Below are 72,089 nucleotides of genomic sequence, written 5' to 3'. Positions count from 1 at the left end.
GGGGAGGCGACTCATGGAGCTCAGGGAGGATCCACTACGGGTCGGCTTAGGGGTAGATGAGAAAAAGGTAGAAGAAGATATGATTGAGATGTGTTATCGCGAGGAGGTGATGATGAGACAAAGGTCATGTATTTGGCTATCCGAGGGCAATAGCAATACACAATTTTTTCAGCAAAAAGCAAGCGCGAGGAGAGCAAAAATAACATATCCAAGTAGGAAATGGTGGAAAGTTCGATCAGCTCGGATCCAAGGGTACTGGCTGACATGGGCAATGATTTTTATTCAAATCTATATGCATCAGAAGGGACCATTGGTATAGAGGAAGTTTTTTTACACATATCGCACAGGGTAGACGTAGCCTTGAACTCTCGTTTGAACGCTTGCATACTATGGAAGAAGGCACCGAAGCGTTGTTTCAAATGTTCCCAACAAAAGCACCTGGCATAGACAGATTACTAGTGCATCTCTTTCAGAGGCATTGGGATTTATGTGGCAATGAAGTGATGTCGCTTGAAGCTACGTCGGTATTTCCCCAAAGAGGAAGGGATGATGCAGCACAGCTATAGTAGGTATTTCCCTCAGTTATGGAACCAAGCTATGTAAACGGTACTTGCACACAAAGACCAAATACTTGCAACCCGATGCGTAAGAGGGGTTGTCAATCCCTCCACAGTAAAAAGATAGATAAATTTGTGGTAGATTGGATAAAGAGCTCTTGATAAAACGCGAAACAAAATACGTAATAAGAAGTGTAGCAAGGTTTTTTTTGGGTTTTTTTGGAATAATAGATCTGAAAACAAAAGTGGAAAATAATAGATCAGACAGCAAATATGATAAAGAATAGACTGATACGTCTCCAACGTATTTATAATTTGTGATTGCTCCATGCTATATTATCTACTGTTTTGGACATTATTGGGCTTTATTATCCACTTTTATATTATTTTTGAGACTAACCTATTAACCGGAGGCCCAGCCCAGAATTGTTGTTTTTTTTTGCCTATTTTAGGGTTTCGAAGAAAAGGAATATCAAACGGAGTCCAAACGGAATGAAACCTTCGGGAACGTAATTTTCTCACCGAACATGATCCAGGAGACTTGGACCCTACATCAAGAAACAAAGGAGGAGGCCACGAGGTAGGGGGACGCGCCTACCCCCCAGGCGCGCCCTCCACCCTCGTGGGCCCCCTGTTGCTCCACCGACGTACTCCTTCCTCCTATATATACCTACGTACCCCCAGACGATCAGAGACGGAGCCAAAACCCTAATTCCACCACTGCAACTTTCTGTACCCACGAGATCCCATCTTGGGGCCTGTTCCGGAGCTCCGCCGGAGGGGGTATCCATCACAGAGGGCTTCTACATCATCACCATAGCCCCTTCGATGAAGTGTGAGTAGTTCACCTCAGACCTACGGGTCCATAGTTATTAGCTAGATGGCTTCTTCTCTCTTTTTGGATCTCAATACAATGTTCTCCCCCTCTCTTGTGGAGATCTATTCGATGTAATCTTCTTTTTGCGGTGTGTTTGTTGAGACCGATGAATTGTGGGTTTATGATCAAGTCTATCTATGAACAATATTTGAATCTTCTCTGAATTCTTTTATGTATGATTGGTTATCTTTGCAAGTATCATCGAATTATCAGTTTGGTTTGTCCTACTAGATTGATCTTTCTTGCAATGGGAGAAGTGCTTAGCTTTGGGTTCAATCTTACGGTGTCCTTTCCCAGTGACAGTAGGGGCAGCAAGGCACATATTGTATTGTTGCCATCGAGGATAACAAGATGGGGTTTTCATCATATTGCATGAGTTTATCCCTCTACATCATGTCATCTTGCTTAAGGCGTTACTTTGTTTTCATTAACTTAATACTCTAGATGCATGCTGGATAGCGGTCAATGAGTGGAGTAATAGTAGTAGATGTAGGCAGGAGTCGGTCTACTTGTCTTGGGCGTGATGCCTATATACATGATCATACCTAGATATTCTCATAACTATGCTCAATTCTGTCAATTGCTCAACAGTAATTCGTTCACCCACTGTAGAATATTTATGCTCTTGAGAGAAGCCCCCTGGGTCTATCTTCATCATATTAATCTTCCAATACTTAGTTATTTCCTTTGCTATTTACTTTGCATCTTTATCATAAAACTACCAAAAATATTATCTTATCATATCTATCAGATCTCTCTCTCGTAAGTGGCCGTGTAGGGATTGACAACCCCTTATCGCGTTGGTTGCGAGGATTTATTTGTTTTGTGCAGGTACGAGGGACTCGCGCATAGCCTCCTACTGGATTGATACCTTGGTTCTCAGAAACTGAGGGAAATACTTACGCTACTTTGCTGCATCATCCCTTCCTCTTCGGGGAAAAACCAACGCAGTGCTCAAGAGGTAGCAAGAAGGATTTCTGGCGCCGTTGCCGGGGAGTCTACGCAAAAGTCAATATACCAAGTACCCATCACAATCCCAATCTCCCGCATTACATTATTTGCCATTTGCCTCTCGTTTTCCTCTCCCCCACTTCACCCTTGCCGTTTTATTCGCCCTCTCTCTCTATCCTCCCTCTCTTTTCCCATTTGCCTCTTTTTGCCCGCTTGCTTTTTGTTTGCTTGTGTGTTGGATTGCTTGCTTGTCACGATGGCTCAAGCTAACACTAAATTGTGTGACTTTACCAATACCAACAACAATGATTTTATTAGCACTCCGATTGCTCCTCTTTCCGATACTGAATCTTGTGAAATTAATGTTGCCTTGCTGAATCTTGTCATAAAAGATCCGTTTTCCGGCCTTCCTAGTGAAGATGCCTCTACCCATCTAAATATCTTCGTTGATTTGTGTGATATGCAAAAGAAGAAAGATGTGGATAACGATATTGCTGAATTGAAGCTATTTCCTTTTTCGCTTAGAGATCGTGCTAAAGCTTGGTTCTCGTCTTTGCCTAAAAATAGTATTGATTCATGGAATAAGTGCAAAGATGCTTTTATCTCTAAGTATTTTCCTCTCGCTAAGATCATCTCCCTTAGAAATGATATTATGAATTTTAAGCAACTTGATCATGAACACATTGCACAAGTTTGGGAGAGGATGAAATTAATGATACGTAATTGCCCTACTCATGGTTTGAATTTGTGGATGATTAAACAAAATTTTTATGCCGGATTGAATTTTGCTTCTAGAAATCTTTTAGATTCGGCCGCAGGAGGCACTTTTATGGAATTCACTTTAGGATAAGCTACTAAACTCTTAGATAATATTATGGTTAATTATTCTCAATGGCATATTGAAAGATCTACTAATAAAAAGGTGCATGCGATAGAAGAAATTAATGTTTTGAGTGGAAAGATGGATGAACTTATGAAATTATTTGCTAGTAAAAGTGTTTCTTCTGATCCTAATGATATGCCCTTGTCTACTTTGATTGAGAATAATAATGAATCTATGGATGTGAATTTTGTTGGTAGGAACAATTTTGGTAACAACGCGTATAGAGGAAATTTTAATCCTAGGCCTTATCCTAGTAATCCCTCTAATAATTATGGTAATTCCTACAACAATTCTTATGGAAATTATAGTAAGATGCCTTCTGATTTTTAATCTAATATTAAATATTTTATTACTTTGCAAAAGAATTTCAATGCTTTGATTGAAGAAAAATTGCTTAAGATTGATGAGTTGGCTAGGAACGTTGATAGAATTTCTCTTGATGTTGATTCTTTGAAACTTAGATCTATTCCACCTAAGGATGATATCAATGAGTCTCTCAAAGCCATGAGAATTTCCATTGATGAGTGCAAAGAAAGAACCGCTAGGATGCGTGCTAAGAAAGATGCCTTTATAAGAGCGTGTTCTTCTAGTTCCTATGAAAATAATGATGAAGATGTAAAAGTTATTGATGTGTCCCCTATTAAATCTTTATTTTGCAATATGAATCTTAATAATGATGGGACTTAATATGATCCACCTTTACCTAGAAGGCGTTCCAAGAATTCGGAGTTTTTAGATCTTGATGCTAAAATTGATGAAAGTGGGATCGAAGAAATTAAAACCCTAGATGTTGCTAAACCCAATATTCTGGATTTCAAGGAATTTAATTATGAAAATTGATCTTTGATTGATTGTATTTCCTTGTTGCAATCCTTGCTAAATTCTCCTCACTCTTATAGTCAAAATAAAGCGTTCACTAAACATATCATTGATGCCTTGATGCAATCTTATGAAGAAAAACTTGAATTGGAAGTTTCTATCCCAAGAAAACTTTATGATGAGTGGGAACAAACTATTAAAATTAAGATTAAAGATCATGAGTTCTATGCTTTATGTGATTTGGGTGCTAGTGTTTCCACGATTCCAAAGACTTTGTGCGATTTGTTAGGTTTCCGTGATTTTGATGATTGCTTTCTAAACTTGCATCTTGCGGATTCCACCATTAAGAAACCTATGGGAAGAATTAATGATGTTCTTATTGTTGCAAATAGGAATTATGTACCGTAGATTTTATTGTTCTTGACATAGATTGCAATTGCAATCCTTCATGTCCTATTATTCTTGGTAGACCTTTCCTTAGAACGATTGGTGCAATTATTGATATGAAGGAAGGAAATATTAGATTCCAATTTCCGTTAAGGAAAGGCATGGAACACTTTCCTAGAAAGAAAATTAAATTACCTTATGAATCTATTATGAGAGCCACTTATGGATTGCCTACCAAAGATGGCGATACCTAGATCTATCCTTGCTTTTTATGCCTAGCTAGGGGCGTTAAACGATAGCGCTTGTTGGGAGGCAACCCAATTTTATTTCTATTCTTTGCTTTTTGCTCCTGTTTATTAATAAATAATTTATCTAGCCTCTGTTTAGGTTGTGTTTTTTTGTGTTTAATTAGTGTTTGTGCCAAGTAGAACCGTTGGGAAGACTTGGGGAAAGTCTTGATATCTTGCTGTAAAAAACAGAAACTTTAGCGCTCACGAGAACTGCTGCCATTTTTATTTGGAAGGTGATATTAGTTAATTCTTTTTGAAGATGATTAATAGATAAATTCCTCACGTCCAGCAATTTATTTTAGAATTTTTGGGGCTCCAGATCTTGCGCTAGCTACAGATTACTACAGACTGTTCTGTTTTTGACAGATTCTGTTTTTCGTGTGTTGTTTGCTTATTTTGATGAATCTATGGCTAGTAAAATAGTTTATAAACCATAGAGAATTTGGAATACAGTAGGTTTAACACCAATATAAATAAAGAATGAGTTTATTACAGTACATTAAAGTGGTCTTTTGTTTTCTTTCGCTAACGGAGCTCACGAGATTTTCTACTTTAAGTTTTGTGTTGTGAAGTTTTCAAGTTTTGGGTAAAGATTTGATGGATTATGGAACAAGGAGTGGAAAGAGCCTAAGCTTAGGTATGCCCATGGCACCCCCAAGATAATCTAAGGACACCTAAAAGCCAAAGCTTGGGGATGCCCCAGAAGGCATCCCCTCTTTTCGTCTACTTCTATCGGTAACTTTACTTGGAGCTATATTTTTATTCACCACATGATAGTGTTTTGCTTGGAGCGTCTTGTATGATTTGAGTCTTTGCTTTTTAGTTTACCACAATCATCCTTGCTGTACACACCTTTTGAGAGAGCCATACATGATTTGGAATTTGTTAGAATACTCTATGTGCTTCGCTTATATCATTTGAGTTATATAGTTTTGCTCTAGTACTTCACTTATATCTTTTAGAGCACGGTGGTGGATTTGTTTTATAGAAACTATTGATCTGTCATGCTTCACTTAGATTATTTTGAGAGTCTTAAATAGCATGGTAATTTTCTTAAATAATCCTAATATGCTAGGTATTCAAGATTAATAATTTTTTTCTTATGAGTGTTTTGAATACTAAGAGAAGTTTGATGCTTGATGATTGTTTTGAGATATGGAGGTAATAATATCAAAGTCGTGCTAGTTGAGTAGTTGTGAATTTGAGAAATGCTTGTGTTGAAGTTTGCAAGTCCCGTATCATGCACGTATGGTAAACGTTATGTAACAAATTTTAAACATGATGTGTTATTTGATTGTCTTCCTTATGAGTGGCGGTCGGGGACGAGGGATGGTGTTTTCCTACCAATCTATCCCCCTAGGAGCATGCACGTAGTGCTTGGTTTTTGATGACTTGTAGATTTTTGCAATAAGTATGTGAGTTCTTTATGACTAATGTTGAGTCCATGGATTATACGCACTCTCACCCTTCCATCATTGCTAGCCTCTTCGGTACCGTGCATTGCCCTTTCTCACATTGAGAGTTGGTGCAAACTTCGCAGGTGCATCCAAACCCCGTGATATGATACGCTTTTTCACACATAAACTTCCTTATATCTTCCTCAAAACAGCCACCATACCTACCTATTATGGCATTTCCGTAGCCATTCCGAGATATATTGCCATGAAACTTTCCACCATTCCGTTTATCATGACACATTCATCATTGTCATATTGCTTAGCATGATCATGTACTTGACATACTATTTGTGGCAAATCCACCTTTCATAATTCTTTCATACATGTCACTGTTGGTTCATTGCATATCCCGGTACACCGCCGGAGGCATTCATATAGAGTCATATCTTGTTCTAAGTATTGAGTTGTAATTCTTGAGTTGTAAGTAAATAGAAGTGTGATGACCATCATTCATAGAGCATTGTCCAAAAAAAGAAAGGCCAAAAAGGGCAAATAAAAAAATAAATATAAAAAAGGGACAATGCTACTATCCTTTTTCCACACTTGTGCTTCAAAGTTGCACCATAATCTTCATGATAGAGAGTCTTTTGTTTTGTCACTTTCATATACTAGTGGGAATTTTTCATTATAGAACTTGGCTTGTATATTCCAACAATGGGCCTACTCAAGTGCCCTAGGTCTTCGTGAGCAAGCAAGTTGGATGCACACCGACTTAGTTTCTTTTGTTGAGCTTTCATACATTTATAGCTCTAGTGCATCCGTTGCACGGCAATCCCTACTCCTTGCATTAACATCAATCCATGGGCATCTCCATAGCCCATTGATTAGCCTCGTTGATGTGAGACTTTCTCCTTTTTGTCTTCTCCACATAACCCCCATCATCATATTCTATTCCACCCATAGTGCTATATCCATGGCTCGCGCTCATATATTGCATGAAAGTATATAAGTTTGAGATTACTAAAGTATGAAACAATTGCTTGGCTTGTCATCGGGGTTGTGCATGATGAGAGCATTCTTGTGTGACGAAAATGGAGCCTGACTAAACTATATGATTTTGTAGGGATGAACTTTCTTTGGCCATGTTATTTTGAGAGGACATAATTGCTTAGTTAGTATGCTTGAAGTATTATTATTTTTATGTCAATATGAACTTTTATCTTGAATCTTTCGGATCTGAATATTCATACCACAATTAAGAAGAATTACATTAAAATTATGTCAAGTAGCACTTCGCATCAAAAATTCTGTTTTTATCATTTACCTACTCGAGGACGAGCAGGAATTAAGCTTGGGGATGCTTGATACGTCTCCAACGTATCTATAATTTTTGATTGCTCCATGCTATATTATCTATTGTTTTGGACATTATTGGGCTTTACTATCCACTTTTATATTATTTTTGGGACTAACCTATTAACCGGAGGCCCAACGCAGAATTGCTGTTTTTTTTGCCTATTTTAGGGTTTCGAAGAAAAGGAATATCAAACGGAGTCCAAACGGAATGGAACCTTCGGGAACGTGATTTTCTCACCGAACATGATCCAGGAGACTTGGACCCTACGTCAAGAAACAAAGGAGGAGGCCACGAGGTAGGGGGCGCGCCTACCCCCAGGCGCGCCCTCCACCCTTGTGGGCCCCCTGTTGCTCCACCGATGTAGTCCTTCCTCCTATATATACCTACGTACCCCCAAATGATCAGAGACGGAGCCAAAACCCTAATTCCACCGCCGCAACTTTCTGTATCCACGAGATCCCATCTTGGGGCCTGTTCCGGAGCTCCACCGGAGGGGGTATCCATCACGGAGGGCTTCTACATCATCACCATAGCCCCTCCAATGAAGTGTGAGTAGTTCACCTTAGACCTACGGGTTCATAGTTATTAGCTAGATGGCTTCTTCTCTCTTTTTGGATCTCAATACAATGTTCTCCCCCTCTCTCGTGGAGACCTATTCGATGTAATCTTCTTTTTGCGATGTGTTTGTTGAGACCGATGAATTGTGGGTTTATGATCAAGTCTATCTATGAACAATATTTTAATCTTCTCTGAATTCTTTTACGTATGATTGGTTATCTTTGCAAGTCTCTTCGAATTATGAGTTTGGTTTGGCCTACTAGATTGATCTTTCTTGCAATGGGAGAAGTGCTTAGCTTTGGGTTCAATCTTGCGGTGTCCTTTCCTAGTAACATTAGGGGCAGCGAGGCACGTATTGTATTATTGCCATCGAGGATAACAAGATGGGGTTTTCATCATATTGCATGAGTTTATCTCTCTACATCATGTCATCTTGCTTAAGGCGTTACTCTGTTTTCATTAACTTAATACTCTAGATGCATGCTGGATAGCAGTCGATGAGTGGAGTAATAGTAGTAGATGCAGGCAGGAGTCGGTCTACTTGTGTCGGGCGTGATGCCTATATACATGATCATACCTAGATATTCTCATAACTATGCTCAATTCTGTCAATTGCTCAACAGTAATTCGTTCACCCACTGTACAATACTTATGCTCTTGAGAGAAGCCACTAGTGAAACCTATGGCCCCCGGGTCTATCTTCATCATATTAATCTTCCAATACCTAGTTATTTCCTTTGCTATTTACTTTGCTTTTATTTTACTTTGCATCTTTATCATAAAAATACCAAAAATATTATCTTATCATATCTAGCAGATCTCACTCTCGTAAGTGGCCGTGTAGGGATTGACAACCCCTTATCGCGTTGGTTGCGAGGATTTATTTGTTTTGTGCAGGTACGAGGGACACGCGCGTAGCCTGCTACTGGATTGATACCTTGGTTCTCAAAAACTGAGGGAAATACTTACGCTACTTTGCTGCATCATCCCTTCCTCTTCGGGGAAAAACCAACGCAGTGCTCAAGAGGTAGCATAGACCCGCGGGCCATAGATTTCACTAGTGGCTTCTCTTAAGAAATAGCACACGGTGGGTAAACAAATTACTATTGGGCAATTGATAGAAGATCGAATAATTATGACGATATCTAAGGCAATGATCAATATATAGGCATCACGTCCAAGATTAGTAGACCGACTCCTGCCTGCATCTACTACTATTACTCCACACATCGACCGCTATCCAGCATGCATCTAGTGTATTAAGTTCATGGAGAAACAGAGTAATGCAATAAGAATGATAACATGATGTAGACGAGATCTATTCATGTAGGAATAGCCTCCATCTTGTTTTCCTTAATATCAACGATACATGGGAAAGAACACCGCAAGATCGAACCCATCACAAAGCACCTCTTCCCATGGCAAGAAAAACAGATATAGTTGGCCTGACTAAACAAAAGATTTGAAGAAGAAGACTAAAATAATACAAGGCTATAAATAATCATGTATATAAGAGATCAAAAGAAGACTAAAATAATATTCATGGATATAGATCTGATCATAAACTCAAAGTTCATCGGATCCCAACAAACACACCGCAACAAGAGTTACATCAAATAGATCTCCAAGAGACCATTGTATTGAGAATCAAAAGAGAGAGATGAATCCATCTAGCTACTGCCTACGGACTCGTAGGTCTATGATGAACTACTCACGCATCATCAAAGAGGCACCAATGAGGATGATGAACCCCTCCGTGATGGTGTCTAGATTGGATCTTGTGGTTCTGGAACTTGCGGCGGCTGGAATTGTGTTTTGTCGACTCCCCTAGAGTTTCTGGAATATTTTGGAATTTATTGGGCGAAGAGGCGGTGCGAGAGGCCACCGAGGTGGGCACAACCCATTTGGGCGCGCCTAGGCCTCTTGGCGCGCCCTGGTGAGTCCTGTGGTACTTCTTTAGCCCAATGGGTGCCATCCAATCCAGAAAAAATCTCCAAAAAGTTTCTCTGCATTTGGACTCCGTTTGGTATTGATTTTCTGCGAAGTAAAAAACAAGCAAAAAATAACAACTGGCATTGTGTCGGATTCAGGGCTCCGCAGACCCAAGAAAGGTTCAAACTCTGGGGCGTGTGCGAAGAACTCAACCTATCAAGCTTACCAGCTCATCGCCCCACAGCCTAGCCCGACTTGCGTGAGCAAGGAAGAAGAAGAACACTGCAGTTTACCTAGGTTCGGGCCACCTTGCGGTGTAAGACCCTACTCCTGCTTTGTGGTGGATTGGCCTCACGAGAGGCTAAGAATGAACTAGTACAAGGGATGAACAACCTTGCAAGGTTTAGGGGTGAGGAATGAGTCGACCAGGGTCTGCCCTCCTCTATGATGGTGGTTAACCTATATTTATAGTGGCCTCAGTCATTTTCCCCCAAAATGTCAGCAGGAAGGGTTCCTGATACGTCCCCAACATATCTACTTTTCTCACGCTTTTCCTCTTGTTTTGGTCTCTAATTTGCATGATTTGAATGAAACTAACCCCGGACTGGCGCTGTTTTCAGCAGAACTACCATGGTGTTGTTTTTGTGCAGAAATAAAAGTTCTCGAAATGGAACGAAACTTTGCGAGAAATTTTTATATAATATATAAGAATTTCTGGAGCCAAGACCTATCGGAGAGGGGCCCCTGGGAGGGCACAACCCACCAGGGCGCGCCCCCCTCTCCTGGCACGCCCAGGTGGGTTGTACCCACCTAGTGGACCCGCAGACCTCAACCCTAACACTATAAATTCCTATTTCCGGAGAAAAAAATAGAGGAGAAAAAATTATCGTGATCCACGAGACGGAGCCGCCGCCAAGCCTTGTTCTTCCTCAGGATGGTAGATCTGGAGTCCGTTTGGGGCTCCGAAGAGGGGGATCTTCATTCTTCGTCATCACCAACCCTTCTCCATCGCCAATTCCATGATGCTCCCCACCGGGAGTGAGTAATTCCTTCGTATGCTCGCTGGTCGGTGAGGAGTTGGATGAGATTCATCATGTAATCGAGTTAGTTTTGTTAGGGCTTGATCCCTAGTATCCACTATGTTCTTAGATTGATGTTGCTATGACTTTGCTATGCTTAATGCTTGTCACTTTGGGCCCGGGTGCCATGATTTCAGATCTGAACTGTTTATGAATTCATCATTATATCCATGTTCTAGATCCTATCTTGCAAGTTATAGTCACCTACTACGTGTTATATCCAGCAACCCCAGAGTGACAACAATCGGGCCCACTCATGGTGATAACCGTAGTTTGAGGAGTTCATGTATTCACTATGTATTAATGCTTTGTTCCGGTTCTCTATTAAAAGGAGGCCTTAATATCCCTTAGTTTCCAATATGGACCCCACTGCCATGGGAGGGTAGGACAAAAGATGTCATGCAAGTTCTTTTAATAAAGCACATATGACTATTTACGGAATACATGCCTACATTATATCGATGAACTGGAGCTAGTGTCGTATCGCCCTAGGTTATAACTGTCACATGATGAATATCATCCAACAAGTCACTGATCCAATGCCTACGAACTTTTCCATATTGTTTCTGCTAAGTCACTACTGCTATCATCACTATTACACTTGCTACAAAATTACTGCTATCGCTATTACTGTTACTATTGCCGCTGTCACTACTATCAAAACTATCAAACTACTTTGCTGCTAATCACTTTGCTGCAGATAATTAATCTCTGGGTGTGGTTGAATTGACAACTCAACTACTAATACCTTCAAATATTCTTTGGCTCCCCTTGTGTTGAATCTATAAATTTGGGTTGAATACTTTACCCTTGAAAACTGTGGTGATCCCCTATACTTGTTGGTTATCAAGACCTTTTTCTGGCGCCGTTGCCGGGGAGCATAGCTATATTTGTTGAGTCACTTGGGATTGTTATCATATTATCACTATGAAGAATCTGAAGGATCCTAAGACTAAGATATTTCCCTCAAGGACGAGGGGAGGTAAGGAACTGCCATCCAATTCTGCTTTATATTCACCTTCTGTTATGAATAAACTTGCAACACCACCACATGTTATCAATTCTGATATGTCGCAAGTTATTGATGATGCTACTTCTACTATGAATTATGCTTATGATGATGCTAGTACCTTTCTTGATAATGATGATGTGCCACTTGGTGAATTTCTTGATAAACAAATTGCTAGAGTTATATAACGTGATGCTATTGAATCTGATGATGAGCTTGAAACTGGATCTCTTGAAACACCTACTAGAACTAGCCCGCCTAGATATGAATTGCCTAAGGTACCGGAAGGTTATGCTATGAGTGAATAAACAACTAGAGATATTCTTGCTTGCAATGATAGAGATGATCTAAAGAAATTATTACACAAGTATAAAGAAAAATCTCTGAATGCTAGAATGAAATGTGATCCTAAGTTTGCAACTTCACCTATCTTTATTGATGATAAGGATTATGAATTATCTGTCGACCTAGAGTTAATTACTCTAGTTGAATCTGATCCTTTCCATGGTTATGAAACTAAAACTGTTGTGGCACATCTTACTAAGTTGAATGACATAACCACCCTTTTTACTCATGATGAGAAAACTCGCTATTACTTTATTCTCAAATTATTTCCTTTCTCATTAAAGGGTGATGTTAAAGCTTGGTACAATAATCTTGCTCGTGGTTGTGTGCGTAGTCCCTAGGATATGATTTATTACTTCTCTGAAAAATATTTTCCTACTCATAAGAAACAAGTTGCCTTACAAGAAATATTTAACTTTGTGCAAACTAAAGAAGAGAGTCTCCCACAAGCTTGGGGGAGGCTTTGCCAGTTACTTAATGCTTTGCCTGTTCACCCTCTTAAGAAAAATGAAATACTTTATATCTTCTATAATGGACTAACCGATGCTTCTAGGGACTTCCTAGATAGTTGTGCTAGTTGTGTTTTCAGCGAACGAACTGTTGGACAAGCTGAGGAATTATTGAATAACATATTGAAAAATTATGATGATTGGACTATTCCTGAACCACCGGCTAAACCCACTCCGAAGAAGAGGGGTATATTATATCTCAGTCCTGAAGATATGCAACAGGCAAAGAAATCTATGAAGGAAAAGGTATTAAAGCCGAGAATGTTAAAAATTTACCTCCTATAGAAGAAGTACATGGTCTTAATACACCACCAATGCCTAAGGTGGTAGAGGTAAATTCTCTTATGAAGTTTAATGATAATGATAATCCTCACAATATGCATCCTAGTCAATGCCTTCATGAGTTTGAAAACTACATTAGAAAACAAGATCACTTCAATGCAAATGTTATGAAACAATTGAAATATAATTCTGATATGATTTCTCGCTTGAGTGACTTGTTATTTAGAATGTAAAATGATGTTAGAGGTTTTGGAAAGCATGCTTCTATGGTTCAAACTCAATTAGAACAACTTGCTAAATCTGAAAGAGAATTGCTTGATGAAATGAATAATAGATGAATGACTTTGCTGTTAGAGTTGCAACTAGAGGAGGTAAAATGACTCAGGAACCACTTTATCCTGAGGGACACCCTAAAATAATTGAACAAGATTCACAAAGAGGTAACACTAGTGCACCTAGTCCTTCTAGGAAGAAAAAGAAAAATGATAGGACTATGCACACTTCTAGTGAAACTGAAATAGAAAAACTTCCTGATAATGAAAATGAAGTTTCTATCTCAGATGCTGAAACTCAATCTGGTAATGAACACTCACCTAATGATAATGAAAAGGATAATGATGAGGTTCATAAAGACACTCAACCAAGTAATGAAAAAAAAACAGATAATGATGTTGAGATAGAACCACCTGTTGATCTTGATAACCCACAAGCTAAAAATAAAAGGTATGACAAAAGAGACTTTGTTGCTAGGAAACACGGTAAAGAAAGAGAACCGTTCAAAAACCTATGCCTTTTCCACCTAGGTCAACTAAAAAGAATGATGATGAAGAATTTGAACACTTTGCTGAAATGCCGAGGCTAGTCTTTTTCCGTACTCGCTTGACTGATATCTTGAAAATGCCTCCTTATGGAAAGTATATGAAAGACATCATCACAAATAAGAGAAACATACCGGAAGCTGAAATCTCCACTATGCAAGCGACAGCCGTGTGACCACCTTGCCCGCAAGCCCATGCTAGCGGCACGGCCCACGAGTTCATGGTGTGGGTGGCGATGCCGCCGCGCACTTGGATCCGGCTCCCGCGGTCCCTGGCGGGGGAGATACCAACAAGGGGGCCCGTGAAGCTGTGACTGCGGCATGATGGCTGCTGTAGCCAAGCTTCGCAGGTGGAGGCGAGGTCGTCGTCTCTGGCGACGTCTTCATGACTTGGGGATGGGGGGCAATCGCCCGTGCCCGAAACTCAGAAGGGAGGCATGCCCTCCACTTCAAGTTCGACGGGGCATCGACGCTCTTCTTCAAGGTCTTCAGAGAAGACGACAAACACTTGGAGTGCTGCCCCAGGGGAGGTGATTGGGGCGGCGAGCCCCCTGCTGGCCGGCGAGGCCCGTGGCGACGAACTCGCCCTTGGCCTTGTCCGCGATTCCTCTAGTAGCAGCGGCTCTTCCTCCGGACCAAGCTCGAGCGATGATGACTACTATGAGAAGCCGCGTCGCCACGCCCGGGCTGAGGAGAGGAATGGCTCTGGCCAGGCGTCACGGCAAAGTGGGCGATGCTGCCTGGGTCGCGGTCCTTAGGAGGTCTTTTCTTTTTGTTTCATTCCTGCACAAAAACTATGAAAGGCCCCGTGGAGGTGTGTAAAGATCGTGCTGCTGCGCCTTAATGTTAACGTTCCCTACTTATGTCGAGATTGCGTCCCTCACATGGGCATGGTTGTCGGTGTCAAAACCGGCGGATCTCGGGTAGGGGGTCCCGAACTGTGCGTCTGCGGTTGATGGTAATAGGAGACACGAAACACAATGTTTACCCAGGTTTGGGCCCTCTCGATGGAGGTAAAACCCTACGTCCTGCTAGATTAATATTGATGAGTATGGGGGTTACAAGAGTTGATTTACCACAAGATCGTAATGGCTAAAACCCTAGAAGTCTAGCCTATCTAATAATGATTGTCTTTACGGACTAAATCCTTCATTTTATATAGACACAGGAGGAGACTAGGGCTATACAAAGTCGGTTACATAGAAAGGAAATAGTATATCCGGCCGCCTGGCTTGCCATCCACGCAAAGGAGAGTCCTATCCAAACATGGGAGAAAGTCTTCCATCTTGTATCTTCATGGCCCAATAGTCCAGCCCATGTCCAACAGGCCAGACGCCCGAGGACCCCTTAGTCCAGGACTCCCTCAGTAGCCCCCGAACCGGACTTCAATGATGAGGTGTCCGGCGCGCAGATTGTCTTCGACATTGCAAGGCGGGTTCCCCCTCCAATTACTTCAAAGTCCCTGACTTAAAGAGCGGCATTCGGCTTTTCCATTTAATGTCGCGCCCATCGGCTTCCACGCCTTTCCGACTTCTGTTTCCACGTGGCGAGCGAATACGAGAGGTCGGGGTATTTTTCACATACCACCCGACCATACGAGAGAGGTGCCTATTTAAAGAGAATAGATTTCAGACCCATTCCACACCCTGCGAAAAAAAATCCTCAGAGCTCGCTGAGAAGAACCTCTCCAACATGGCTAGCGCTCCCAGCTCTTCCTCTCGTCCCCACGGCTCCGAAAAAGGTGATTGGGAGAGATGCTCCATATCCCACGGTCAGTTAACGAAGCTGCAAAAACAGGGCTTTCTTCCTCCCGCGGATCTAGTCCCCGTCCGAGCAGGATTAACGTCCTTCAACGACGGAGTTCAGGCGAAGAATTTCCCCAATCCGTCTAGGGCGGAACGAGTATGCTTCATTCCCTTCTTGCTAAGAGGCGTCAGATTTCCAATCCATCCCTTCCTCTGAGGCCTGCTGGAGTATTATGGCCTCCAACTGCACAATTTCACTCTCGCCTCCATCCTGCACATCCCGGGTTACATTGCTCTATGCGAGTTCTTCCTGGGCTATGAGGCCCATTTTGAATTATGGAGAAAACTTTTCTACCTCGTCCCTCGTAATCAAGGGGGGTCAATATTTGAAGTGGGAGGAGTCGAAGTGTGGCATATCGCCGGGACTGGATACCTGTCCGGCACGTCGAAGAAGGCTTCCGAAGAGTGGCCTTCCGAATGGTTCCATATCGACAACGTCGCTCTTCCTGACCCAGTCCGAATGGGCCTCCCCGAATTTTCAAGCGCTCCGTTAAAGAAATGCCACAACTGGCGTCCTCAGAGCCTCGAGGAGGATAGCGCGGAAGTCAGTCAGTTGATGGGCAAGATTAAGGCGTTCTCCTAGTCTGGATTGTCAATAATCGAGGTAATGGCGATCTCTATAGTGCGGTGGGTCCAACCACTCCAATACAGAGGGCTTCCCATGTGGCACTATAATGGGGAAGACGACGCCTCATGCTGCGGTCGGAAGGGTCCAAAATCCCCCGCCACTTTGGCCAAAATATTGGCTGAACTGTACAAAGGGGAGAAGGAGGAGTTCACTCATCTCCAATGTCGAGATGGATTTTCCATGTATAATCCTCCTAGCTGGGTAAGCTTCGATCCCACCATTTTACTCCTCTCCCTGAATTATTTTTTTGATGGACAATAACCTATCCACTCGCAACAGGAATGGCGGAAGGCTATCGAGGGGATCCATAGCCCCGCCCCTCAGCCAGAGGGTCACAACCAGGACCTTGACCCCAGATTCAAGAAAGATCCGGACATATTTGTGGAGCTCGAGGATGGAGTATTCTATCAGACGAGCTACGATGGTACGGAAGTACCCATCATCGCCGATTACCCTGGCTTCCTTCCTGCTTCGCATGTAAGTAATTTAAAAGACACCTTATTCGAAAGAGTTTCCTTACTATGCCTCACCCACTGCACTATTTCGTGTTCCAAAGGGGAGGCGCTCAGCGTCACAACGTGCACCAGAAGCGTCTCCGAGGAGAGCGGCGCCCGCGCCGAGCACATCTTCGAAGAGAAAGGAAAATGATAATACGTCATAACCCTCGTCAAAGAGGTAAGGCTTTCTTTTGAAGAATCCATCTTCTGATCGCCACATCAAATCGTGATGCCATTCACCACATTCTGTCAGGAAAAGTGTCCACTGGACTATGTCTGGGGATCCTGCCGGTCGTGCCTCCACTAGTCAGGTTCCGGACCCTGCCCTAAGGACGGGGGTTGACACGGGAGTGGCGCCGAACTGTTCTTCCGCAGAGGATTTGGACAATATGTCTGTCACGAACTCTGAATTGGAGAGCCCATGAATCATCGTCGTCGGAGGGCCACTCTCCGTGACCCCGGCTTTTCAAAGGAGGCATTTGATGCCTTCGGCTCGGCCGATGCTTACATCTGAGCTGCTCGGGATGGGCTTGTAAGAGCCACGGACCAACATCTAAAAGATATGCGAGTAAGTTTATATTGTACCAATCTGATAGTTATATACCAGTAGCCCCCGAGACTTGAAGCAGTTGATCCAACTGATTGAAGGATCATTGTATAACTAGGTACTTACGGAGAAGAACAACCTGTTATCTCAGGAACTAGAAAAGTATCGGACCCAGCTAACTGCTGCCAATGCCAAACTGGAGAAATCCAAGAAGGCATCACCTGGTAATGTTCCCCTCCATCGAGAAAACATAATGGTATACCAATAATGCTAACACGGTTTCTCACCTCTTAATAGGATCATCAGATCAACTGCAAGAGCAACTGAAATCTGCTCAAGGGGGAGAACGAGAAGCCAAAAAATTACTAGCCACGGGCGAGCGTGTACTAACACGAGTCATGGAGGAGAAAAACAAGCTCCAGGATTCCAATACCCAACTGGGCGAGGAACTGAAAGATGTACGGGCCCAGCTGGCTGACTCCGTGAAGGAAAATAAGCGGCTTCGAGGTGGCATATTTAGTATGTGGTCAAACTTACCTCCATGTAATTAGGAAATGAAAGGGACTAACAGATTTATGCCTGTAGGTATGCTGACTGGCCGTCCCAAACAGGAGGTGTCCAGACTCTTAGGCGATCTGCTAGAAGAGCTGTCGCAAGTGCACGAGCAAGCTCGGCAGGCGATGCGAAGTGCTGCCAAGGCTTTATGGCCATCCGCCTCCCCTCCAGGAAGAATGGAGGAGCTTATACAACTATTCAGGGGAGCGCAGTGGTGTTTTCGATTATGGAAGATATCGGCCTGCCGGGAAGGTGCACGAGAAGCCTGGTGTCGGTGTCAAAACCGGCGGATCTTGATGAATATGAGTAACAGGAGACAGGGGACATGATGTTTACCCAGGTTCGGGCCCTCTCTATGGGGGTAATACCCTACTTCCTGCTTGATTGATCTTGATGAATATGAGTATTACAAGAGTTGATCTACCACGAGATCATAATGACTAAACCCTAGAAGTCTAGCCTATATGGGTATGGTAATGAGTATATGTCGTGTCCTTTCCGGACTATCCCCTTCGGTTTATATAGACACCAACGGGATCTAGGGTTTACATGGAGTCGGTTACATAAGAAGGAATCTTCGATCACCAAGCTTGCCTTCCATGCCAAGTAGAGTCCAATCCGGACATGGTGCAGTCTTTGGCCTTCATGTCTTCACAGCCTATCAGTCCGGCCCATGGACAACAGGCCGGACGCCCGAGGACCCCTTAGTCCAGGACTCCCTCAGTAGCCCCTGAACTTGGCTTTCAAATGACGAGGAGTCCGACGCGCTGATTGTCTTCGGCATTGTAAGGCGAGTTCCCCTTTCTCCGAACTCCAAGATAGTCTTCGGATGCAATGATAGTATCCTGACCTGTTACGTACACCATACACACCTGCAGAGAAAATATAATATTTTCACAAATCTAATCTGTTAACAGCTTTTTTTCCAACATGACATCACGTCTGTCCGGTTATAATTTCGAACCGTTTTTCTTCTGCCATCCCACGCTTCGAGGCGCGGTTGCTATTGGCACGTCTTGTCAAAACAGAGATCGCGCCCCCTTATTGCGGGATTCTCATCAATGCGGGCATGGGTAACTCAACTGTGCCGTTTATACAGTCCTAGGGAATAGGCGAATTCTAAGGCAAGTGAGGAGGCGTTTAATATTTGCTGCCTTTATAAGGGGATAAGGATTCCCTCTTCCTCTCCTCACGTAGACCTTTTCGCTTTAACCTCTGGACCCGAAGGTGCGGAGTGTTTCCGAATACCTGAGCGGCCAAAAATAGCCCGGGGTATGCGTGGAAACTAGGCGTTGGGGTCATAGTTGCTTGAACAGACAACTTGTATCCGGCTAGCTATGTTGTATTACATTGTGATTGTAAGAAACATCTTCCAGAGAGAATAGTTCCATTAAGGGTTCCTTTCCCTGGGTAGTCATGCGTTAATGTGCATGTCGAACTGAGATTTGCAGAAATCGTAGCGTTCGTAACATCTGGGGTGCTCACCATGGGGTGAATGAAAAGAAAACATCTTTAGTCCGCCAATCGAATATTCCCTTAAGAACGCTAGCTTTAGGCTTCACCCAGTCCGAGGTACACATCCGGATGACCCGGTAGTAACAATCGCAGAGGTGCTCCCTTTATGCCCTAGCCGAACTAACGGGAACGTAGGGCATAAGCACAGGAGCCAGGCAACCCATCTTGGCCAAAACTTAAGTCATATCGATGCATATAATGGCAAAGAAAAGGTACCTATGAGGAGAACACACATATGTGACGAGCTTGATGCTCGGAAAATATCAATAATAAGCATCTATCCAAGAAGCCCCCACGTATAATGGACGGACATATTTGAGTACGTGTATGTCACAGGTGCAAAGTAGAGCCGCGCGAAGAGCTTTTAAAGCTAAAAAAGAAAATGCAAAAAGAGAGGAAAAAGGTATTGGAAACAATAGGTAGAAGGAAACGAACAAAGAGTTCGGCACTAGGCATAGAATATTCGGAGTCCAGCCGCGTTCCAGGGGTTCGACTCTAGGCGATTGTCGGATGCGTCACGCAGGTGGTACGCTCCCCCAGTGAGAACTCTGTCAATGATGAAGGGACCCTCCCACTTTGGCTTGAGTTTGTCCTTTTTCTTCTCCGGGAGGCGTAGAACAAGTTCGCCAACATTGTAAGTCTTGGCCCATACTTATCTGCTTTGATATCTGCGGGCCTGCTGTTGATAAAATGCGGAACGGGCTTTTGCGACGTCGCGCTCCTCCTCCAGGGCATCTAAGTTGTCCTACCGATCGAGCTCGGCCTCTCTCTCTCTCTCTCTCTCTCTCTCTCTCTCTCTTCGTACATGCACACTCGAGGTGAGTCATGAATAATGTCGCAGGGTAACACAGCCTCTGCGCCGTACACCATAAATAAAGGTGTGTATCCGGTACTGCGATTGGGCGTGGTCCGTAGCCCCCAGAGTACGAAGTCGAGCTCCTCAACCCAGTGCTTGTCTGATTCTTTTAAAGATTGCACTAGTCTGGGTTTGATGCCGCTCATAATAAGACCATTGGCTCATTCGACTTGACTGTTTATTGCGGATGATATACGGAGGCATAATCGAGCTTAATGACGAGATTAGCACACCAGTTTTTCACCTCATCGGCTGTAAAGTTAGAGCCGTTGTCGGAGATGATGCTGTGTGGAACACCATAATGGTGCACAACACCGGATATAAAGTCTATCACTGGTCCGGCTTCGGCCGTTTTAACTGGTTTGGCCTCTATCCACTTAGTGAACTTATCTACCATAACTAGCAGATATTTTTTCTTATGGCTGCCTCCTTTAAGGGGTCCAACCATGTCAAGCCCCCAGACCGCAAAAGGCCAAGTGATGGGGATTATTTATAGAGCAGTGGGTGACATATGGCTTTGGTTGGCGAAAAGCTGGCATCCGACGCAATGTTGGACAAGGTCCTGTTCATCAGCTCAGGCCGTCGGCCAGTAGAAACCTATACGGAAGGCCTTGCTTACAAGGGCCCGAGCTACAGCGTGGTGACCACCGAGACCGGCATGAATTTCATCCAAAAGTTGCCGCCCCTCCTCCTCGGAGATACATCTTTGATGCACTCTGGTAGCGCTTTTCTTGTAGAGTTCCCCTTCATGGACCTTATAGGATTTCGTACGCCGAACAATGCGGCAGGCCACATTCTGATCCTCAAGGAGCTCTCGCCTATTGATGTAGGGCAAGAATGGTTCGGTCCATGGGGTATTGACTGCCATTACAAGATGGGTTGATGATGTTGTTTCAGTGGCTGAGCCTCCGATGATGTCAGTATGTTCGGCATCTGGGGTTATGGTCGGGTCCGGACTGATGTTGCCGCTCTCCCCTTGCCACACCACGGATGGCTTGAAAAGCCTTTCTAAGAAGATGTTAGGTGGGACGGGGTCGCGCTTGGCGCCAATTCGAGCAAGGACGTCCGCCGCTTGATTACTCTCTCGAACCACATGGTGAAACTCGAGCCCATCGAACCGGGCCGACATTTTGAGAACGACATTACGGTAATCCACCATCTTCGGATCCTTGGCATCAAAATCTTGATATATCGCGAGGTTCGAGTCCCCGCGCACTTCCAGGCATTGTATGCCCATGGAGACAGCCATCCGAAGACCATGCAGTAAAGCCTCGTATTCGGCTGCATTGTTGGAGTCTGTGTATAATATTTGGAGTACATACTAAACTATATCTTCGATGGGGGATGTTAGGACAACGCCCGCCCCTAAGCCCGCCAGCATTTTGGAACCATCGAAATGCATAACCTAGTTGGAATATGTGCCGTACTCTTTAGGGAGTTCGGCTTCTGCCCATTCAGTGATGAAGTCTGCCAGTACTTGGGATTTGATGGCCCAGCGTGGCGTGTATGTTATATTGAATGGAAGGAGCTCAATGGCCCACTTGGCAATCCGGCCCGTTGCGTCGCGATTGTTTATTATGTCGTTCAGTGGAACTTCGGAAGCCACTGTGATCGAGCACTCTTGGAAATAGTGTTGTAGCTTCCAGGATGCCATGAAGACCGTGTATGCTATCTTTTGATAATGAGGGTACCGGGATTTGCATGGAGTTAGGATGGTGGATACGTAGTATACCAGCCTCTGGAGCGGGAATTTGTGTCCGTCCTCTTCTCGTTCGACGACGAGTACTGCGCTCACCACCTAGTGTGTTGCAGATATGTATAATAGCATTGGTTCGCTGGCGCTTGGTGCAGCTAGGATTGGGTTGCTTGATTAAAGAGCCTTTATTTCTTCCAATTCGGCTGTTGCTGCATCTGTCCACTCGAAGTGATCGGTGCGTCGGAGGAGCCGATAAAGTGGCAATGCTTTTTCTCCTAGTCTAGAGATAAAGCGGCTTAAAGCTGCCACGCATCCAGCTAGCTTTTGGACCTTTTTAAGGTCTGTTGGTGTAGCCAATTGTGATAAAGCTCATATTTTGGCTGGATTTGCCTCGATTCCTCTACTGGAAACAATGAAGCCCAGTAGTTTTCCCGAGGGGACGCCGAATACACATTTTTCTGGATTGAGCTTAATATCATATGTCTGGAGATTATCGAATGTGAGGCGTAAGTCATCTATTAATGATTTGATGCACTTAGTCTTGATGACGACGTCGTCCACATATGCTTCAACTGTTTTACCGCCAGGCATGTTTGAATCATGCGTTGGTAGGTGGCGCCGACGTTTTTGAGACCAAAGGGCATAGTGTTGAAGCAGTAAGACCCGTATGGGGTAATAAATGCCGTTGCGGCTTGGTCGGATTCCTTCATTTTAATTTGATGGTATCCGGAATATGCCTCAAGGAAACATAGTGAGTCGTGTCGTGCAGTGGCATCAATAATTTGGTCGATGCGGGGGAGCGAGAATGGATCCTTAGGGCAAGCTTTGTTGAGGTCTTTGAAATCGACGCACAAGCGCTAGGATTTATCCTTCTTTGGCACCATCACCAGGTTTGCTAGCCAGTCCAGATGTTTTATTTCTCTGATGAATCCGACCTCGATTAGCTTGGCTAGCTCCTCCCCCATGGCTTGTCGTTTGGGTTCGGAAAAGCACCGCAGTGTTTGCTTAACTGGCTTGTATTCCTTCAATATGTTGAAGCTGTGCTCAGCTAACCTGCATGGGATTCCTGGCATATTAGAAGGGTGCCAGGCGAATATGTCCCAATTCCCGCGTAGGAACGCTCGTAGTGCGGCGTCCACCGTTGAGTCCAGCTGTGCACTGATGGAGGCTGTTTTCTTTGGCTCCGTCGGGTGGACTTGAAATTTGACTATTTCATCTACTGGTTTGAAGGAGGTGGATTTAGAGCGCTTGTCGAGGATTATGTCGTCCCTATCCACCGTTGAGCGCAGCGCGTTTAACTCTTCGGCCACAAGGGCCTCAGAGAGTGCCTCGAGGGCCAGGGAGGCTGTTTTGTTTTCAACACGGAGGGCTATATCCGGATCACTTGCGAGAGTGGTAATACCGTTGGGCCCGGGCATTTTGAGCTTCATATACCCGTAATGAGGTATGGCTTGAAAGCGCATGAATGCGTCTCGCCCCAACAGGGCGTGGTATCCACTGTTGAAAGGGGCCACTTGGAAGGTTATTTCTTCAGATCGGTAGTTATCCGGTGTGCCGAATACCATATCAAGTGTGATTTTCCCCGCGCATCGTGCCTCCCGGCCGGGAATAATTCCTCGGAAGTTCGTGCTACTTTGCTCAATATGGCTCTTGTCTATGTCCATTTTACTAGGTGTATCCTCATAGATGAGGTTTAACCCGCTGCCGCCGTCCATGAGCACTTTGGTAAGTCGAAAACCGTCCATAATTGGATTGAGGACCAAGGCCGATGGTGCTCAGACTGACCGGGCTTTTGGTTCATCACTGTCATTGAAAGTTATGGCCGTGTCGTTCCAAGGATTTATTGTTGCGATTTGACAGACTTCGGCAAGGTCGCGGAGTGCCCTCTTGCGCCGATTGTTTGAAGCGAAAGTCTCGAAGACTGTCAATACTCTGCAGTCGTCGTGTTCCGGGGGGGAGTTGCTCTGAGGTATGTTTGGTGAGGATATCCTCGCCACTCTTGGCCACTTGCCGGAGTATCCAACGTGCTCTAAGGCTGTGGGTAGGTATGGTATCCGGTGTTGTGTGTATCTTGCACGGTCTATCGAGCCAGCCTTCCAGAACGGTTCCGCGCTCCGTAATGGGTTTGGATTTCTTTACTGCTGTGTTGGGTGCCTCTCGAGGGTGCATCCTTTTTGTCTGGACGAAAGGTTGAGTGGGAGCTGGTGGCTCCCAACAAGCTGCCTGGGTTTTCCAGGTGCTTTCCATTGCGCAGTACTTCTGTACTATGGTTGCCAAGTCAGCGAAGTGTAATACGCGACGGCGGTTGATGGCGTTGAGGATTCCTTCGTTCGTACAATTATTGTGGAATATTGAGATCGCGTCTTCGTCGCGGCAATCCTTGATCTTGTTCTTGACAAGGAGGAACCTGGCCCAAAAGTAATGGACTGTTTCCTGAGACTGCTATCGTAGGTATGTGAGATCGCGTATATCTGGGTGGGTGGGTGGATTTAAGTCCGAGCCCTGACCCAATTTGGTATCCGGAGTTTGAGAAATTTCCGCGCCGAATAATTCGGGCTTCGGGAGATCGACCGATTTTTTAGGTCTACCGTCCGATTCCATGTTCGGAGGACAAGGCATGTCGTTCCGTGGACAGGTATTCGGCTCTTCGAGCTCGGAAATCGGGACGTAGTTTGTCCTTAGTATAGAGGGAGAGTTGTTGTTTTGCTCCTCCACTACCGCTATCTGGTGGGTGATCGATGGAGATTTGATTTCTCTTTGATCAGGTTTAAGCCCAATCTGATCGTAGTCTGTAGCAACCCCCAAGGCGGCGATGCGACCCAGGAGTTCGTTCAAGGATGATAATTCCATTGGATCCATCTGTCTGGAGTATTCGGAGTCAATTCGAAGGCGATTTTCGATGACCCAAGAAGTCATCATCGGCTCACCGGCCGAACAGGCGGTCATAATAAAGCCACCCAGCAGGAGGGTTTGGCCTGAGGCCAGGGCTCCATCGGCGGTGATGTTCTTGATGATCACGAGGCGAGCCATCAACCCTGACTTCGACGACACAGTGGAACTCTCAATGAAAGCACCAATGTCGGTGTCAAAACCAGCGGATCTCGGGTAGAGGGTCCCGAACTGTGCGTCTGAGGTTGATGGTAACAGGAGACAGGGAACACAATGTTTACCCAGGTTCGGGCCCTCTCGATGGAGGTAAAACCCTACGTCCTGCTAGATTAATATTGATGAGTATGGGGGTTACGAAAGTTGATCTACCACGAGATCGTAATGGCTAAAACCCTAGAAGTCTAGCCTATCTGATTATGATTGTCTTTACAGACTAAACCCTCCAGTTTATATAGATACAGGAGGGGACTAGGGTTATACAAAGTCGGTTACATAGAAAGGAAATAGTATATCTGGCCTCCTGGCTTGCCATCCACGCAAAGGAGAGTCCTATCCGGACACGGGAGAAAGTCTTCAATCTTGTATCTTCATGGCCCAATAGTCCGGCCCATGTCCAACAAGCCGGATGCCCGAGGACCCCTTAGTCCAGGACTCCCTCAACGGGCCCCCCTTTTACTCTTGCGATAGCTTAGTGCTCTATGATACATCCATTTTGCATCATGCTTTTATATTGATATTTATTGAATTATGGGCTGTTATTACACATTATGGTATAATACTTATGCATTTTCTCCCTTATTTTACAAGGTTTACATGAAGAGGGAGAATGCCAACAGCTGGAATTGTGGACCGGAAAAGGAGCAAATCTGAGAGACCTATTCTGCACAACTCCAAAAGTCCTGGAACTTCACGGAGAATTATTTTGGAATATATAAAAAATATTGGGTGAAGAAAACACCTGAGGGGACCCACCAGGCATCCGCAAGGGTGGGGGGTGTGCCCTACCTCCCTGGGCGCGCCCCCTACCTTGCCGCCCACCTGGCAGGGCCCCGATGCCCATCTTCAGCTATATGAAGGGTTTTTACCTGGAAAAAAAAATCAGGAGGAAGCTTTCGGGATGAAGCACCGCCGTCTCGAGGCGGAACTTGGGCAAAACCGATCTAGGGCTCCGGCAGAGCTGTTCTGCCAGGGAAACTTCCCTCCCGGAGGGGGAAATCGAAGCCATCGTCATCACCAACTATCCTCTCATCGAGAGGGGGTAAATCTCCATCAACATCTTCACCAGCACCATCTCCTCTCAAACCCTAGTTTAGCTCTTGTATTCGATCTTTGTCCCAAAACCTCAGATTGGTACCTGTGGGTTGCTAGTAGTGTTGATTAATCCTTGTAGTTGATGCTAGTTGGTTTCTTTGGTGGAAGATCATATGTTTAGATCCTTAATGATAATTATTACTCCTCTGATTATGAACATGAATATGCTTTGTGAGTAGTTACGTTTGTTCCTGAGGACATGGGAGAAGTCTTGTTATAAGTAATAATGTGAATTTGGTATCACTACAAAAAAGACACTTCCGTGATGATACGTGTTTGTCAGAGTAGGTCACGTTTTTTGTCATGCGTGTACATCCATGACGATTTTATGACAGAATCAAGATAGTCATACCTATGTTGTCGTAGAAGTGTTCCATGACATTACCAAAATTATCATCACGAAAGTGTCCAGTTCCATGATGATAAACCGCGCGTCATGGAAGTGCTTTCGTCAAGGGTGACCGACACATGGCATCCACCGTAACGGGTCGCCTTAAGCTATCGGGTCCGGTTTGGATCTGATAACCCGCTAACAGCCTGGACCAATGAGGATTTTCCACGTGTAAAATTCTCATTGGCCGGAGGAAACACGTGTTGGCTCACCATTGGGACAGATGCCATCCATTCATTGGACAGGAGGCGCCTATGATACGTCGATACGTGGCACGGCCCAACAGAGGCCCATTCTGGTGAAAAGGCTGGCCCGTTTGACTTGGTCAAAAGGTAATAGGCCGGCCCACGGAAAGCCTGTTCCTATATGGCCCATTTACGACCGACTAACTCATGACTTGTTACGGCCTATCAGAATTAAGCCAAGTAGCTTCATCTGGGCCATCCAATATGATTCCAGCCCATTGTAACTTCTGGCCCATGTATGGCCCATGATGTCTTTTGGCCCATACGAGGCCATTTGTAACCCTTGGCCCATTAACGGCCCGTGCTGAATCTGGCCCGCAATGAACAGTGTACCCCTTTATACCCATTAACGGCCCATTATTCCATTGGGCCGTTCCCAACCCATGTTATCTTTCAGCCTTCTCAGGGCCCATTTATTCTTGGGATCATTTCCAGCATTCGGTTACTTACGGCCCATTATTGGCCTTTTCTGCTTGTGGGCCAAATTCAGCCCACGCTTACAATCGGCCCGTTTGCAGCCCGTTAATCCATTGGGCCGTTTTCATAGTGTCGTCCAATACGGCCGATTAACGACGGCCCATTATTGTCGGCCCATGAACGGATGATTCCAAATCTAGCCCGTTTACGACCCATAATGCGGTCTGTTATTGGCCCATGTTTGGCCTATCGATCATATGACACGTAGAAGTCCCATTGATGCTACGGCCCGTAGAAGGCCCATTGTTTCTACGACCCATAGGAGGCCCATGGTAATTACAGTAAATATGTAGCCCATGGTTATTGTGGCCTAGTTTTAAAAAATAGGTTATTGTGACCACTAGGAAACCGCGGAAAAAGAACTGCACTGAGTACAAGCAAACAAATAAACAAGACAACAGGGAACTAAATAAGCAAGCAACTTATGCTAGGCTAGCATGGCTATTACACATATTACATCCACTGGGCATCAAAGTTCGCTACTAGTGCAAATATAGGGAACAAAGCAGCATATCACATACACTGGTCGTCAAAGTTAACCTGAGGTGTACTGCAGCGAGGCTGAAGCAGGACAAGACAGACAATGTTAACCTGAAGTGGGACTCTAATATCATCTGCAATAGATGATGTAAAATACATCACCAAAAAGTGCTAGATGTAAAATGCATCAGCCGCGCCACGGCCACTCCAACAGATGATGTAAATACTGTTTACTCTGAACTTAACTAAAGAAACTGAACTTTACAGTTGAAACTGAATTTTACTGTCGAAACTGATTGAACTAGTAGAAGAGCATTGCAATGGATGATTAGGGCGTTCGAGCACTAGTAGCAGAGAATCAGTGATCTAAATCAGCAGACGCTCGAGCAGGGAACACACTAGCACAGAGCAAGTCGTGCAGCAGAACCACGAGCAAGTGCTAAAGCAGCAACTCCAGTAGCTGCCGGAGGTTGTGTAGCAGCAACGCGAGCGAGAGCAAGAGCAGAGCAGCAACACGAACGAGAGCAAGAGCGGAGCAGCAGCGCGACCAATAGCAATAGCACAGCAGAGCAACAACACGAAGTGGCCACCGAGGAAGAATGACATGAGGGAGAGATGCCATGGACGAAGTGGCCGGTGACAACGCCGTCGATGGAGACCCGCCATGGCTGCTCGGTATCGAGCATCGGCAGCCCCGTGATATCGAATAATAGATAAAATGCAGTGGTGAGTGCAGAACCTCCTTGGTGGCGCCGAGTTGGCCTCGGCTTCATCGGGGGAATTGGTGAGGGTGTTGCGGTTTCGGTGGGGCAGGTCAAGACGGTGTTGTGGGGATGGAGGTGGTGCGATAGACGAGGCGAACACTGGGGCAGCTCCTTGGAGGTGGAGGACGAGGCGGCTGATCCGACGGGACAACAAGATCGACGACGGATCCTCATCCGGTGCGCTTGATGACGGACGACGAGCTGTTGCGGTGGACGACGTTGTCGAGGAAGAGTCTCTGGCCGGGCGGCAGTTGGGAGGCCGACCGAGGAGCGTGGGGTTTCGTGGGTTTTGGCAGCCTCGGTGTACAAATGGGGGGATGAAGGGGAAGGTAGGGGGAGCCATGGCTTAGGGACGCGCTTGTCCGAAATGTAGGGTAAGTTACCAGCGTACCCCCACCAGTTTTGACACCGCGATGTCGAGCCAACATTTTCGGCTAAGGGGTAGAAGGGGGATTTCACGTGTCTGGGCTGCGGGACCAATTTCGGACGAGGAGGGAGTTTTTGCGCGTGTCAAAATTTTGGGATAACAAGGCGCGGCGCAGGTTGAGGAGGCAGGAGTTTCAAAGCAGATGAGACAAAAGATACTCGAGCTTAAAATTTCGGGATAACAAGGCACGAATTCCTTGTTCAGCAAAACAAACTTAACGTGTACAAAAAAATTCATACAAGACACAAGAGAGTCATGTCCCCTTTTACTATATTTCTATAAATGTCATTGAAAAAACAACAAGAAAAATGTAACAAAAATCGGGAGAACAAGATTACCTTGTACAGTACCAAATCGATTCGCACTTCCCTCAACAACAACAAAAAACAAATCAATTCCCACCAAAAGAAAGAGTCATGTCCCTTTTTATACGATTACAAATGCCAGGATCTCGAATTTCAATTTTTTAATCCACGTTATGTTGAATTCGAATATATCGTTAGGTGACCTTGCGGTTTATAATGGATGTAGTCCTACATTTTGATCTTCCATCATATATGAACATTTTACTCCACCCTATGAACATATATATTGTCATCTACGATATGGACTAAATTTGAATCAATTTTCCTTATTTGAATATGATTGTTGTCAAGTTGTACAATCATTTAAATATTATCTTGATAACAAAAAACATGCATATAGCAGTAATCGTATTTCACTATACACTACATGTAACATACGATCTCCTGTTCAAATATTTGTATCCATTTTATGTTGAATTCAAATCAGAGTACATTGGTCTAGGTGGCGAGATGTTCGGGATAATCTAAACCCTGCTTTCATATGTATATAATTCTTGGCTGAATTGGGACAAGTTTTGGTATAAGCTTCTTGCAAAACCGGAGATTCTCTCAACAAGCCTCATGGTTCCGAGAGGGAACATGTCACCTTTGTGTGCGAAACAATATACGCTGCCTCCCCCCAGATTTTCTTTACAAAGGCAACATAGAACTATATGAGTGCCCTGCTAAATTTTGGAATTATTCCGGGCCCGTTTGGCCTTTTTATACATTAATTGAGTTTCTAGACATTTAATGTGCATAATCCAAATTTGAACTCCAAGCACATGTTCCGGTGCACCAAAGTTGGTTGAAAAATCACATGTGTGTCCTTGGGTGAATTTCTAGGTCCCATGCAAGAAATGGGAATGAAATTCAAACATCTGGGTGCCGTGACTCGGCCGAGAACATCGAGAAACTTGGTTTTTATATTCATGCAAGTCCAAAATTCACCTGGAAATCATGAAACTTGGCATGGTGTCATGTCATGGAACTAACATGCTGTGGTAAAAAATTGGGCTGATTTGGAACAAGATTTGGTATAAGCATCTTGCAAACCGGAGCTTCTCTCAAGAAGGCTCGTGGTTCTGAGAGGGAATGTGTCACCTTTGCGTGTGAAACTATATACGCTGCCCCCTGAGTTTGTTTACAGAGGCAACATAGAACTACATGAGTGCCCTGTTAAATTTTGGAATTATTCCAGGTTCGTTTGGCCTTTTTTATACATTAATTGAGTTTCTGGTCATTTAATGTGCATAATTCAAATTTGAACTACAAGCACATGCTCCTGTCCACCAAAGTTGGTTGAAAAATCACATGGGTGTCCTCGGGTGAATTTCTAGGTCCCATGCAAGAAACGGGAATGAAATTCAAACATCTGGGTATCGTGGCTCGACCGAGAACATTGAGAAACTTGGTTTTAAAATTCTTGTAAATCCAAAACACGCCTGAAAATCATGAAACTTGGCATGGTGTCATGTCATGGTGCTACCATGTCGTGGTAAAAAATGGCCGAATAGGAACAAATTTTGGTATAAGCTTCTTGCAAACCGGAGCTTCTCTCAAGAAGGCTCATGGTTCTGAGAGGGAACGTGTCACCTTTGAGTGCCAAACAATATACGCTGCCCCCTTGATTTTCTTTACAGAGGCAACATAGAACTACATGAGTGCCCTATTAAATTTTGGAATTATTCCGGATTCGTTTGGCCTTTTTATACATCAATTGATTTTCTAGTCATTTAATGTGCATAATTCAAATTCGAACTACAAGCACATGCTCCCGTGCACCAAAGTAGGTTGAAAAATCACATGTGTGTCCTTGGGTAAATTTGTAGGTCCCATGCAAGAAATGGGAATGAAATTCAAACATATCGGCATTGTGGCTTGGCCGAGAACATCGAGAAACTTGGTTTTAAAATTCTTGTAAATCCAAAGCACGCCTGAAAATCATGAAACTTGGCATAGTGCCATGTCATGGTAGTACCATGCTGTGGTAAAAAAATTGGCCGAATAGGAACAAGTTTCGGTATAAGCTTCTTGCAAACCAGAGCTTCTCTCAAGAAGGCTCGTGGTTCTGAGAGGGAACGTGTCACCTTTGAGTGCGAAACAATATACACTGCCCCCTTGAGTTTCTTTATAGAGGCAACATAGAACTACATGAGTGCCCTATTAAATTTTGGAATTATTCTGGGTTCGTTTGGCCTTTTTATACATTAATTGAGTTTATGGTCATTTAATGTGCATAATTCAAATTTGAACTACAAGCACATGCTCCTGTGCACCTTAGTTGGTTGAAAAATCACATGTGTGTCCTCGGGTGAATTTCTAGGTCCCATGCAAGAAATGGGAATGAAATACAAACATCTGGGCATCGTGTCTCGGCCGAGAACATTGAGAAGCTTAGTTTTTAAATTCTTGTAAATCCAAAACATGCCTGAAAATCATGAAACTTGGCATGGTGTCATGTCATGGTACTACCATGCTATGGTAAAAAAATTGGCAGAATAGGAACAAGTTTTGGTATAAGTTTCTTGCAAACCGGAGCTTCTCTCAAGAAGGCTCGTGGTTCTAAGAGGGAATGATACGTCTCCATCGTATCTACTTCTCCAAACATTTTGCCCTTGTTTTGGACTCTAACTTGCATGATTTGAATGGAACTAACCTGGACTGACGCTATTTTCAGCAGAATTTCCATGGTATTATTTTTGTGCAGAAATAAAAGTTCTAGGAATGACCTGAAAATCAACAGAGAATATTTTTGGAATATATAAAAAATACTGGCGAAAGAATCCACGTCAGGGGGCCCACACCCTGTCCACGAGGGTGGGGGCACGCCTACCCCCCTGGGCGTGCCCCTGCCTCGTGGGCCCCCTGACGCTCCACCGACCTCAACTCCAACTCCATATATTCACATTCGGGGAGAAAAATATAGGAGATAAGGATTCATCGCGTTTTACGATACGTAGCCACCGCCAAGCCCTAATCTCTCTCGGGGGCTGATCTGGAGTCCGTTCGGGGCTCCGGAGAGGGGAATCCATCGGCATCGTCATCATCAACCTTTCTAAGTCACCAATTTCATGATGCTCACCGCCATGTGTGAGTAATTCCATCGTAGGCTTGCTGGACGGTGATGGGTTGGATGAGATTTATCATGTAATCGAGTTAGTTTTGTTAGGGTTTGATCCCTAGTATCCATTATGTTCTGAGATTGATGTTCCTATGACTTTGCTACGCTTAACGCTTGTCACTAGGGCCCGAGTGCCATGATTTCATATCTGAACCTATTATGTTTTCATGAATATATGTGAGTTCTTGATCCTATCTTGCAAGTCTATAGTCACCTATTATGTGTTATGATCCGTTAACCCTGAAGTGACAATAATCGGGATACTTACCGGTGATGACCGTAGTTTGAGGAGTTCATGTATTCCCTAAGTGTTAATGCTTTGGTCTGGTACTCTATTAAAAGGAGGCCTTAATATCCCTTAGTTTCCGATAGGACGCCGCTGCCACGGGAGGGTAGGACAAAAGATGTCATGCAAGTTCTTTTCCATAAGCACATATGACTATATTAGGACTACATGCCTACATTACATTAATGAACTGGAGCTAGTTCTGTGTCACCCTATGTTATAACTATTGCATGAGGAATCGCATCCGACATAATTATCCATCACTGGTCCATTGCCTACGAGCTTTTTTTATATTGTTCTTTGCTTGTTTACTTTTCCGTTGCTATAGTTACAATCACTATAAAACCAAAAGTATTACTTTTGCTACCGTTACCACTACTATCATATTACTTTGCTACTAAATAATTTGCTGTAGATATTAAGTTTCCAGGTGTGGTTGAATTGACAACTCAGCTGCTAATACTTGAGAATATTCTTTGGCTCCCCTTGTGTCGAATCAATAAATTTGGGTTGAATACTCTACCCTCGAAAACTGTTGCGATCCCCTATACTTGTGGGTTATCAAGACTATTTTCTGGCGCCATTGCCGGGGAGCATAGCTCTATTCTTTGAGTCACTTGCGATTTATATCTGCTGATCACTATGAAGAACTTGAAAGATAAAAGAACCAATATTTTCCCTCAACTACGAGGGGAGGTAAGGAACTGCCATCTAGCTCCACACTTGATTCGCCTTCTGTTTTGAGTAAACTTGCGACACCTACACCTGCTATTCATTCTAATATGTCGCATGTTATTGATGATGCCACTTCTGCTTTGCATGATACTTATGATGGAACTACTTCTATGCTTGATAATACTGTGCCATTAGGTGAATTTCTTGATGAATAACTTGCTAGGGTTAGAGAGAATGAAATTATTGAAACTGATAATATTGATGAAAGTGATGATGAAGATTCTCCCCCTAGATATGAATTGCCTGTTGTGCCTGAGGGTTATGTTATGGATGAAGAAACTGCTAGAGACTTCTTAGCTTGCAATGATAGATCTGATCTTAAGAAATTATTAGCTAAGCTTAAAGAAAAGTCTTTGAATGCTAGAATGAAATATGACCTGCTTTTGCTACTTCACCTATCTTTATTACTGATAAGGATTATGATTTCTCTGTTGATCCTGAGTTAATTACTTTGGTTGAATCTGATCCTTTTTATGGCTATGAATCTGAAACTATTGTGGCACATCTTACTAAATTAAATGATATAGCCACCCTGTTCACTAATGATGAGAAAACTCGCTATTACTTTACCCTTAAGTTGTTTCCTTCTCATTAAAGGGTGATGCTAAAACATGGTTTAATTCTCTTGATCCTGGTTGTGTGCGTAGTCCCCAGGATATGATTTATTACTTCTCAGCTAAATATTTCCCCGCTCATAAGAAACAAGCTGCCTTAAGGGAAATATATAATTTTGTGCAAATTGAAGAAGAGAGTCTCCCACAAGTTTGGGGGAGGCTTCTCCAATTACTTAATGCTTTGCCTGATCATCCTCTCAAGAAAAATGAAATACTTGATATCTTTTATAATGGACTAACCGATGCCTCCAGATACTACCTGGATAGTTGTGCTGGTTGTGTTTTCAGGGAAAGAACTGTTGATCAAGCTAAATTTCTATTGAATAATATGTTGAGTAATGAAAATGATTGCACACTTCCTGAGCCAACTCCTAAGCCAACTCCAAAGAAAAGGGGTATTCTATTTCTCAGTCTTGAAGATATGCAAGAGGCAAAGAAATCTATGAAAGAAAAAGGTATTAAAGTTGAAGATGTTAAGAATTTACCACTTATTGAAGAAATACATGGTCTTGATAACCCGACACAGGTAGTAAAGGTAAATTCTCTCTATAGATTTGATGAAAGTGATATTCCTCGTTATAAGTCTGCTAGCCAATGCTTAGATGAGTTTGAAACGCAATGCTTATATGATTGAACACTTGAGTGATTATATGTCTAAAGTTAAAGGTGAGCTTAAACTTATTAGTAAACATGCTTCTATGGTTACCACTCAAGTAGAACAATTACTTAAAGCTCAGAATGATTTTCTCAATGAATTAAATAATAAGAAAATGATAATGCTGTTAGAGTTATGACTAGAGGGGGTAAAATGACTCAGGAACCTTTGTATCCTAAGGGCCATCCTAAGAGAATTGAGCAAGATTCTCAGAGAACTAATGTTGATGCACCTAGTTCTTCTAAAAAGAAGAAAAAGAAAAATGATAGGACTTTGCATGCTTCGAGTGAACCTGTTGTTGACACACCTAAGAATCCCATTGATATTCCTATTTCTGATGCTGAAACACAATCTGGTAATGAACATGAACCTAGTGATAATGTTAATGATGATGTTCATGTTGACGCTCAACCTAGCAATGATAATGATGTAGAGATTGAACCTGCTGTTGATCTTGATAACCCACAATCAAAGAATCAATGTTATGATAAGAGAGACTTTGTTGCTAGGAAGCACGGTAAGGAAAGAGAACCATGGGTTCAAAAACCGATGCCTTTTCCTCCTAAACAATCCAAGAAAAAGGATGATGAGGATTTTGAGCGCTTTGCTAAAATGATTAGACCTATCTTTTTGCGCATGCGTTTGACTGATATGCTTAAAATGAATACTTATGATAAGTATATGAAAAATATTGTTACTAATAAAAGGAAGATAACGGAAGCTGAAATTTCCACCATGCTTGCTAATTATACTTTTAAGGGTGGAATACCAAAGAAACTAGGAGACCCCGGAGTACCAACTATACCATGCTCCATTAAAAGAAACTATGTTAAAACTGCTTTATGTGATCTTGGAGCCGGTGTTAGTGTTATGCCTCTCTCTTTATATCGTAGACTTGATTTGAATAAGTTGACACCTACTGAAATATCTTTGCAAATGGCTGATAAATCAACCGGTATACCTGTCGGTATTTGTGAGGATGTGCCTGTTGTGGTTGCAAACATTACTATTTTAACGGACTTTGTTATTCTTGATATTCTCGAGGACGATAGTATGTCGATTATCCCTGGTAGACCCTTTTTGAATACTGCAGGGGCTGTTATTGATTGCAACAAAGGCAATGTCACTTTTCATGTTAATGGTAATGAGCATACGATACACTTTCCAAGGAACAACCTCAAGTCCACAGTATCAATTCTATTGGAAAAATTTCAACAATCACTATTGGAGGTTTTGAATTTCATCTTCCTACTGTCAAGAAGAAATATGATATTCTTATTGTTCGGGATGTGCATATCCCCATTGAGGTAACCTAGTGTTATTCAAAAATTCTTCGGTTTCATGTGATTCGGAATGAGTTTGTTAACAAGACTTGATCAACCTTGTTAGTGGATTCCTTTTGATGAGCATGAGATGGATGAAGTTAGAAAGCACAACTTTCTGTACCCTCTTTTTACTTTCTGTAATTTATATTAAATAAAGTAAAAATAGTATTTTTCTATCTGTTTTCTGAATTATCCTTACAATAAAAAAATACCCCGAAAATAAAATTTCTCCAAATGCCCTGAAAATGAAATATGATTTTTTCCAGAATATTTAAGAATTATTGGCACTCAGAACACACCAGGGGAACCCACCATGTGCCCATGAGGGTGGAGGGCGTGCCCTACCCCCTGGGAGCGCCCCCTGCCTCATGGACCCCACGTGGATCCTCTCCACTCATCTTGCACCCACAAACTTCGTCTTGCTCCAGAAAAAAATCATCCACCAGCTCAAACCTGAGTTCTTGCTCATCTCGATGCCATTTTCGATCTCCTTGCTCAAAGCTCCATTCACAAAACTGATTTGGGGGATTGTTCTTTGGTATGTGACTCCTCCAATGGTCCAATTAGTTTTTGTTCTAGTGCTTTATTTATTGCAAATTTTTGCTGCTTAGGTGACCCTGTTCTTGAGCTTGCATGTCAAATTTATGTGGTCAAAAGTAGTTTTAATGCATGATATCGCCTCTAGGCACTTGTAGGAGTAGTTGCTATCAATTTTGTTGAGTTTGGTTCACTTTTATTTGAGTTACTAAAAATTTCAGAAATTTTCAGAAAAAGATGAAGAGATTTTTGAGGGGCTCATCGAGCCGAAGCTCGAAGGATAAGCAAAGTGAAGAGAATAAGAAGCCCAAGTATAATCTCCCTCGTGCTGCGGAGGTTCGGCCGTGTGAATGGCCTTGTGATGAGTTCTTGAGAGAAGCCGAGATTTATGAAGATTTTTATTGGCTGAGAATGCAGGCCTCACCGACTTCCTCCACGACCGGCGTGAACAATATCTCTTACTCACCAATATTTTTGTGCAAAATTTTCATTTCCATGCTAGGAGATCGCCACCTTCGGTGGAATTTTATTTATATGATGAGCATAAGGAGATGTCACTTTATGATTTTTGCCGGGTTTGTAGGATACCCTTTGAGGGCAGCATAGAGGAACCACATCGTAATGATCTGTAGGGATTTATTGATATAATTGCTATAGGGGAAACAAGGAAAGTTTCCGATGCAAGAATCACTAGCATACATTGTCCTGTTCAACGTTAATTTGCAATATTTTCTAGTAGATGCTTAATTGGTCGCGGGAACTATGGAAATCTTAGTGCCCCTAATATTGTTATTTTGTGCCATGCTTTGTTTCATGATACCACTTCCAATTTAGGCGCTATTGTTGCTAAACGGTTAAATCTGAACCGTACAAAGGGTCCCGTCTTAGGAGGCATCTTCGCCTTGCACCTTGCTGCACACTTTAACATACCTATTAGGCATGATGAGAAAGAGGAAAAGTTGTTGCCTCATATTTTTCTAGATTATAAGAGCATGGTAGCACATGAATTTATTGTTAAGAATAAGAAGAAGATGCTTAACTATAGATTGTTGATAAGAATCACCTTGAGACTATTACCTTGCCTGCTCCCTCTTTGTTCTACATATTTTTAGGCACGTACCTTGTTTTGCCGGAGGCTGTTCAGGCATACCAGAGCCTGACATCCGCTCCAAAGCTGGAGCCACTATCTGATCGTCACCGTCAGTCTGTTTATCAGTGGGATCCGGAGGAGATCGCCAACTAGTGGCACCACGAAGACCCTCCTCAGTACACCGGAGAGGGCAGTTTTGATCCGTGGCCATAGACCAACTTAGGCCAAAAGCCTAAGCTTGGGGGAGTACGTATCTCTCACCGACATTACATTCATGTTCACACACTCATGCCAGTTGTCGGTGCTCATACTTTTTCATTTTATAATCCATGCGAGTTTATTTTCTTTTTAAGCTTTCTTCTTGTGTGTTTGAAAAACCTTAAGAAAAACCAAAAAAATTAGTTGTAGCTTTTAGCTAGTTTACTTTTCATGCCTGTAGTAGTAGTAATTAAAAAATAAAACCCAAAAAGATTTCTCGTTCTTCTTTTGCTTGTTGGAAGATTTCCCGTGTAAATACTTTTGTTTCTTTTATTTTTCTTTGGGGGTCGAGAGGAGAAGACCATGATGAAAATGTTGAAGTGGCTCTCATATGCATTATTGTTGATCTAGCAAAGAGCCAATATTACTTGTCTTCTCCCATGTATTGAATGCTTGCAGATTCCAGCTTAGTCCAATGCATGTGCACTATTATTATTATCCACACTATTCGGTCGTGCAAGTGAAAGGCAATAATGACGATATATGATGAACTGATTGAGATGAGAAAAGCTGGTATGAACTCGACCTCTCTTGTTTTTGTAAATATGATTAGTTCATCGTTCCTAATTCAGCCTATTATGAATGAAACATGTTTGCAATGAAAATTAGAGATTATAGTTACCCATGCCATGCTTAAGTAGCTAGGAGTTTATAATGGTTTACCTTGCTTGCCAACATGCTATTAAAATGGTTGTGATGTGGTATGATAGGGTGGTATCCTCCTTTGAACCATTCGAGTGGCTTGACTTGGCACATGTTCACGCATGTAGTTGAAACAAAATCAACATAGCCTCCACGATATTTATGTTCATGGTGAATTATATCCTACTCATGCTTGCATTTAGTGTTTATTAATTTTAATGCATGTTCATGACTGTTGTCGCTCTCTAGCAGGTCGCTTCCCAGTCTCTTTCTAGCCTTTAGTTGTACTAAGCGGGAATAATGCTTGTGCATCCAACTCCATAAACCCCAAAAGTTATTCCATATGAGTCCACAATACCTTCCTACACTACAAAAAATACACTTCTGTGATGATACGTGTTTGTCACAGTAGGTCACGTTCTCTGTCATGCATGTACATCCATGACAAATTTATTACAGAATCAAGATAGTCATACATGTGATGTCGTAGAAGTGTTCCATGACATTACCAAAATTATCATCATGGAAGTGTCCACTTCCATGACGATAAATCGCACGTCACAGAAGTGCTTTTGTCAAGGGTGACCGACACGTGGCATCCACCGTAACGGAACGCCATTAAGCTCTCTGGTCCAGTTTTGGATCCGATAACCCGTTAACAGCCCCGACCAATGGGGATTTCCACATGTAAAATCATCATTGGCTGGAGGGAACACGTGTTGGCTCGCCGCTGGGACAGATGTCATCCACTCTTTGGACCCAAAGTGCCTATGATACGTCGACACGTGGCACGTCCCAATAGAGGCCCATTCCTGTGAAAAGGCCGCCCCGTTTGACTTGGTCAAAAGGTGGCAGGCCGGCCCACGGCAAGCCTGTTAACGGCCTATTCGCATATAGTCCATTTACAGCCCGCTAACCCAGGGCCCGTTTACGGCCTATCCGAATTAGGCCCAATAGCGCCATCTGGGCCGTCCAATATAATTCCAGCCTGTTTTAATTTATGGCCCATGTATGGCCCATGACGTCTTTCGGCCCATATGAGGCCCTTAGTAACCCTCGGTCCATTAACGACCCGTGGTAAAACTGGCCGGTAATGAACAGTGTATCACTTTATACCCATTAACGGCCCATTATACTGTTGGGCCGTTTCCAGCCCATGTTATCTTTCGGCCTTCTTAGGGCCCATTTATTCTTGGGCTCATTTCCAGCATTCGTTTACTTTCGGCCCGTTACTATCATTTTCTGCTTCTGGGCCAAATTCAGCCCGTGGTTACAATCGACCCGTTTGTGGCTCGTTAATACGTTGGGCCGTTGAGCGTCATCAAATACAGCCGATTAACAACGACCCGTTATGGTCAGCCCATGAACGGATGATTTCAAGTCTAGCCCATTTACGGCCATAATGTGGTATGTTATTGGCCCATGTTTGGCCAACTGATCATACGGCCCGTAGATGGCCCATTGATGATACGGCCCGTAGAAGGCCCATTGTGTCTACAACCCGTATAAGGCCCATTGTTTCTACACCCCATAGAAGGCCCATTGTTTCTACAGCCCTTAGAAGGCCCATTGTTTCTACGGCCCGTGGGAGGCCCATGTTAACTACAGTAAATATGTAGCCCATGGTTAATGTGGCCTAGTTTTAAAAAATAGGCTATTGCGGCCACTAGCAAACCACAGAAAAAGAACTGCACTGACTACAAGAAAACAAATAAACAAGACAATAAGGAAATAAATAGGCAAGCAACTTACGCTAGGCTATCACGGCTATTACACATATTACATCCACTGGGCATCAAAGTTTGCCACCAGTGCAAATATAGGGAACAAATCAGCATATAAACGCAGCAGCGAAACAAGTCCAGAACTGAAAACACTTCAGAAGAGCTCAAGAAACAATATCCTGGGTACCCATAATGCCGGCAAGATGCTTAGCAAGCTTATTATCTTTCTCTTGTTTGGTGCTTAAATCCTCCAGCACTTGCTATTGCACCAGAAAGTATGCATCTGAATTCTGCAGGGACTTCCTCAGTCCATTGGCTTCCTATCGCATAACACCTGATCGATGTCTTTCCACTTGAAGTTGAGACTCAAGAAGCCGAACTGAATCAGGCAGCGAGTTCGAAGAGCTGGTGCCAGCAGTAGTAGCCAGTAACTCGAACACTACATCAAGACAGGACTTTGGGGTTGTCTCAGTGTCTTGAATATAGTTTTTATCAGCTTTCTTGGAGACCAACAGGGATGTCTCTCTATCTTGAACCTTATCTGCACTACTTCCTGTACCATTGCATAACTGGGTACTCTTCTCCAATATTTTATCCACATTCTAAAAGAGAAACAAACAAACACATCACAAGTTTACAATGTAGTATATGAAACTCGTTTTGGTAAACCAGTTCAGTAGTAAGGTGGATAAGATAACAGCATGAAACAAACATATATCTATGTAGTATGGTCACTGTATGGTCTATATCATTCTAGTTTATGTTGCCAAATCAAGATAGATACAGTTCGAATCATATCTATTTAAGACAAAGCAGCTTACACTGAATATAAGTGTGGGAAACTACACAGCAATAACAACACTTGTAAGGTGCATGGCATGAGAATATAACTATTTATTCAATTGAAACTGAAATCAACATAGAGCAAGTTACAACAACAAACACGTTAAAGAAACAGGTTTAAAACATACCTGTTGCGCCATTGGAGTTTCAATTGCATCCTTCAAATTTGAAATTAGTTGGTATGAGTAAATGTAGTGATGCAAGAGTAAAGTAGTATGAACCATAGCTACAGAACCTGACCTGAGAACAATTCTTTTTCTGCTTTAAGCGTTGACTTGGGGTTCAGAGTGGTGGTCCTCATGCTTTGGGCACTGCAGTTGCCTTACTAACATCTCGTGTTTGGGTGCTCTATGGTGGAGACGGTGCTGTGTCAACGGGAACTGGGTTACTATCTGCTGGGGTTGGGGTTAGAAGGGGTGTAGCTGGTTCTCTGTCCAACTGGGTAGGGGTACAATCTGCGTGAGTCTGGGTTATGTGTGGTGGGGCTAGTTCTTGGGCAAGTACAACCCTGGTTCTATCTCCATCGACAGGTAGCACGATCTTTTCTGAAGACCATGTTTTTACTCCCACAGATACTGCCATCACCCCCTCCAATTGAAATGGCTGATAAACAAGAAAAGTAATTGAATGTACATACATTGTAAGATAGACAGGTGCAATGGATAGTAGGGAAGAAAACAGGGCATGAAATAATTCACGTTTATGTTGTCTAACCAAACAGAATAGCAGGACATAATTTCACATATATGATGGCTAATTAAACAGGATAGCATGACACAATTTCACATGTATGATGGCTAACTAAACAGGATAGAATGACATACTTCAAAATATGATGACTATGTAAACAGGATGACGTGATATAACTATACGATGTGTCTATTAAAGTGGTTGGCATGCCATAAATTATAAACATGCCGTCAATGGAAACATGATGGCATGATATAATTCACGGATAGAATGACATAATTCAAAATATGATGACTATGTGAACATGATGAGATGATATAACTATATTATGTCTTTAGAAAATGGGTTGGCATGCCATAATTCAAATACATGTTGTCTATGTAAACATCATGGCATGATATAATTCAAATATATGATTTATATACTAAGGAAGTGAGCAGAGGGCAATCGCATATATGATGTGTCAACTAAGGAGATGGCATTCAATATCGTGTATATGATGTAAAAACAAAGCATTGCAATACAACATATGCATGATATGAGTAATATAACCCTACCAAGTTTGAGCATACACCTCAGGGGGATAATAGGACTGGTCATCTGCCTTTGAATCCTCCTCTGAAGAGCTATCTGTAACCAGCAAGATATCTGCTTCACCAGGTAGCATTGTCTGCTCTGAAGACCTTGTTTTCACTCCAGATTTCTCCATCACCAATTCAAATGGCTGATGCACAAGAAGAGCAGTTGAATATACAAACATTGTCGACAAAAGCAATGAGAAATACAAAAAAAGGACGACATGATATAATTCACATATATGATGCTTGGCTAAACAGCATGGCATTGCATAATTCACATATACGATAAAGAAACTAAACAGATGGCATTGACACAAAGCATGTCTAAACTAAGCAGATGACATCTTTGATGTATACAGTAAGCAATGCAAGGCACCATATGCATGATATTACCAACATCAGCATGCCAAGTTAGAGCGAAGACCTCATGGGGTAAATAGGAGTGGTCTTCTGCTTCTGAATCCCCCTCAGAACAGTTATCTTCCTCTTGATTACGATCCGAAATGGGTGGAGGGGGCTGCCTTTGCGCCCACCATGGAGCGACGTCTGCATGAAATTTTATTGCCACGCAAGGCTCGTCTCTTTTGCTCTACATGTTCAGTTCCATTGCGTACAATAACTGACATGCATAGGAATAAAACATAGTGAGATTATGTAAGGAGTGCATGCACAAATCCAGAGTGATGGTAGCAAACTGTGGATAGACCCAAAACAAATGATAGCAGGCAGATAATAGCTTTAGTTAAAAAATACAGATAATGGCTCCTTTAATGTTTGTTTGCACCCAACATGAAACTCATAGTAGACACCCAAGATTAACCAGATAGTAGATAGATAGTACTGATTGCTGCCCCAATATGTACCCCACAACCATTTAAAAACTCAAGTTTTAGCATAAGTTTGGACCTGAGTCGGAGTCTAATAGGTGAACACGACGATAAAGTAGCATGTCATCATATTAAGCGATGCATAACGTAAGAAGACACGGAAGAGTGCGACCTCTCTTGCGGACCCGTGTAGTCCTCAAGGTCATCTGCTCAGTTGATGATGGTAATGCAGTTGTCGTGGCTGCCGGCGGCGGGGAAGAAGATCCGAGGCGGCGAAAGACAGTCTGGAGAGCGGATCCCTGCTGTGGTGAACCCTTCCGTTGTTGGAGCAGCTGAGCTGGGGTGGAACACAGCATCGCAGGAGCAGGACAAACCACACAAGGTTTTCTTTGACACATATCTGTAACAGAAGTAATTGTGTAAGGGCTTGTTTGAATTTGAGGATTCTAACAATGCAGTGATAGGAAATAGACAGGAATAGGATAGGAATGCACGTGCGAAATAGAGAATTTAAAAACACAGGATTTCTGCCAATCTGGGTGTTTGGTTTTCAAGAATTGGAAGATTACAGGATGCAAGGAAGCATGTTGAGATTAAGTCAAACCACAAGAAGTGTACAACCTCTTTGGCGAAGCCATGTCGATCTCAGCGTGATTGGGTTGGCCAGTGAGGATGCTCCGGCTGACTTGGCTATCGGAGGAGGGGAAGAAGATCTTAGGCTTCCGGAGATGGAGCCCGAGGTACTGCTCCGCTGTGATGGAGGGTTTCGTCGTTGGAGCAGCTCCGGTGAGTTGTACGACGCCGAGGCTGAAGCAGGACAAGAGAGACAACATTAACCTGAGTGGAATTCTAATAGCATCCCCAATAGATGACGTAAAATACATAACCACAAAGTGCTAGATGTATACATCAGCCGCTCATCTCTGAATTTAACTGTCGAAACTGAACTTAACTGTCCAAACCGAATTTTGCGGTCGAAACTGAATTTCACTGTCGAAACTCAACGCACTAGAGGTGAGGCTACAAGTCAGTCGACTGACTTTTTCATCTCTAGTCAGTCGATTTTTCAGCCGTTGGATACGAAATCAAGGGCTTGTAGTTTATCTTCAACCTCCACCCCCTGAGCCGCCAGCCACCACCGGCCAAACAGCCGCCAACCCCCGCCCGCCCCGAAAACACTCCCCACCACCGGTCCACTGCCGCCCCGGCCATCCCTGTAGGCCCCCCCGTGCCGAGTTCTCTGGCGATCCCCACGCCACCGCCCCACCACCGCTGGCGACCACCACTCCCACCCTGAACCCTAAGATAGGTAGTGGGGTACCTCTCCGGTGAGCCCTCCTCCCCGCTGCGGGTGGTTCTTCCTTAACTCCGGCGAGCCCCCCCACCCCCTGAAAATTGACTGACCGAAAAGTCGATTCAGTTGACTGAAGTGTAGCTAAATCGGAGCAGCATCGCAAGCAAGAGCAAGAGCGAGAGCAGCAGCGCAAGCAAGGGCAAGAGCGAGAGTAGCTGCGTGAGCAAGAGCAAGAGCAAGAGCAGACCAGGCAGGGGACCAAGAGCAAGAGCACAACAGAAGCGTGAGCGAGAGCTAAAGCAGCAGCAACTCCTACTGATGTGGACGTCACCGCCGAGGGAGCGACTTCATGGAGGAAGTGTCCGGCGATGCCGGCGTGGATGGAGCTACGCCGTGTCGGCTCGGGACCGAGCACCGGCAGCACCGTGAGATCGAATCAAGAAGAAAATGCGGCGATTAGTGTACAACCTCTTTGGTGGCGCCGATTAGGCTGCACCTTCATCCGAGGAAACAGTGATGATGATGCTCTTCTGGTGGTGTAGGTGAAGATGGCGGTGTGGGAATGGAGGTGGCGCGAAAGATGAGGGGAACGTCGGGGCAGCTCCTTGGAGGTAGAGGACGGGGTGGCTGAACTGGCAGGACGACCAGATCAACGACGGATCCTCATCCGGTACGGTGGATGAGGGACGTCGAGGTGTTGCTATGGACGACGTCGTCGGGGAAGAGGCTCCGGCTGGGTGGCGGACGGAGGAGGGTGTGGGGCTTCGCGGGTTTTGCCGGCCTCGGTGTATGAATGGGTGGGCGGATGGGATGGGAGTGGGGAACCATGGCTTAGGGACGCGCTTGTCTGAAATGTGGGGTAAGTACCCCCACCAATTTGAGGCGGTTCTTTCGGTTCAGGGGTATCACGGGCATTTCACGTGTCGGGATTTCACAGGAGGTGGGAGTTTTCGCACGCATTGTAATTTTGGAATAGCAAGGCGCGGGTTGAGATGGAGGGAGTTGTCGGAGCACAGCGAGACAAAGATATATCTTAAATATTTCGGGCTAACAAGGCGCAGGTTGAAGAGGTGGGAGTTGATACGTCTCCATCGTATCTACTTTTCCAAACACTTTTGCCCTTGTTTTGGACTCTAACTTGTATGATTTGACTGGAACTAACCCGGACTGACGCTGTTTTCAGCAGAATTACCATGGTGTTGTTTTATGTGCAGAAAACAAATATTCTTGGAATGACCTGAAACTCCATGGAACATCTTAGAAAAAACAATAAAAAATCCTCGCCAAAGATGAAGACCAGGGGGCCCACACCCTTCTCACGAGGGTGGGGGGCGCCCCCCTAGGGCGCGCCCCTACCTCGTGGGCCCCCTGTTGCGTCCCCGACTCCAACTCCACCTCCATATATTGAGTTTCGATGAGAAAAAAAATCAGAGAGAAGAAAGCATCGCGTTTTACGATACGGAGCCGCCGTGAAGCCCTAAAACCTCTCGGGAGGGCTGATCTGGAGTCCATTCGGGGCTCCGGAGAGGGGGATCCATCGCCGTCATCATCATCAACCATCCTCCATCACCAATTTTATGATGCTCACCGCCGTGCGTGAGTAATTCCATCGTAGGCTTGCTGGACGGTGATGGGTTGGATGAGATTTATCATGTAATCGAGTTAGTTTTGTTAGGGTTTGATCCCTAGTATCCATTATGTTCTGAGATTGATGTTGCTATGACTTTGCTATGCTTAATGCTTGTCACTAGGGCCCGAGTGCCATGATTTCAGATCTGAACCTATTATGTTTTCATGAATATATGTGAGTTCTGGATCCTTTCTTGCAAGTCTATAGTCACCTACTATGTGTTATGATCCGGCAACCCCGAAGTGACAATAATCGAGACCACTCCCGATGATGACCATAGTTTGAGGAGTTCATGTATTCACTATGTGCTAATTCTTTGTTCCGGTTCTCTATTAAAAGGAGGCCTTAATATCCCTTAGTTTCCAAAAGGACCCCACTGCCACGGGAGGGTAGGACAAAAGATGTCATGCAAGTTCTTTTCCATAAGCATGTATGACTATATACGGAATACATGACTACATTACATTGATGAATTGGAGCTAGTTCTGTGTCACCCTATGTTATGACTGTTACATGATGAACCGCATCAGGTATAATTATCCATCACTGATCCGGTGCGTACGAGTTTTCCATATACTGGTTCTCGCTTATTTACTTTCCCGCTGCTACTGTTACAATCACTACACAATACCAAAAACATTACTTTTGCTGTATTTACTTTTGTTGCCGCTACGACCACTATCATATTACTTTGCTACTAAACACTTTGCTGCAGATACTAAGTTTCCAGGTGTGGTTGAATTGACAACTCAGCTGCTAATACTTGAGAATATTCTTTGGCTCCCCTTGTGTCGAATCAATAAATTTGGGTTGAATACTCTACCCTCGAAAGCAGTTGCGATCCCCTATACTTGTGGGTTATCAAGACTAATTTCTGGCACCGTTGCCGGGGAGCATAGCTCTATTCTTTGAGTCACTTGGGATTTATATCTGCTGGACACTATGAAGAACTTGAGAGATCCAAAAACCAAGATCTATCCCTCAACTACGAGGGGAGGTAAGGAACTGCCATCTAGCTCTGCACTTGATTCACCTTCTGTTATGAGTAAGTTTGCGACACCTACATCTGCTTCTGCTATTCGTTCTGATATGTCGCATGTTATTGATGATGCCACTTCTGCTATGCATGATACTTATGATGAAACTGCTTTTATGCCTGATACTACTGTGCCCCTTGGTGAATTTCTTGATGAAGAAATTGCTAGGGCTAGAGAAAAAGAAATTATTGAATCTGAATACGATGATGATAGTGATGATGAAAATATGCATGTTATTCCTGAGGGTTATCTTTTTGATATGGAATCTTCTGCCGCTATTTTTGCTTGCAAAGATAGATATGAGCTTAAGAGGTTATTAATTAAATGGAACAAAGAATCACTTAGAGATAGAATGAAACCCTACCCTGCTTTTGCTACTTCACCTATATGTGTTCCTGATAAAGATTATGAATTCTCTGTTGATCCTGATATAATTACTTTAGTTGAATCTGATCCGTTTTATGGCTATGAATCTGAAACTGTTGTGGCACATCTTACTAAGTTAAATGATATAGCTGCCCTGTTCACTAATGATGAGAGATCGCGTTACCTTTATATACTCAAAATATATCCGTTCTCATTAAACGGTGATGCTAAGATATGGTTTAATTCTCTTGATCCTGGTTGTGTGCGTAGTCCCCAGGATATGATTTATTACTTCTCTGCTAAATATTTCCCTGCTCATAAGAAACAAGCTGCTTTGAGGGAAATATACAACTTTGTGCAAATTAAAGAAGAGAGTCTCCCACAAGCTTGGGGGAGGCTTCTCAAGTTACTTAATGCTTTGCCTGATCATCCTCTTAAGAAACCTGAAATACTTGATATCTTTTATAATGGACTAACCGATGCTTCCAGAGATTACCTGGATAGTTGTGCTGGTTCTCTTTTCAAGGAAAGAACACCAGATGAAGCTGAAATTCTATTGAATAATATGTTGACAAATGAAAATAATTGGGCACCTCCTGAGCCAGCTCCTGAGCGATCTCCTGCTCCAATTACTGAGCCTATTCCTAAACCAACTCCGAAGAAGAGAGCTGTTCTATTTCTCAGTCCCGAAGATATGCAAGAGGCAAAGAAATCTATGAAAGAAAAATGTATTAAAGCTGAAGACGTTAAGAATTTACCTCCTATTGAAGAAATACATGGTCTTAATATACCGCCTGTTGAAGAAACATATGATCTTAATTATTTATTTACTGAAGAACCTCCTGATCCCGATATTCCCACATAGGTAGTAAAGGTAAATTCTCTCTATAGATATGATAAAGCTGAAGTCCCTCCTACTAAAATTGCTAGTCAGTGCTTGGATGAGTTTGATAACTTTATGTATAAGCAAGACGACTTCAATGCTTATTTTGGTAGACAATTAAAAGAAAATGCTTATATGATTAGACGCTTGGGTGATTATATGGCTAATATTAAAGGTGAACTTAAACTTGTTAGCAAACATGCTTCTATGGTTACCACTCAAGTAGAACAAGTACTTAAGGCTCAAAAAGAAGCGCTTGATGAACTGAATAGAAAGAAAAATGATTATGCTGTTAGAGTGGCTACTAGAACAAGTATGACTCAGGAACCTTTGTATCCTGAAGGCCACCCTAAGAGAATCGAGCAAGATTCTCAAAGAAATAATACTGATGTCCCTAGTTCTTCTAAAAAGAAAAAAGAGAAAAAAATGATAGAACTGTGCAAACTTCTAGTGAACCTATTGCTGAACCACCTGATAATCCAAATGATATTTCTATGTCTGATGCTGAAACACAATCTGGTAATGAATATGAACCTAGTAAAAATATTAATGATGATGTTCATAATGATACTCAACCTAGTAATGAGAATGATGTAGAAATTGAACCTGCTGTTGATCTTGATAACCCACAATCAAAGAATCAACGTTATGATAAAAGAGACTTTGTTGCTAGGAAACATGGTAAAGGAAGGGAACCTTGGGTTCAGAAACCCATGCCTTTTCCTCTGAAACCATCCAAGAAAAAGGATGATGAGGATTTTGAGCATTTTTCTGAAAATGATTAGGCCTATCTTTTTGCGTATGAGATTAACTGATGTGCTCAAAACAAATCCTTATGCTAAATATATGAAGGATATCATTACTAATAAAAGAAAGATACCGAAAGCTGAAATTTCCACCATGCTTGCTAATTACACTTTTAAGGGTGGAATACCAAAGAAACTTGGAGACCCCGGAGTACCTACTATACCTTGCTCCATTAAAAGAAATTATATTAAAACTGCTTTATGTGATCTTGGAGCCGGTGTTAGTGTTATGCCTCTCTCTTTATATCGTAGACTTGACTTGAATAAGCTGACACCTATTGAAATATCTTTGCAAATGGCTGATAAATCAACTGCTATACCTGTCAGTATTTGTGAGGATGTGCCTGTTGTGGTTGCAAACGTTACTATTTTAACGGACTTTGTTATACTTGATATTCCCGAGGATGATAGTTTGTCTATTATTCTTGGAAGACCTTTTCTTAATACTGCAGGGGCTGTTATTGATTGCAACAAAGGCAATGTCACTTTTCATGTTAATAGTAATGAGCATACGGTACACTTTCCGAGGAAACAACCTCAAGTTCATAGTATCAACTCTATTGGAAAAATTCCATCGATTATATTTGGAGGTTTTGAATTTCCTCTTCCTACTGTCAAGAAGAAATATGATATTCTTATTATTGGGGATGTGCATATCCCTGTTGAGGTAACTTAGTGTTATTCGAAGTTTCTCCGGTTTCATGATTATCGGAATGAGTTTGTTAACAAGACTTGATCAACCTTGTTAGTGGATTCTTTTTGATGAGCATGAGATGGATGAAACTAGTAGCACAAACTTCTGTACCCCACTTTCACTTTCTGTTATTTATATTAAATAAAGTAAAAATAGTATTTTTTGTTTGTTTCCTAACTTATCTGTGCAATATAAAAATATCACGAAAATAAAAGTCCTCAGAATGCCATGCTAATTTAATATGATTTTTTCGGGAATATTTGAGGATTTACTGTGCAAATATTACCGCGGGAGGAGCTGCCACCTGGCCACGAGGGTGGTGGGCGCGCCCCCCCTATAGGGCGCGCCCCCTGCCTCATGGTCCCACGGTGGCCCTCCTCCACTTATCCCAGCACCCATCTTCTTCCTCTATCTCACACAAACCCGAAAAACCAACTCAAGCACGAGTTCCAGCCACTTTTGCTGTGATTTTCGATCTCCTTGCTCAAAGCACCTCTCGCAAAACTGCTTGGGGAGATTGTTCCTTGGTATGTGACTCCTCCATTGGTCCAATTAGTTTTTGTTCTAGTCCTTTATTCTTTGCAAATTTGTGCTGCATAGGTGACCACGTTCTTGAGCTTGCATGTCAAATTTATATGGTTCCAAGTAGTTCTAATGCTTGATATAGGCTCTAGGCACTTGTAGGAGTAGTTGCTATCAGTTTTATTAAAGTTGGTTTACTTTTATTTTGAAGTTACTAAAAATTTCAGAATTTTTCAGAGAAAAACAATATGTTTAGGAAGATGTTCCAAGGTGGTTCCTCTAATAAGCAAGGACCCAGGATTGCTATGCGCGATGCTGACGAGGATCCACCAAGAGACGCTCTAGTACGGCCTTGCGAATGGCCGTTGGAAAATTTTATGGACCGTGCGGGAATTAAAGAAGAATTCAAAGCATATTTGCGCAATGCTGGTCTTGAGGATTTTGAGGCTAACAAATGCCCCAGTATCATGATCTCACAAGTTCATTTGTGAGGAGGTTTGAGTATTCATCTTCGCGTAATTCTCCTTCAGTCATGTTTGATCTTTATGACAAATCTTATACCATGGACCTAGAGGATTTCACTTCTGCTTGCGAACTTTCATCATGGGGCAGTATTAGGGATCCCCCTAAATCTGAATTTAGAAACTTTCTTGCTAGTATAACTGTGGGGGAATCTAGAGATATAACGCAGGCTACCATAGGGAGCATTCACTTTCCTGCTATACATTATTTTGCTCTCTTTATCGGTAGATGCATAAATGCTAAGGATGAAGCATGTCACATGCGTGTCCCTGATCTCAGCATTCTTAGGAGTGCTGTGTTAGGAGACCAATCTTATCATATGGGAGCCATTGTAGCTCGTAGGTTGCATCATAATAGACATAATGGAGATTTCTTTGGAGGAATTTATGCAACCCGCTTAGCTCATTTTCTTGAAATAGACATTCGTGAGGGTGATATGGAGTTGCCTCCTGCATATTTAGATTATAACTCTATGGCTTTGCACCAGTTTGTCAAGAGGCCTGAATCACCTCTCTTATATCGCTTAATTTTTGATAAACGACGTGTTTTCCGTATTACTCTCCCTGCTCCTACCTTCTTTGATTCATAGACAAAAGGAAGATATGTTATTACCAGAGAGGAGGCAGAAGAGTATGAGAGGAGAGCGGAGGCAGCCCGACTCCACGCTGCAGCTCAGCAGGCGATAACCGCTGCACATCTATGATCCCAACTATCCTTCCTCATCACAGTACGACCCCAACAACTATTATTATGGATATCCGCCAGGCCAGCCGTGGCCATAGATCAACTTAGGCCAAAAGCCTAAGCTTGGGGGAGTATGTATTTCTCACCGACATTACATTTATGTTCACACACACTCATTGCTAGATGTCGGTGCTCATACTTTTTCACTGTAATATCCATGCTAGTTTATTTTCCTTTTCCTGCTTTCTTCTTGTGTGTTTGTTAAACCTTAAGAAAAAACCAAAAAAATTAGTAGTAGTTTATTTTTCTACTGTAGTAGTAATAATTAAAAAGAAAACCCAAAAATATTTCTTGTTCTTCTTTTGCTTGTTGGGAGCTTTCCCGTGTAAATAGTTTTATTTCTTTTCTTTTCTTTGGGGTTAGTAGGAGAAGACCATAATTAAATTGTTGAAGTGGCTCTTATATGCATTATTGTTGATTTAACCAAGAGCCCATGTTGCCTTGTCTTCTCCTGTTTATTGAATGCTCGCAGATTCCAGCTTAGTGCACGTACACTCTTATTATTATTCACACCGTTCGGTCATGCAAGTGAAAGGCAATTATGATGATATATGATGGACTGACTGAGATGAGAAAAGCTGGTATGAACTCGACCTCTTTTGTTTTTGTAAATATGATGAGCCCGTCGTTCTTGATTCAGCTTATTATGAATAAACATGTTTGCAATAACAATTAGAGATCAGAGTTGCTTGTGCCATGCTTGATTAGCTATGAGCTATAATGATTTACCTTGTGTGCCAGCATGCTATTGAAATGATTATGATGTGGTATGATGGGGTGGTATTCTCTTTTGAATGATTTAAGTGACTTGACTTGGCACATGTTCACGCATGTAGTTGAAACAAATCAACATAGCCTTCACGATATTTATGTTCATGGTGGATTATATCCTACTCATGCTTGCATCCAATGTTTATTAATTTTAATGCATGTACATGGCTGTTGTCGCTCTCTAGTTGGTCGCTTCCCAGTCTTTTGCTAGCCTTCACTTGTACTAAGCGGGAATACTGCTTGTGCATCCAATCCCTTAAACCCCAAAGTTATTCCAGATGAGTCCACCATACCTTCCTATATGCGGTACCTACCTGCCGTTCCAAGTAAATTTGTATGTGCCAAACTCTAAACCTTCAAATAATCATTCTGTTTTGTATGCTCTAATAGCTCATGTGTCAACCAAGGCTGTCCTTATCTTCCATGTTAGGCGGGTTATTCTCAAGAGGAGTGGACTCGCTCCTCACTCACAAGAAAATGGTTGGTCACCGGGATGCCCAGTCCCATGCTTTATGCAAACTAAATCAAAATTAATTGCAAACAAAACTCCCCCTGGGACCTGATGTATGTTGGAGGCACTCTTTGTTTCGAGCAAGCCATGGATTGGTGCTTGTTGGTGGAGGGGGAGTATAAACTTTACCATTCTGTTTGGGAACCGCCTATAATGTGTTTAGCATGGAAGATATCGCCATCTCTTAGTTGTTACATTGACACTGAAAGTATACCGCTCAAAATACAATTTATCTCTATTTCAAAACCGAGCTCTGGCACCTCTACAAATCCCTGCTTCCCTCTGTGAAGGGCCTATCCATTTACTTTTATGTTGAGTCATCACCCTCTTATTAAAAAGCACTAGCTGGAGAGCACAGCTGTCATTTGCATTCATCACTATTAATTTATATTGGGTATGACTATGATTGGATCTCTTTTACCATGAATTACAATGTCTAGTCAGTCCTTGATCTTTAAAGGTGCTCTGCATTTATGTTTTGCGGTCTCAGAAAGGGCTAGCGAGATACCATCTTGTTATATCATATTATGATTGTTTTGAGGAAGTGTTGTCATCCGAGATTTATTATTATGACTTGCTAGTTGATTATGCTATTGATATGAGTAATGATGAGACCTGAGAATTATTGCAAATGTGGTTAGTTATGACTAGCACAAATGCCCATGCATTGCAACAGGAGGCTACAAAACTTATCTCCAAGCATGCAAGCAGCAACCCCAAGAGCCTCTAGCACCTTGATCGCAGTGGACCGGCTTTGGAATTTCGCGCGATAGGTGAGGAAGAAAGGATGTGGCATCCACGTGTAGTGGGTCATCGGCGGCTAAATCTCTACTGTGAAATTTAAAAAGAAAACTAATATGTGATTGTATTATTTCTAGTTCAGTCCATAAACTAATTTGGGTTTAATCTCTCAAACTAAACCAATGATTAATTTTATGAAATGAAATTCAGACACAAGAGGTTACATCTCAGCAATTTGGGGTTTAATCTATCAACAGAATAAATTCTTAATCAGGGGTGGCATGCTCCTTTGTCCTCCGAATTTATATGTAGTAAGAGAATACCTATTGGATAATAGAATAGAAGGAGAAATAATCAACAGTGATGGTGACCAGTAACATAAGGAGAATAGGCATTGTCCATGTGAAGAACGGTGCAAACATGGTGATAACTGCATTGTCATTATCGCCAACCAAAAGCAACCGGGGCAACAACCCATATTATAAACCCAAATATACCTGTGTGTTCCAATGGGAGAAGGGGAAAAAAATCCTCATACGCACCATCCCCACAATCATGCTCACCATCTGAAGTATATCAAATATAATCAAGAAGTAGACATTAATTAATGCTAACAGACAGAACTAAGTAGATCGCTATGCATGATACACATAATATCCGGTTGCATATATACAACCCGCAAATTTGAAATGTTAAAACGATTTTGAAACTCAAACGGTTTGACCATGGATCATATCAACTAATCCACACAAAGATTTTCACTGAAAGGCAATTAGCTATCACAAGAAAATTTGAAGGGCAAATCTCTGAAAAGAAAATACGTTAAACAGTACATCAAGAATATGATTATGAAATAAAACTTCCGTACTATATACCTTATCAAATGAGGTGACAAAGGAATCCATCCATATTAATATATTTTATTATACACCAAGATCTCCTAGCTCTGTAGCAACTAACTGCAGTTTTGCTTCAATGCATGAATAGGACAATTATGTTGAAATACTACTAACCATAAAACAGCATGATATATGTTGGCATATAGAAACTACAAAAGTAAGTTAACACATCACACAATAGTACAAGTAAGCTCAGCAGGTCTCATCTCTCAACATGCAAGCCGTAGCATCGGAGTTGTTACTAAGTGAATTTCTCCTTTCCTGCACATAGACATTGTCACATACCTCTTTGAATAGATACTTAATATGAGAATCTTGTGAAATTATTTTCCTCGGGTGTTAGGATGGTACAATGTTACGGTAACAAAGCTAACGACCCATGTTGTAGATTTAGCCTGCTGATCATAATATATTTTGATATATAAGTAAGAATAGTGCTAAACTGCTCATATCTATCCGTTGTAACCAAAAGTCTACAAATGATGAATGAACATGTAAGTCTAGCACCGTTTCGATCATTATTAGTTTAACACTGAATAATATTAAATATATACAGAAAAATTAGCAACACAAAATTAGTTTCCTACATATACATGGGATGATATTTAGGTGGATAGTGAAATAACTATACAAAAAGGAGGAAACTTTATAGCAGCTCCGCATACTTATTGAGTAATCCCCTATCATCTTCCCTTTACATCATCGTCCTTCAGAATAGCTTACCATTGCAGCAAGAAAACATTTTCTTGCATCAGGAAAAGACCTTGATTTTATTTAGGTCGTACAATAAGCAGTCAAGTAACATGCACTATAGTAGATCCCGTTTTGCCCCAACCAGGCAAGTCTCTTCAAGTACTAATGATGAATATTCTTCTTTATTCCCCATCCAAATACCAAAATAGCAAATTGTTTAGGAGAATAACACTGCCAGTTGGAGAAGGTTGTTCTTTTATTATTGGTCATCGGGGCCCAACTTTTACACAAAAAACACATGAAACAGAAGATATACTGTACTACGATGAATGCATCAATCATGAGACAAACTAAAAAATTCAAACACACACACAACTTATAGTGCTGATACTAAGACGTTAGTGTGCGCCTACCTTAAATTGCATGTATCCTCCTATTCGTTTCTTCAGTTCAAGGGATCCTACTGCTCAAGTGTCATAAGTGTGTCCATCCCGCGTCAATGCTTCATCTCAATTTGTGGTGATTCTATCAGTCCCGGAGAACTTTGCCGCGCCTTGGTTGTCGAACACAGCAAAGAGGTGCACCAAAAGGCAGAGCGTGTCGGTGTTGAGCCCCAGGCCGTCAAGGTCGCGGCTGCGGCCACATGAAGGAGGGTGTCATACCTCGGTGGCCATCGTTAGGGCCTCGTCTCAACCGACCTGAAGCTCGTCGGGAGGGGATCAAGATTCTGCTACAAGTTCCTGCTCCGAAGGCCCTCGCCGGCTCCCAACTACTCGCCGCCAAGCTCTCCCGTGTACCGCATCAAAGGCATGAACATTAAACCATGGCCATACCCAGCCAAGTAATTGTACTCGGTCCATAAAAAAGGAATTGTTCTCGGCACGTAGAGAGACATCTATCGGCTTCGAATCGGTGCCGCCCCAACATTAGTCATGCTATCTTATCCACAAGCTCGCCATCGCTCCGCTAGTCTGCCTCCATGTTCCTCTTCCTCCTCATGCGACCTTAGGACACCACCCAACGTCAATGACCTGCCCCGCCCCTAGCTCCACCCTAGGCACGACGGCCACGCCATGTTACAAGCCGCACACCAACATGCTCCAGCTCCCCCTCATCGTGCTCCTGCATCGACCCAAGCGGCCACGGCCGCTGCGGCGCGCGTCCGATGCATCTGGCCCTCGCCACAGCCAATGACAGCCACACCTCCAGCGCCTCACTCCTGCTGGTCTAGCCCATGCCGGTCATGTTTGTTCGTTGCCCCCTCGCAGGACGACCATGCCGTCGTGGCGTCGTTGCTGCTGAGCGCCGTCTGCATGCTCCTGTAGCCGCGGCGGCCTCACACACGACCGCGCCCCCACGTGCGTCCTCCGATGAGCCCCCAGATCCAACCCCAGCCACACGACGACACCCCATATGTTGTTCCAGCCACACACCAACGGCTCCATTCCCCTCGAGCTCTTTCGGCCTCCTGCATAAACTCGAGCTGCCCCATGCCCGTCATGTTGCTCGCGGCCCCTCGCCGGACGGGCATGGCGTCACCACTTCCCGAGCGCCGCCTGCACGCCCTATAGCCGTCCACCTCACATGCGATTGTGCCGACGCGCGCGTCCTCTGACGAGCTTCCCCGTCTCCCACTCGCCTTCCTGTGGCTCTCTTTGCCCTGTCGCCGCACTTTGAACTCCAATGCCTCTGTCGGCCCCTTTGCTCCACTCGTCGTCTCGGAATTTGCTTTAAAAACCAAGAGAATTCACTATAAAAGAGCAAGGTTGGGCTATCAAATTTGGTAGCAACCCTGCCTTGAAAGGCAAACCGTCGGCAAGGAGGTGGAGGTCTAGTGTTCGATTCACTTTGAGCACAATATTTTTTGTTGCCGAAAAACACAGAGGATGCCCGGCCCATGCAGTGGACTCTATGTGTGGCCCATGTACTTTTGAGACGGACTTTTTTGGTCATCGTACACCCTACGCAAAAGAATAGTACCACCTCAAATAAAAGAAAAATCTCAAAAAATAATATAGGTGAACGGATGAAAAAATTGGTGAAACGCACCTTGCTTTATTAGTAGGTATAGATCTATGCTGAAAACTTGAATGCTGGCTTGACATAGTTACAACAACAAGAGCAAACAGAGTTTGTAAAAGTTTTTCTTTCTTTCTTTCAGTTTGTCAACTGAATTGCTTGAGGACAAGCAAGGGTTTAAGCTTGGGGGAGTTGATACGTCTCCGTCGTATCTACTTTTCCAAACACTTTTGCCCTTGTTTTGGACTCTAACTTGTATGATTTGAATGGAACTAACCCGGACTGACGCTGTTTTCAGTAGAATTACCATGGTGTTGTTTTATGTGCAGAAAACAAATATTCTCGGAATGACCTGAAACTCCACGGAACATCTTAGAAAAAACAATAAAAAATCCTTGCCAAAGATGAAGACCAGAGGACCCACACCCTTCTCACAAGGGTGGGGGCGCCCCCCTAGGGCGCGCCCCCCTACCTCGTGGGCCCCCTGTTGCATCTCCGACTCCAACTCCACCTCCATATATTGAGTTTCAAAAAACATTCAAAGAGAAGAAATCATCGCATTTTATGATACGGAGCCACCGCCAAGCCCTAAAACCTCTCGGGAGGGCTGATCTGGAGTCCGTTCGGGGCTCCGGAGAGGGGGATTCGTCGCTGTCGTCATCATCAACCATCCTCCATCACCAATTTCATGATGCTCATCGCCGTGCGTGAGTAATTCCATCGTAGGCTTGCTGGACAGTGATGGGTTGGATGAGATTTATCATGTAATCGAGTTATTTTTGTTAGGGTTTGATCCCTAGTATCCATTATGTTCTGAGATTGATGTTGTTATGACTTTGCTATGCTTAATGCTTGTCACTAGGGCCCGAGTGCCATGATTTCAGATCTGAACCTATTATGTTTTCATGAATATATGTGAGTTCTGGATCCTTTCTTGCAAGTCTATAGTCACCTACTATGTGTTATGATCCGGCAACCCCGAAGTGACAATAATCGGGACCACTCCCGGTGATGACCATAGTTTGAGGAGTTCATGTATTCACTATGTGCTAATGCTTTGTTCCGGTTCTCTATTAAAAGGAGGCCTTAATATCCCTTAGTTTCCAATAGGACCCCGCTGCCACGGGAGGGTAGGACAAAAGATGTCATGCAAGTTCTTTTCCATAAGCACGTATGACTATATATGGAATACATGCCTACATTACATTGATGAATTGGAGCTAGTTCTGTGTCACCCTATGTTATGATTGTTACATGATGAACCGCATCCGGCATAATTATCCATCACTGATCCGGTGCCTAAGAGTTTTCCATATACTGGTTCTCGCTTATTTACTTTCCCGCTGCTACTGTTACAATCACTAAAAATACCAAAAACATTACTTTTGCTGTCTTTACTTTTGTTGCTGCTACCACCACTATAATATTACTTTGCTACTAAACACTTTGCTGCAGATACTAAGTTTCCAGGTGTTGTTGAATTGACAACTCAGCTGCTAATACTCGAGAATATTCTTTGGCTCCCCTTGTGTCGAATCAATAAATTTGGGTTGAATACTCTACCCTCGAAAGCTATTGCGATCCCCTATACTTGTGGGTTATCAGGAGTTTCGCAACACGATAGACAGAGACACTAGCTTGAAATTTCGGCATAACAAGACGCGGCTTGAAATTTTGGGAGAACAAGCTTAACGTGTACCCAAAAAAAGACAATTTAGACTAGTATGATATACTACGTACAATGTGTTTAACACGCACAACACACACACAGACACCATTTAGACTAGTAAGGTACGCGTGCATTGCACGCATGAGATTTAGCAACCAAATTATGAATAAATACCACATTATAGCATGTAAGCTTTGAGTCATATATGCATGATGTAGATGTGCGTTTAATTCTTATAGTTCATTTCATTCAAAATCATCTAGTTTTTATAGGAAAGCTAATCTATTTTAAGATTCATGGAATTGTGCGTTGTAAGGCATAAAGTAAAAAACAAATCATGTAGAAAAACATTTGGGCAATTATGATACGGAAGATTCTAGAACAAAGATGAAGTGCTTGTGTTTTGAGGTTTGTGCATTATGCTTAAGTTCAACCATAGAGTCTTCTAGAGTGTACATGTGGAAAAATCTGGTGGAATCTAGATGATATCCAACGACCAGTAGTGCTCAAATTTGCTAGCTCTGCACCATCAGATTGGCCTCATCCAAAGACCATCTTTCAAAGTTAAAGTTATCCACACACTATATAAAAAATAAAAAATAAAATATATATAGGTGTATAGATATAGATATGTGATGTGAAAGCCACCCATCATCCCCAATTAGAATAGTTTGTCCATGCACGGATGCAATGTGGCCAAACGATGTCTGCCATCAGTATCTCAAATTCAAACCAATCTGACCTTTTTCAATGTGTATACATTGCAACATGCTCGTTTCCAAACCACACCGCGCAGATCTCCGTTATATTCATGCATGCATGGGTTTCAAACATCATGATCTCTTATTCAAATATTTGACTTCAACTTTACATTGATTATGACCTCACCTAGTCTTTTACCCCCACACATTGGTCTTCTCTTTATAATTGTACCACTAACTTTCTCTCATGCATGCATTCACACACACTACCAGTCGGCATTATCCATCGCACACATGCAATCTTTTTCTTCAGGTCGGTCTCCCATGAAGGCACACACACACACACATCCCTCTCTCCATCATATCGGGCATTCTTTATCTCTGACGTGCATGCGCAACGATCGATGTTCCTCTATGTGTGTGTGTATATAGCTAGGTCTTTCATAGTTTTCCACATAAATCGATCAATCTATATATCTAGTGAGGTCTCACCCTCTTTCCCACGTCCACATCGATCAATCTATACCTCTCTACATAGGATTACATATATAGCTAATACACCCACATTAATTATATATCCAACGCCCCCCTCTCATCATCCATGCCTTCCGCTTCATCTCTCAGACGCGCGCACAATGGCCAAGACAGGGGGCAGCAAGGGCCCTGCCCCCCCCCCCCAACATCCTATATATCGAGGCTAATATGAATGTGATCATTAGACAATTGCTAGTAAAAATGGTTTAAGTTGATGAATTGGCCCTCCTCGTAAAGGGTTAGCAATGCTTGGCCCCTAGTCATGGGATATTTTTCATGGCTCCGCCACTGCGCGCAACAGCGCACGTTCTCGCCCCCTCTCTCTAAATATCGATCTCGCAGTTGTGCACTCCTTCATAGTCTCCCTCCACTCGGCCCCTCGCACCATCTTCTATCCCCCACCAGATTTTGCCACATGTACAATCTAGCAGACTCCATGGTTGAACTGAAGCATAATGCACAAATCTCAAAAAAACAGTGGTTCTCCTTTGTTCTAGAATCTTCCATATCGTAACTGCCCAAACTTTTTCTAGTTGGATTGCCATTCTTTGTTTGTACTTTATGCTTTACAATGCACAATTCCATGAATCATAAAATAGATTAAGGGCTTCTTTGATTCAAAGGATTCTCAAAGGAATTTTGGAGGATTCTAATCCTTAGGAATTTTTCCTATCTTGGTTGTTTGATTCGTAGGATTGTAAACCATAGGAATTTTTCCATATGATTCATTTGCACTAGATTTCATAGGAAACATCCCATCCACTCAAACCTCTTTGAAAGAATTCTGCATTTTTTTCTATGCACAATCAAACACTCGTACCATCCTATAGGATTCAAGACAACATTCCACTCTAATCCCATGTTCTTCCTATTCCCGCATTTTGGAAATCCTACGAATCAAAGAGGCCCTAGGTTTTTTATAAAAACTAATTGATTTTGAATGACATGAACTATACGAATTAAACGAAGGTCTATATCAGGCATATATGACTCAGAGCTTACATGCTACAGTGTGGTATTTCTTCATAATTTGGTTTCAAAATCTAGCGCGTGCAATGCACGTGTACCTTACTAGTACTCCAAGTATGTGCAAAACACAATGGCACGCTACACAGTGTCTCTCTTACAGTTCATGAAGCCACGTGGGCACGTGGCAGATGTGGAGGCGTTGTCGCGACATCCTTGTGTGGATTGATCACAGTGACGTGCTGCTAGTTCCAGAAGAATGTACTCATCCTCCCTGAGCCGCACTGGCGGTACATGCACTAAGCGAAGATGTGCACGCACGCCACGCACGCACTCATTCCCTCGCACGCACACGCGGGTACATGGGCGGACGCAATTTTGTACCAAGATCCACCCCATGTGATAATTTGACGCGTGTAAAGTCCTTCACTTCATTCATGGTCAATTAATACAGCGCATGCAAATTGAGTGGACGTGAGGGCGGAAGAAAGACATTACTACTCCACCGCGCGCATGCGAGTAGTTAAATCATGGGTTGCTAGTAGCACTTCCATTGGTCTCCTTCGTATTTTGTGCCAATTTTTCACAGTAACATAATATTTACGCATCTGAGTAGTGCAGTCTACTTGAAATTTATGTTCCGCTAAACTCATAGGGAGCCGTTTCGGGCCTCGATACCAAAAACCATCAATTAATCTTTACCTTGTTCCCATCACATTCGAAAGTACTAGTGCTACAATTAAGTGCAAGCCTGCTCACACCTACCAGTATGTACCAAACCTGAACATGTTCCCACTATGCAGGTTTTAGTACTAGTGCTAGTACTTAGGTTATAAAAAGGGGAACTACCTAACCAAAAATTACTCTACCTTCCTCCTCATAAGTCCTCCTTCTTCGTCCGTCCTTGCCATGGCCGTTGTGCAGAGCTCTAGGTCGAGAACTACTCGTAACAAGGGAGCGGCAACCAAGGCTGCGGAAAAAAAGAGAGGGCTCGCCACCACGCAGAGACCTCGAAAGATCTCTCACGGGCAGGCGATGGCTCCCAGGAGCGCCCTAGACGCGAAGGCGAACATGCCGAGCTGGCGGCGCTGGAGTCGTTATCCCTCGACGGCATGCCCGATCAGCTCAATAAGCACCTCAATAAGCAGAATGAGTTCATCCACGGCTTGGTGGAGCTGCTAAAGGAGAGCCTCGACGACATGCCCGCTGAGCTCAATGAGCAGGGGGAGTTGACCACCGGCTTGGTGCTGCTGCTGAAGAAGAGCATTGCCTCAGAGAAGAAGGCGACCGGCAAAATCCTGCAACTTCAGGAGGACAACACGAAGCTCTGCCACTAGCTCGACCTGCTGAAGGAGGAGAACGCCGGCTAGAAGAAGCTGCATGAGAATAGTAGTTCCTCGATGAAGATGTTGCAGGCCCTCGTCATGGAATAGAAGGAGGAGTTGGCGAAGCTCCGCATCGAGCACCTGACTGCTGTCAAGGTACGTAATGTGGCCGTGGAACAGATGATCAAGGCTCGCGTTGAGAAATCCCGCGTCATGGACACAATGATGAAGATGGCGGAGGAGACGCGCAAGGAGATGGAGGTCATGGAGGCGATGAAGCAGTTACGACTCCGCGGCCAGCAACCCTTCATGTAGTGAGAGCAGCGCCACAGACTTGTGTGTGCGTCTTCCTTATTTTTGGGGGTGATAATCCTCCTTCTTTTGCTCCTGTGTTTCTTATTTTGCTTCGGGTATTTCGCCGCACGTGTCACCTTCTCTGCGAGGCATGAATAGAACAATGCTAAAAATGAGATGACTAGCAAATTAGATCATTCTTTATTGCCAATAGAACAATGCCTCTTGCTAGTAATATATAATAAGAGTAGAGAGTAGAGGATATGGCACTAGGCTGCCGTGTTTCGTGCTCCTCCGTCGTACTCCAGTGGAAAACTTGAGTATACCACACGGTTCTTTGCTCCTCCTCAGGTCGTCGGCACATTTATACGAGCAGTCAAATCATAAGGCCCTGCCTTCCAGCAATAATGAGCCGTTAAATCACAAAGGCCCTCGCTTCTCATGAAAAGGACCAAGCTAGACCGGCCCGCCCTCTGGCCTTTTAAAAAATGTATACATTTGTACAGTGGTAGTATCGATGGATTGCGCCATGGAGCAAAACTAACAAGATGTAATTAAAGAAAAAGGTGGTACATATAGAGAGCGCTCGTCGCCAAATTATGCATATACTATATGACACTACCCACTATGAAGGTACTAGTAACATAGACTAGTAACTAGTCTATGCTACTCTCCACTATGACCAGCCAAAGTTGAGGCGTGGATACCAACGAGGGCCTGGTTGTGTCTATACTTGGACAACTCACCCGACTGGATGCGCACCAGGCAGACGAAGCTCGTGTCATGTTGGTGCCGTGTGCGGCCCGCACATTCATCAGTCTTGCTATAAGTCGCAGTAGATGCTATATAGGTCCGTCAGATCTTACATCAAGATCCGTGCAAAATTTTCTTTTCAGATTTTCTTTTTCCTCTCTTAAATCTCAGTCGAGTGAGACATTGCCATGCCACTAAACAGAGGCTTGGGCGCCATTAATGGAGACCTTGGGAGAGAGGTGGACGGAAGATGGAGGTCAAAGGGCTCGCACGCCTCCCGTACTCAAATAGCTACCCTGCACGGCGCCTCCTAGCTAATAAAAAAAGGGGACGCGTGGCGGCACATAAATGGTAAATAGAATGCCCACGGTTTTAATAATACTTGTGTTTCCGATTGTAACGTGACAACACTTGTTCCAAAATGACCTTGTTGATTGTTAATGTGTGCGCCTTCGCAAATCGGACAGCAAAATTACCACAACATGTTGGTGCCATGTCATGACACCAAGCCAAGTTTCATGATTTTCATGCGTGTTTCGGATTTACAGGAATTAAAAAACCAAGTTTCTCAATGTTTCCAGCCGAGCCATGATGCCCAGATGTTTGAATTTCATTCCCATTTCTGGCATGGGACCTATAAATTTACCCGAGGACATACATATGATTTTCAACCAGCTTTGGTGCACTGGAGCATGTGCTTGTATTTAAAATTTGAATTATGCACACAAAGGTGACATGTTCCCTCTCAGAACCATGAGCCTTCTTGAGAGAAGCTCCAGTTTGCAAGAAACTTATACCAAAACTTCTTCCTATTCTGCAATTTTTTTACCACAGCATGGTAGTACCATGACATGACACCATGCCAAGTTTCATGATTTTCAGGCGTGTTTTGGATTTACAAGAATTTTAAAACCAAGCTTCTCAATGTTCTCGGCCGAACCACGATGCCCAGATGTTTGAATTTCATTCCCATTTCTTGCACATAACCTAGAAATTCACCCGAGGACACACATGTGATTTTTCAATCAACTTTGGTGCACGGGAGCATGTGCTTGTAGTTCAAATTTGAATTATGCACATTAAATGACCAGAAACTCAATTAATGTATAAAAAAGGCCAAACGAACCCGGAATAATTCCAAAATTTAACAGGGCACTCATATAGTTCTATGTTGCCTTTGTAAAGAAAATTTGGGGGGAGGTAGTGTATATTAGAAACGCCATTAGACATTGTTATTTTCACGTCAAACCCGTTGACCATGTTACATGACAACAAAAATAAGCCGATTCTCACAATGATAAGTTAATGGTCTCCAGCACAACACACCCCTCAAATAAAATGAAGCACCCTGGAATTCTTTGACAAAACTAAGCACCCTGAAATTCTTTGACAACTAAACTGCTGGCTATATGATGTTGGCCATATTTATTGTACGTATATAATGTGAAGAAATGAGTGGTAGTACTATACCAACTAAAAGATGAAATGTACGAAATATAACAAGAAGAAACATAACATAGTTCTGCTGGGGGCTCAGCACAACACACCCCTCAAATAAAACTAAGCACACCTGAAATTAAACTAAGCAACTAATCCGGTAGACACTGCATTAGAACCACCATGACCAACGACACTGCCACCTTACTCGGACTCCTCATCCACGTCCTCAACTTCGTCCTTGTCCCTCTTCCTCTTGGCCGATACTTCTTTGCTTGAACTGCACACTTGGCTCTTGCTCTTCATCCAACCCTTGTAGACATTGAAACAAAGGTAGCCATCAATTGCAGCGAAGTGGATGTGGTCTATATCTAGTACATTTCACTCCCATGCATGATGAAACCTGAACGGAGGTTTCTGCTACCTCTTGAGCACTGCATTGGTTTTCCCCGAAGAGGAAGGGATGATGAAGCAAAGTAGCGTAAGTATTTCCCTCAGTTTTTGAGAACCAAGGTATCAATCCAGTAGGAGGCTACGCGCGAGTCCCTTGTACCCGCACAAAACAAATAAATCCTCGCAACCAACGTGAATAGGGGTTGTCAATCCCTACACGGCCACTTACGAGAGTGAGATCTGATAGATATGATAAGATAATACTTTTGGTATTTTTGTGATAAAGATGCAAAGTAAAATAAAGGCAAAGTAAAAAGCAAAGGAAATAACTAAGTAGTAGGAGATTAATATGATAAAGATAGACCCGGGGGCCATAGGTTTCACTAGTGGCTTCTCTCGAGAGCATAAGTATTCTATGGTGGGTGAACAAATTATTGTTGAGAAATTGACAGAATTGAGCATAGTTATGAGAATATCTAGGCATGATCATGTATATAGGCATCACGTCCAAGACAAGTAGACCGACTCCTGCCTGCATCTACTACTATTACTCCACTCATCGACCGCTATCCAGCATCCATCTAGAGTATTAAGTTAAAAATAGAGTAACACCTTAAGCAAGATGACATGATGTAGAGGGATAAACTCATGCAATATGATGAAAACCCCATCTTGTTATCCTCGATGGCAACAATACAATACGTGCCTTGCTTCCCCTACTGTCACTGGGAAAGGACACCGCAAGATTGAACCCAAAGCTAAGCACTTCTCCTATTGCAAGAAAGATCAATCTAGTAGGCCAAACCAAACTCATAATTCGAAGAGACTTGCAAAGATAACCAATCATACATAAAATAATTCAGAGAAGATTCAAATATTGTTCATAGATAGACTTGATCATCAACCCACAATTCATCGGTCTCAACAAACACACCGCAAAAAGAAGATTACATCGAATAGTTCTCCACAAGAGAGGGGGATAACATTGTATTGAGATCCAAAAAGGGAGAAGAAGCCATCTAGCTAATAACTATGGACCCATAGGTCTGAGGTAAACTACTCACACTTCATCGGAGGGGCTATGGTGTTGATGTAGAAGACCTCTGTGATCGATGTCCCCTCCGGCGGAGCTCCGGAACAGGCCCAAAAATGGGATCTCGTGGATATAAAAAGTTGCGGTGGTGGAATTAGGTTTTTGGCTTCGTATCTGATTGTTTGGGGGTATGTAGGTATATATAGGAGGAAGGAGTACGTCGGTGGAGCAACAGGGGGCCCACGAGGGTGGAGGGCGTGCCTGGGAGGGGGGGGGGTAGGCGCGACCCCTACCTCGTGGCCTCCTCTTTTGTGTCTTGACGTAGGGTCCAAGTCTCCCGGGTCTTGTTTGTTGAGAAAATCACATTCCCAAAGGTTTCATTCCGTTTGGACTCTGTTTGATATTCCTTTTCTTCGAAACCCTAAAACAGGCAAAAAACAGCAATTCTGGTCTGGGCCTCCGGTTAATAGGTTAGTTCCAAAAATAATATAAAAGTGGATAATAAAGCCCAATAATGTCCAAAACAGTAGATAATATAGCATGGAACAATCAAAAATTATAGATACGTTGGAGACGTATCAAGCATACCCAAGCTTAATTCCTGCTCGTCCTCGAGTAGATAAATGATAAAAATAGAATTTTTGATGCGGAGTGCTACTTGGCATAATTCTAATGTAATTCTTCTTAATTGTGGTATGAATATTCAGATCCGAAAGATTCAAGACAAAATTTTAATATTGACATAAAAATAATAGTACTTCAAGCATACTAACAAAGCAATTATGTCTTCTCAAAATAACATGGCCAAAGAAAGTTATCCCTACAAAATCATATAGTCTGGCTATGCTCCATCTTCACCACACAAAATATTTAAATCATGCACAACCCTGATGACAAGCCAAGCAATTGTTTCATACTTTTGGTGTTCTCTAACTTTTTCAATCTTCACGCAATACATGAGCGTGAGCCATGGACATAGCACTTATAGGTGGAATAGAATGGTGGTTGTGGAGAAGACAAAAAGGGAAAAGATAGTCTCACATCAACTAGGCTTATCAACGGGCTATGGAGATGCCCATCAATAGATATCAATGTGAGTGAGTAGGGATTGCCATGCAACGGATGCCCTAGAGCTATAAGTATATGAAAGCTCAAAAGAAACTAAGTGGGTGTGCATCCAACTTTCTTGCTCATGAAGACCTAGGGCAATTTGAGGAAGCCCATCATTGGAATATACAAGCCAAGTTCTATAATGAAAAATTCCCACTAGTATATGAAAGTGACAACATAGGAGACTCTCTATCATGAAGATCATCGTGCTACTTTGAAGCACAAGTGTGGTAAAAGGATAGTAGCATTGCCCCTTCTCTCTTTTTCTCTCATTTTTTATTTGGGCCTTTTCTCTTTTTCATGGCCTCTTTTTTATTTGAGCTTCTTTGGCCTCTTTTATTTATTTTCGTTCGGAGTCTCATCCCGACTTGTGGGGGAATCTTAGTCTCCATCATCCTTTCCTTACTGGGACAATGCTCTAATAATGATGATCATCACACTTTTCTTTTCTTACAACTCAACAATTACAACTCGATACTTCGAACAAAATATGACTCTATATGAATGCCTCCGGCGGTGTACCGGGATATGCAATGACTCATGAGTGACATGTATGAAAGAATTATGAACGGTGGCTTTGCCACAAATACGATGTCGACTACATGATCATGCTAAGCAATATGACAATGATGGAGTGTGTCATAATAAACGAAACGGTGGAAAGTTGCATGGCAATATATCTCGGAATGGCTATGGAAATGCCATAATAGGTAGGTATGGTGGCTGTTTTGAGGAAGGTATATGGTGGGTGTATGATACCGGCGAAAGGTGCGCGGTATTAGAGAGGCTAGCAAAAGTGGAAGGGTGAGAGTGCGTATAATCCATGGACTCAACATTAGTCATAAAGAACTCATATACTTATTGCAAAAATATACAAGTTATCAAAGCAAAATATTACGCGCATGCTCCTAGGGGGATAGATTGGTAGGAAAAGACCATCGCTCGTACCCGACCGCCACACATAAGGAAGACAATCAAAAAATAAATCATGCTCTGACTTCATCACATAACGGTTCACCATACGTGCATGCTACGGGAATCACAAACTTTAACACAAGTATTCTTCAAATTCACAACTACTCAACTAGCATAACTTTAATATCACCATCTTCATATCTCAAAACAATTATCAAACATCAAACTTCTCATAGTATTCAACACACTCATACGAAAGTTTTATTATTAATCTTGTATACCAAGCATATTAGGATTTTAAGAAAATTACCATGCTATTTAAGACTCTCAAAATAATCTAAGTGAAGCATGAGAGATCAATAGTTTCTATAAAACAAATCCACCACCGTGCTCTAAAATATATAAGTGAAGTACTAGAGCAAAACTACATAACTCAAAAGATATAAGCGAAGCACATAGAGTATTCTAACAAATTAAAAATCATGTATGGCTCTCTCAAAAGGTGTGTACAGCAAGGATGATTGTGGTAAACTAAAAAGTAAACACTCAAATCATACAAGACGCTCCAAGCAAAACACATATCATGTGGCGAATAAAAATATAGCTCCAAAGTAAAGTTACCGATAGAAGTAGACGAAAGAGGGGATGCCTTCCGGGGCATCCCTCAAGCTTTGGCTTTTAGGTGTCCTTAGATTATCTTGGGGGTTCCATGGGAATCCCCAAGCTTAGGCTCTTGCCACTCCTTGTTCCATAATCCATCAAATCTTTACCCAAAACTTGAAAACTTCACAACACAAAACTTAAAGTAGAAAATCTCGTGAGCTCCGTTAGCGAAAGAAAACAAAAGACCACTTCAAGGTACTGTAATGAACTCATTCTTTATTTATACTGGTGTTATACCTACTGTATTCCAACTTCTCTATGGTTTATAAACTATTTTACTAGCCATAGATTCATCAAAACAAGCAAACAACACACGAAAAACAGAATCTGTCAAAAACAGAACAGTCTGTAGTAATCTGTAGCTAGCGCAAGATATCGAACCCCAAAAATTCTAAAATAAATTTCTGGACGTGAGTAATTTATCTATTAATCATCTGCAAAAAGAATTAACTAAACAGCACTTTCCAAATAAAAATGACAGCAGTTCTCGTGAGCGCTAAAGTTTCTGTTTTTTTACAGCAAGTTCAACAAGACTTTCCCCAAGTCTTCCCAACGGTTCTACTTGGCACAAACACTAATTAAACACAAAAAACACGACCAAAACAGAGGCTAGATAAATTATTTATTACTAAACAGGAGCAAAAAGCAAGGAATAAAAAGAAAATTGGGTTGCCTCCCAACAAGCGCTATCGTTTAACGCCCCTAGCTAGGCATAACAATCAAGGATAGATCTAGGTATTGCCATCTTTGGTAGGCAATCCATAAGTGGCTCTCATAATAGATTCATAAGGTAATTTAATTTTCTTTCTAGGAAAGTGTTCCATGCCTTTCCTTAATGGAAATTGGAATCTAATATTTCCTTCCTTCATATCAATAATTGCACCAATCGTTCTAAGGAAAGATCTACCAGGAATAATAGGACATGAAGGATTGCAATCTATGTCAAGAACAATAAAATCTACGGGCACATAATTCCTATTTGCAACAATAAGAACATCATTAATTCTTCCCATAGGTTTCTTAATAGTGGAATCCGCAAGGTGCAAGTTTAGAGAGCAATCATCAAAATCACGGAAACCTAACAAATCACACAAAGTCTTTAGAATCGTGGAAACACTAGCACCCAAATCACATAAAGCATAGCATTCATGATCTTTAATTTTAATTTTAATAGTTGGTTCCCACTCATCATAAAGTTTTCTAGGGATAGAAACTTCCAATTCAAGTTTTTCTTCATAAGATTGCATTAAGGCATCAACGATATGTTTAGTAAACGCTTTATTTTGACTATAAGCATGAGGAGAATTTAGCACGGATTGCAACAAGGAAATACAATCAATCAAATAGCAATTTTCATAGTTAAATTCCTTGAAATCCATAATAGTGGGTTTAGCAACATCTAGGGTTTTAATTTCTTCAATCCCACTTTTATCAATTTTAGCATCAAGATCAACAAATTCCGAATTCTTGGAATGCCTTCTTGGTAAAGGTGGATTATATTCAGTCCCATGATTATCAAGATTCATATTGCAAAACAAAGATTTAATAGGGGACACATTAATAACTTTTAGATCTTCATCTTTATTTTCATAGGAACTAGAAGAACATGCTTTTATAAAGGCATCTTTCTTAGCACGCATCCTAGCGGTTCTTTCTTTGCACTCATCAATGGAAATTCTCATGGCTTTGAGAGACTCATTCATATCATGCTTAGGTGCAATAGATCTAAGTTTCAAAGAATTAACATCAAGAGAAATTCTATCAACGTTCCTAGCCAACTCATCAATCTTAAGCAATTTTTCTTCAATCAAAGCATTAAAATTCTTTTGCGAAGTAATAAATTCTTTAATATTAGATTCAAAATCAGAGGTAATCTTATTATAATTTCCATAAGAATTGTTGTATGAATTACCATAATTATTAGAGGGGATTACTAGGATAAGGCCTAGGATTAAAATTTCCTCTATACGCGTTGTTACCAAAATTGTTCCTACCAACAAAATTCACATCCATAGATTCATTATTATTCTCAATCAAAGTAGACAAGGGCGTATCATTAGGATTAGGAGAAACACTCTTATTAGCAAATAATTTCATAAGTTCATCCATCTTTCCACTCAAAACATTAATTTCTTCTATCGCATGCACCTTTTTATTAGTAGATCTTTCAATATGCCATTGAGAATAATTAACCATAATATTATCTAGGAGTTTAGTAGCTTCTCCTAAAGTGATTTCCATAAAAGTGCCTCCCGCGGCCGAATCTAAAAGATTTCTAGAAGAAAAATTCATTCCGGCATAATTTTTTTGTAAAATCGTCCACAAATTCAAACCATGAGTAGGGCAATTACGTATCATTAGTTTCATTCTCTCCCAAGCTTGTGCAACATGTTCATGATCAAGTTGCTTAAAATTCATAATATCGTTTCTAAGAGAGATGATCTTAGCGGGAGGAAAATACTTAGAGATAAAAGCATCTTTGCACTTATTCCATGAATCAATACTATTTTTAGGCAAAGACGAAAACCAAGCTTTAGCACGATCTCTAAGTGAAAAAGGAAATAGCTTCAATTTAACAATATCATTATCCACATCTTTCTTATTTTGCATATCACACAAATCAATGAAGCTATTTAGATGGGTAGCGGCATCTTCACTAGGAAGGCTGAAAAACGGATCTTTCATGACAAGATTCAGCAAAGCAGTATTAATTTCACAAGATTCAGCATCGGTAAGAGGAGCAATCGGAGTGCTAATAAA

This window comes from Triticum urartu, chromosome 7 (genome assembly GCF_003073215.2).
Source record: "Triticum urartu cultivar G1812 chromosome 7, Tu2.1, whole genome shotgun sequence".
In the NCBI taxonomy this organism is placed as follows: domain Eukaryota; kingdom Viridiplantae; phylum Streptophyta; class Magnoliopsida; order Poales; family Poaceae; genus Triticum; species Triticum urartu.
The sequence above is the reverse complement of the archived record's forward strand: the minus strand, read 5'-3'. Positions refer to the sequence as shown.